The sequence below is a fragment of the Bufo bufo genome, chromosome 6 (genome assembly GCF_905171765.1).
Source record: "Bufo bufo chromosome 6, aBufBuf1.1, whole genome shotgun sequence".
In the NCBI taxonomy this organism is placed as follows: domain Eukaryota; kingdom Metazoa; phylum Chordata; class Amphibia; order Anura; family Bufonidae; genus Bufo; species Bufo bufo.
This window is the reverse complement of record NC_053394.1, coordinates 61,876,321-61,948,409: the sequence shown is the minus strand read 5'-3', so window position 1 is coordinate 61,948,409 and position 72,089 is coordinate 61,876,321. Positions and strand designations below refer to the sequence as shown.

At 44.9% G+C, this 72,089-nt stretch overlaps 1 protein-coding gene across 2 annotated transcripts; it reads right to left on the bottom strand.

Moving 5' to 3' along the window:
• Window positions 1–18,799: 18,799 nt before the first annotated feature.
• KIF11 (kinesin family member 11) lies at window positions 18,800–71,445 on the bottom strand. Of its 2 annotated transcripts, none has more exons than XM_040437467.1 (23): window positions 71,364–71,445; window positions 58,640–58,736; window positions 56,616–56,748; window positions 55,332–55,429; window positions 53,134–53,212; window positions 52,811–52,996; window positions 52,604–52,728; window positions 48,316–48,406; window positions 46,747–46,989; window positions 43,919–44,014; window positions 34,691–34,779; window positions 34,531–34,618; window positions 34,194–34,382; window positions 30,156–30,363; window positions 29,415–29,587; window positions 27,130–27,255; window positions 25,520–25,678; window positions 24,171–24,310; window positions 23,333–23,612; window positions 21,940–22,162; window positions 21,694–21,848; window positions 20,410–20,517; window positions 18,800–19,271 (listed from the first exon to the last, which is right to left on the bottom strand). In XM_040437467.1, exons 2-23 carry the CDS (start codon window positions 58,714–58,716, stop codon window positions 19,143–19,145), a joined length of 3,195 nt encoding a protein of 1,064 aa, XP_040293401.1. In that variant the 5' UTR covers window positions 58,717–58,736; window positions 71,364–71,445; the 3' UTR covers window positions 18,800–19,142. The 2 variants fall into 2 exon arrangements, with proteins under 2 accessions (XP_040293401.1, XP_040293402.1); XM_040437468.1 differs by having other exon boundaries at window positions 58,640–58,733; window positions 71,364–71,426.
• Between the last annotated feature and the right edge of the window lie 644 nt (window positions 71,446–72,089).

Below are 72,089 nucleotides of genomic sequence, written 5' to 3'. Positions count from 1 at the left end.
ACGCTAATATACTCTTCTTTGCTCTTGTGTATCGTCCTCTTGATTTCCCCCTTTGCCAGGCTGTACTGGTTGGTGGCTTGGGCAGGCTGGATTTGGGTGACTTGTTGCAGGGTGCTTTGTTTTTCTGGGGCTTCTTGGTGTAGCAAGGCTTTGTCCCATCTATCTCCTATCTATCTATCTATCTATCTATCTATCTATCTATCTATCTATCTATCTATCTATCTATCAATCAATCTATCTATTATCTCTATCTATCTCCTATCTATCTATTATATCTATCTATCTATCAATCTATCTATGTATTTTATATAAATGTGTTCTAAGATTATATATGTATACACAGCACTGTGATGCTTTAGGCACTGAAGGAGTATATATATACAGTACAGAGCAAAAGTTTGGACACACCTTCTCAATCAAAGAGTTTTCTTTATTTTCATGACTATGAAAATTGTAGATTCACACTGAAGGCATCAAAACTATGAATTAACACATGTGGAATTATATACATAACAAACAAGTGTGAAACAACTGAAAATATGTCATATTTTAGGTTCTTCAAAGTAGCCACCTTTTGCTTTGATTACTGCTTTGCACACTCTTGGCATTCTCTTGATGAGCTTCAAGAGGTAGTCCCCTGAAATGGTTTTCACTTCACAGGTGTGCCCTGTCAGGTTTAATAAGTGGGATTTCTTGCCTTATAAATGGGGTTGGGACCATCAGTGGCGTTGAGGAGAAGTCAGGTGGATACACAGCTGATAGTCCTACTGAATAGACTGTTAGAATTTGTATTATGGCAAGAAAAAAGCAGCTAAGTAAATAAAAACGAGTGGCCATCATTACTTTAAGAAATGAAGGTCAGTCAGCCGAAAAATTGGGAAAACTTTGAAAGTAAGGGCTATTTGACCATGAAGGAGAGTGATGGGGTGCTGCGCCAGATGACCTGGCCTCCACAGTCACCGGACCTGAACCCAATCGAGATGGTTTGGGGTGAGCTGGACCGCAGAGTGAAGGCAAAAGGGCCAACAAGTGCTAAGCATCTCTGGGAACTTCTTCAAGACTGTTGGAAGACCATTTCAGGGGACTACCTCTTGAAGCTCATCAAGAGAATGCCAAGAGTGTGCAAAGCAGTAATCAAAGCAAAAGGTGGCTACTTTGAAGAACCTAGAATATGACATATTTTCAGTTGTTTCACACTTGTTTGTTATGTATATAATTCCACATGTGTTAATTCATAGTTTTGATGCCTTCATAGTCATGAAAATAAAGAAAACTCTTCAAATGAGAAGGTGTGTCCAAACTTTTGGTCTGTACTGTATGTATATATATATATATATACACTATATGGCCTGCACAGCCCATGATATAGATAGATATACAGGTGAAACTCGAAAAATTAGAATTTTGTGAAAAGGTTCAATATTCTAGGCTCAAAGTGTCACCCTCTAGTCATCTAATTAATCCATACCCCCTGAGCAAAGGGCACCTCAAAATTGTGACTTTGGGGTTTCATAAGCTGTAAGCCAAAATAATCCAAATTATAACACATAAAGGCTTGAAATATCTCGCTTTGCATGTAATGAGTCGATCTCATATGTTAGTTTCACCTTTTAATTTGCATTACTGAAATAAATGAACTTTGCACGACATTAAAAATTTTCGGGTTTCACCTGTACAGTTACGAGCGCTGCACCGCAGTGACATCCATGTCCTGTGACAGAAGCCAAGAAGCCATACCTGCTGCAGAGACTCCATGATGAATTAGGAAATGGCTCTGAATACACACTAATGACTGTGGGGGAGGGGGGGGGGGGGGGGGGCTCTGCAGGTGAAGGGATTTCTTATTGACCCCCGCAGATAAAGGCCTCTTGCACACAAACGTATTTTCATTCCATGTCCGTTCCGGTTTTTTTGGACCGTATACGGAACCATTTATTTCAATAGGTCCGCAAAAAAAAAAAACAGAAGTGACTCCGTGTGCATTCCGTTTCTGTATCTTCTTTCCGAAAAAAAAAATAGAACATGTCCTATTATTGTCCGCATTACAGACAAGGATAGGACTGTTCTATCAGGGGCCGGCTGTTCCGTTCCGCAGAATACGAAATGCACACGGATAATCATCCGTATTTTTGGCGGATCCGTTTTTTGCGGACCACAAAATACATATGGTCGTGTGCAAGAGGCCAAACTGAGCATGTAACCCGCAGGGTGTAATGACAGGCGGTGTGCAAGGCGGGGGCAGTGCTGCGTCACCGAATCGATTATCAGTCTGTGGCGTCCGATCCCTGCGATCGATATGGAGATGTCAGGTTATCTGCCTGTCTGGGGGCTTATCTGGCCCGGAGGCCTAGAAACAATTCTATCTCCTCTCTAGAAGCCCCGAGCACACAGATCTTCTATCAGGGCTGGCTGCACCCCAGGGACCCTCAGAGAGGGGGGAACTTATAGGATTTCCATTGCATTTCCTGTTTTAAAAACAACAGGATATTGATTTCCACACCACAAATAAAACCATCCACTAAACTCACTTAATAGATCAGCCATTGGCAGCGCATGTGTTTGCCTGGGGTTTATAGAAGCCATCTCCATTTAATTATCCTTATCATAGTGAATAATGCCGGGCTTTATACCGCAATGAATATCTCCTGTAAACAGAAAAGCAATCAAATCCACCAATAAACCCGCCAAACAGTAAAGAATAATTGGATTGGCTGCAGCCAGTGAAGCGCTTTCATTTGTTTTCCTGTTTTTATCTTGCCAAAATATGTTGCAGCGGGTGCTATAAACTGCACGTATTTATACAAGGCTTTACGGGCGTCCCCCTACCTATAGGATGTGTACCAACACCTGGCGACTTCTGTTCCCATGAAATAACGCTGCTGAGCGCTGATATTAAAAGGGGCGTGCTCAGGCAGACGAGTCCAACATGGAATCCGTGGCAGAAATCCGAGGCCTTGTTCATACTTCCATGTCCGTGAAAAAATCAGTACGTGTTTCATCTGTGAAGCGTCCATGTTTGGGCCAGGTGTCCGTTTTTTCTTTCCCCTCTATGTGTCATCCATATTCCACGAACGCTGCTCAGCTTGAAAATTAATTTCCAAATCATCTCCTATGAGTGGTCAGTAAAACAAGGACCAAACACGGATGCCTTCAATGGGCGTGTTGGGTCCAATCGTTTACATTTCCGTTTGTCACTGACGAGTGCCGTCCACATTTTCCACGGACATCCCACGTACCCATTGGTTTTAATGTGTCTGTTCACACATCAGTATTTTTTTTACTGACCGTGGGTCACTGAGACATGCACTACTTCGGTGGACCAAGCAAGCCCATTAGGCCTCATCAAAAGCGTACGTGTATCATCCATGAAGATGTCCGTGAAGGATCCGTGGGTCCATTTTTACGCTCCTCGTGTCATCCGTAATTCACATTGCTCAGCTGAAAATTAATTTCAAGAGCATTTCCTATCAGTCTTCAGTAAAAAAACAGACGCACCACGGATGTCATCCGTGTTGTGTCTGTGATTTGCACGGACCCATAGACTTCAATGGGCGTGCTTGGTCAGCACCACGGATCAGAGTAGTGCATGTCTCCGTGATTTATTTTCACTGACCCACAGTCATGTGAACAGATACATTGAAATAGGTATGTGTGCTGTCCGTGGAAATTGCGGACAGCACACATCAGTTTAAAAAACGGAAATGTGGATGAGACCTGATGGTCACGTGGATGTGGCCCCATTCAGTGGAGTCATTGAATGAGCGGCCTTTCTGCAGTAAGACTTGTCAATTCTTTTTTCAAAAGTACAAGGGAAAAATCTGCGAGTGTGAAAATCCGTGAAAAAAAAAAAAAGGCATGTTATCACGTCCTTAGGGAGGTTTGACATAGTTTGGTATTGCCGTTTTTACCATTTTTTCGGTGTGTGTGGGGAAGGGGGGGTTAGTCTTTAGATGTGGCCAGATGTTCGTTATGAAATGCACTACAGAAAAAGCATTGCATTGCATTTGGACATATTTTACAAAACACTTCATGCTCTAGAAATGCTGATTTAGGCTACATGCACACGACCGTATGTGTTTTGCGGTCCGCAAAAAAATGCCATCCGTTTTCTTTTGTAACAATGCCTAAAACTGACAAGAATAGGACATGTTCTATTTTTTTTGCGGGGCTACGGAACGGACATACTGATGCGGACAGCACATGGTGTGCTGTCCGCATTTTTTCCGGACCCATTGAAATGAATGGGTCCGCATTCTATCCGCAATAAAAAATGCCAGGAAAAATGCCAGGAAAAAAAAACCACATGCCATTTTTTTTTTAAAAGCAAAAGAAAACAAGCGATAACTATAAAGATGTGTGTCTTGTTGATGGACGCATTATCCCTTCTTGCTTTCCACCAAGTACAGAAAAAAAATCTGCAGTGTAATGCCTCATGCAGACGTCTGTGTCAGTTGTGGATCAGTGGTAACACGGACCGCGTTCAATCCATGTTTTCTCCCGTGACAGATGCGTGTTGGGTCTGTGGGTCCGTTTTTTGCTGTCCGTGTTGCATCCGTGTTTGACTAACACTCAACAGCTGAAAATTATTTTCAAAGAATCTTTTGTTAATGATCCGTGAAACACGGATGCAACACGGATGGCATCCGTGTTTTTCACAGACCCATAGACTATAATGGGCGTGATGGATCCGTGAACACGGACAAAATAGAGCATGCATCCGTGGTAAAAAAAAAAAATGGACCCACGGACCGTGCTGAAACACTGATGTGTGAATACACACATTAAAATGAATAGGGACGTGTGCTGTCCGTGGAGAACACGTAAAGCACACGTCTGTGAAACACTGACGTCTGCATGAGGATTAAGGCCGTGGCCGTATTGTGGCCCCAAACATCCATTCACTTATTTACATGTTCAATTTTTTTGTGTTGCGGACAGATCACAGACCAATTCAAGTACAATGGGTCTCGATCCATCCGGGCCGCCGCACGGAACTTGCCCGTGCATTGCAAATTGCGGTCCCCAATGCACGGAACGGCCGCACAATGGCCGTGTGCATGAGGCCTTAAGGTTCTTTCCCATGGCGGCAACTTATCCCCTATCCAAAGGAGAGGGTGATAGGTGTCTGATCGGTGATGGTCTGACCACTGGAGCCTCCGCGGATCATACACATGCGTCTCTGCAGATTCATTCAAATGGGGAGAGTGGGGCCCCATTCTAGTAATCAGTGGTGACCCCAGCGGTCGGACTCTCGCCGATCAGACACTCATAAGTTGTTATGATGGGAAAACCCCAGCGACAAGAATGTGGTGCAACACTTTATGTAATGTTTATCAATGGCAATGAAAAGTGACCCACGACATGATGCGATGCGACAAAAAAATCCTGACATGTTTGACTTTGTGTTGCACATCAACATTTCCATTGACTTTAATGGAAGTCGCACTCAGCACACTCTGTGTTTTCACAGCCAAATAACAGTTCCAAATTAGTCCCGCAGACAAGTCGCACATTTTGTGTCGCCCAACTTTTCTGCAACTTGGAGTTGCACGACACGTGTCACCTTATGGCCGAACCCTCAGGGAGTAGAATATTTTGATTTTGGGCTTTCAGAACACTGTGAGAACCAAGACTTTCTTTTACCTCAATAATTATCGGATTTTTTTTTTGCAGGACGAATTATATTTTTAAGTTGTACCATTTTGGAGTACATGTAACTGATTGATTAAAGGGGTTGTCCGGACATAAGCTCCCCTTCACTCATTTAGTCTGTATCTGGGGAGCATTTCTCCGGTGCTCCCCCTGCCCTGTGCTGTTTGTTTACTGCCGGCGACGTACCCGGCTTTTTCTCAGTATGCTAGGCGGAGGCTTCCACCTAGCAGTGAGCCCGGTGATGTCACCGGCACTAATGGGCGGTTTTAGCGCTGCCCTAGCCTGTTAACCTGCCTAGGGCAGCCCCAAAGATCGCCCATCGGTGTAGGTGACGTCACCAGGATCACTGCTAGGCAGAAGCCTCCACCTAGCATGTCCATGAGAAGCCCGGTACATCACAGGTAGTGAAGAAGGGGGAGCATCGGAGGTAGAAGTACTCTGATGCTCCACTGATACAGTGTGAAGGGGAGCTCTGAACCCGGACATCCCCTTTAAAGAGGTTATCTCATTGGAGACATTGGTGCCGTATCGCTAGGATATGCTACCAATGTCAGATAGGTGCGGGTCCTACCTATCTCCAGAACGGGCCTCCGAAAGTGAAAGAGAACGCACGGTGCATGCACAGCATGTTCTCTATAAGTTTTTATGGGACTGGTCGGTTATTTTCACAGTCCCATAGAATGAATGGAGGATGGTTACATATGTGTGGCTGCTCTCCGCTCACTTTGGGGGTCCCGTTCTGGAGATAGGTGCTGATCCTGCCTCCGGGACCCGCACCTATCTGACACTGGTGGCATCACCTAGCGATGTCTGAGATATGACATCACCTTTACGTTTTACTCATATGTTAGGGAGGTTAAAAAACAGCAATTCTGGCTTTGGGGGGCGCTGGGGCTGGTAGATTGTTCACCGTGCAATATGATTAACATTTAAACATTTTCACATTACTATACTAGCTGTGATGAATGTGGTGACACTACAGTAGTGTACAGGGGCCTAGCTAAAGGCTCATGGGCCCTGGTGCTAGAGTTCAGCTTGGGCCCCCCTTCCCTCAGTGCTTTGTGACCAGGGGCAGGGGGGCACATAGCCTTCGTGCTGCCTGAGGCAAAAATTGAAACATCACCATTGCAAAATTCTTGACCTAAACCCCTTCCCTCCAGCCAGAGGTGTACCTTGACCAGCATGCACTGGTGTCTTATACGACACAAGGGTCTTTGGGCCCCCTCAGGCTCCTGGGCCCGGTAGCGATTGCTACCTCTGCACCCCCTATAGCTACGCCCCCGGTAGTGTATGTACAGTATATGATGGACTTCATTGACTATAATGAGGTGCGTCGGCTTCCGTTACGGCTCACCACAGTCCGCAGCACTGTTTTGTCTGACGGATCCAGAGCAGATGTGAACATTCCCTAACATACCACCACTCAACTTTTTGGAGGTATATTTATACACTTTAGGCTACTTTCACACTGGCGTTTTGAATTCCGTTTGTGAGATCCGTTTCAGGGATCTCACAAACGGTTCAAAACGGATCAGTTCAGCCCCAATGCATTCTGAATGGATAAGGATCCGCTCTGAATGCATCAGTTTGGCTCCGTTCCGCCTCCATTCCGCTCTGGAGGCAGACACGAAAACGCTGCTTGCAATGTAAGTCAATGGGGACGGATTCGTTTTCACTGACACAATATGGTGCAGTTGAAAACTCATCCGTCCCCCCATTGACTTTCAATGTAAGTCAGGACGGGTCCGTTTTGACTTAGACTTTTAAAAAAAAAAAGAATAATGCAAACGGATCGGTTCTGAACGGATACAAGCGCTTGCATTATAGGTGCGGATCAGTCTGTGCAGAATATAGAAATTTCTAAAATTCAAATAGCATCAAATATTATACAAGGTGGGGTCATATATATATATATATATATATACAGATAAGAACTAAACACTTTTTTCATCAATATTGTAAATGTAACAATGCAAATCTATACATCAGATCAAAAAGAGGGACATGTAAGGAAAAAAAGAGGGACTTGGGTCCAAAATATGGACTGTCCCTCCAAATGACGGACACTTGGGAGGTCTGCCCTAAGCCAACCTGGCTCTCATTGCATTATAGATCCGCAGCGGCGGACAACAAACTTCCTGACTGTTTTCGGTGACAGCCAGCAGAATAATTCTATATATAAACTGTAAAATGGAGGCAGGCGTGTCCTCAAAGGTGGGCGTGTCCTTTAAAGAGGAGCCGTCACCTCTCCTGACTTGTCTGTTTTAGTATCTACTTGTATTCCCCCTGTAATCACAATTCTGGAGCACCGTTTTTGGAACTTTATGTTGTGCCATACCTCTATAATTCCTACTAGAAGTTTATCCACAAACATACCACAAGGTATCACCAGCACTGAGCGGACAGGGACAGACTCAGCATGGGCGCGCTCCCAGTTGTAACTTTTTTATTTTTATTAATAGGAATAATAGAGGAATGACACATCACAGAGTCATAGGAAAAGATGCTTCAGAATCGTCCTGACATGAGGAATGCAAGTAGTTACTACAGCAGACGTGTCAGGGGGGGGGGGGGGGGGGGGGGTTGGGCTAACAGCTACTTTTCAAATGGGACAAAAAAAAATGTATAATGCGAATATTAGATTAGTAATCAATAAAAAAAAAATGGAGCCCAAAAAAACACAAGTGTGAAGCAGCATTGCCAAACATTGCGCCAGAAGATCAGAATGACCCGAGCGCCACATCTCCAGCGCACGCTCCAGCTGAGCGCCCTTTTATTTGCCCTGTTAAACCAGCGTGGTCTTTATTGCCATAAAATAGGTGGTTTGTTTCATACGACGCTGTTTATGATTTTAATCAAACCGATGTTTACATGAAGGTGCTTAGCTTTTTATGTAGCGTTATAAACAGGGCCGTCCACACATGGTTCTGATTGCGGCCGGCGTAAAAACACAGATTTGGCTGTAGAATAAATTGAGATTTATGTGGAAAGTGATCCTCGCAGCAGCCAACAAATTGTAGGTGCCTGGCGAACAAGCCGCGTGCAGCTACTCCGTTTTTACAGTGCTTGCAATGTAACGTATGGGAAGAACTCTCCGCGCTGTCAGGAGGACGCAATGTGGCGGGGGGGAAAATTATAAAAATATAGATAGAGGATGATTGCTCAAGAATCTTACAATCTTACATATCTCCATATGGCAGGGGCGGACTGGGAACTTAAAAGTGGCCCTATAAGAAAAAAAATAAAAATAAAATAAAATAAAAGTGGCCCCATTTTGTAGGCAGGACCAAATTGACAGAAGGCGGGGCAACACAAGTAGGCGGGGTCAACAATACCATAGTGCAAAATACCGTCCCAGCAGAACCGAATGCACACAGTGTAGCACAGTATACTGCCCCCAAGCTGTCCCTCTCTGGTGGCCATTAGAGACGAGCGAATCGACTTCGGATGGTACGGAGATGCCGCTCCGTATGGTATTGGAATGTATTGGCTCCGATGAGCTGAAGTTATTACTTTGCGAAGTTGCGCGAGATTTCGATAACTTCAGAAATTAATTATTACTGTACAAAACCTTGGTAGCGAACTCAGTTCCGATTTCTCAGACACGATGTCTTGGCTATGTTAAAGATAATACAACCGGATCCATTCATAACGGATGCAGACGGTTGTATTATCAAAAACGGAAGCGTTTTTGCTGATTCCTGCCGGATCAGGCAAATACACAAGTGTGAAAGTAGCCTAAGGCCTCATGCACACGAACATATTTTCATACCGTTTTTTTTTTTTTTTGCAACATACGGAATGCACACGGATGTCGTCCTTATTTTTTGAAGATCAGTTTTTCTGCGGACCGCAAAATACATACGGTCGTGTGCATGAGGCCCAAGCCAGTACTCCCTGCTCTGCACTGATGAGGGGCAGTTACCCTAAAACAGCTGCCTGCAGATGAGATACTGGCTTATTTAATATCTGAGTTGTGTCTCAAGGCCTGTTTAAAAGGTCAAACATTGACTTATACGATTGCTACCTTACATCTGAAAGCATAAGAGGCAGGACATTTGCATACCTTCTTCTTAAAGGGAACCTGTCACGTTGAACATGGTGTCTGATCTGCAGGCAGCAGGTTATAGAGCAGGAGGAGCTGAGCAGAATGATAGATAGCTTTGATATATAGTTTTGTAGGAAAAGAGTCATAACTTGTATTTTATCCATTTAAAAGGGGTGGTCTCACAAAAATTAAATATTCAGCATTTTTCAAACCAGCACCTGGATATGAATACTTTTGGAGCAGTGTGTAGATAAAAATCAAATAAAACCACCGAGTTATTCAATAAAATGTAACTGTATAGCGCCACCTGCTGTTCTGTTCAGTAACCTCACTGAGGTGGTCACGTTACGGATCTGTCCGGTGTCCGTTGTGCATGGAAAACAGCCCTAAATAACGGAAACCAGAAGGATGCATTATGCTTGGCCATAGACTTCTATTATGATGGATCAAAACAGAATGCCTCTTAAAGGTTTCCGTTTTGCATTTTGTCATCAAATTCCATTTTAACGGAATCCATAACAGAATTCCTTCACTACCAGAATCCGGTGAGGCTCGGGTTCGCTCATCCCTAGTCCTAATACATGACTGTGGGGACAAATAACGGTTCAGTTTGGTTCCGTTATACATGAAGTTAGTCCTGTCGACATGTATAAGGGCGCATCAAAACAGAATGCCTCTTAGGCCTCTTTCACACGGGCGTCGCGTGTGAGGGCCGGATAGGAAGCGGGTGGGTTGCAGGAAAATGCATGATTTTTCCCCACGAGTGCAAAGCGTTTTAATGCGTTTTGTTTGGTACCCAGACCCGAACCCGGACTTCTTCACAGAAGTTCAGGTTTTGGATTGGTGTTGTGTAAATTTTATTATTTTCCATTATAACATGGTTATAAGGGAAAATAATAGCATTCTTAACACAGAATGCTTAGTAAAATAGGGAAGGAAGGGTTAAAAAAAAAGTTAAAAATTATTTAACTCACCTTAATCCACTTGTTCGCGCAGCTCGGCTTCTCTTCTGTCTTCTTCTTTGATGAGCTGGGAGAAAAGGACCTTTAGTGATGTCACTGGGCACATCACATGATCCCATCACCATGGTGATGGACCATGTGATGAGCACAGTGATGTCACTACAGGTCCTTTTCCTCCTGGTCATCAAAGAAGAAGACAGAAGCGAAGCCGGGCTGCGCGTAAGTGGATAAGGTGAGTTAAATTATTATTATTTATTTTTTTAACCCCTCCAGCCCTATTGTACTATGCATTCAGTATTAAGAATGCTATTATTTTCCCTTATAACCATGTTATAAGGGAAAATAATACAGATCGGGTCCCCATCCCTATCATCTCCTAGCAACCATGCGTGAAAATAGCACCGCATCCACACTTGCTTGCTGATGCTTGCGATTTTGACGCAACCTCATTCACTTCTATGGGGCCTGCGTTGCGTGAAAAACGCACAATATAGAGCATGCCGCGATTTTCACGCAACACACAAGTGATGCGTGAAAATCACAGCTCATGTGCACAGCCCCATAGAAATGAATGGGTCAGGATTCAGTGCGGGTGCAATGCGTTCACCTCCGGCATTGCACCTGCGCGGAAATCTCGCCCGTGTGAAAGAGATCTTAAAGGTTTCCGTTTTGCATTCCGTCCTAAAATTCCGTTATATTCCATTATAACTCTGTTATAATGGAACCTATAACAGAATTGCATAACACAAATGCCAACCCTTACTTGTGGATTTTGATGCAATTTGTCCCAGTCTCACAAATCCGCACAAACAACTGACATGCTGCAGATTTCTAAATCAATACAGGAGGTCAGTTTTCGCATAGAAAAAAAAAAAGGCAAGGGTGCATGACATCTAATTCACTGTATTACACTACGATGCAGTCCCATCATTGCATATGGCCGAGTGCGTGAGGCCTCGGGCTGTAACCCCACGGTGTGGCTGGCTGCCCAAATCTACAGTAAATATGTGTGCCCATTGGTTGACACGGGTAGGCGTGGTCTGGTTCGCACCCTTAGGGATCATGCACACGAGTCATGCATTCCCGCATGTGCCATGCCTTGCCCAATACACGTGCACCGTCCGTGTGGCCAGTGCTGACGGATGCGGCGGCTCCGTAGTGCTTCTGTGGCCTTCCTCTCCATGCCTCCACACCGTATCTTCCAGATTGTGGACCTGCCCAGTGTCAGTGGCCGTATATTGCGGACCTGCTGTTTGCAGGCCGCAATACAGGCACAGACGGCACGCGTTCGTGTGCATGAGCCCTTAGGCTCAGTGCACCTGGCCGCATATTCAGTTGCAATCTTGGGACTGCCTCTTGCTTTAGCAAAGTTTTTGTTACTGATCATTTGCTTGTAAGGCCTCATGCCCCTGAGCTTACTATGTCTGAGTACAACCGATGGAGCTATAATATGCTGGCCTTCTATGGGTCTGCTCTGTATTTCTCCAATTTCATATTGTGCATACACTGTATAAGGGCGCTATTCTTGAATGGGAACGGACACACAGTCAGTTTTTCATGGCCATTTTTTATCAGCGCGTGCATCCATTTTCTGGCCGTCTATTTTTTTTTTTTTTAATTATATGTGCCATTCTCTGCAGTGCTCTCTGTATATATTATTGCCCCCTGTATGATAAATGGTGCCCCCTTAAGCATATATGCCCCCCTATATATAACAGCTCCCAACCCCAGTAGTGGTGGTCATTGAAATAACAATGCTTGCCTCAACCATTTGCACATGCGGGGACAATGGCTTTTCACTGGAGACAGCAGGACCTGACACTCATTATGTTGGGAGCGCAGGTCCTGCTACATCCGGTGAGGAGCGAGTGTCCCCGCGCAAATGGTAGAGCTATTTTCTTAATTTATACCCTGAAAAGCCATTTTTCTCTAGTGTACCCATTTTTAACAGCCGTCAGATGGGTGCACTCCTGTCTAAACGGCCATTAAAAACGGGTCCATTGATTCCAATTCGGGTCTGTCTGGACATGAAAACGGCCAAAAATAAGACGGCCTATTTTTTGGCGGCCACTGTTCACAGGCTGTGGATTAAGATGGCCATGTGAATAGCCCCATAGGCTTTCATTCTAAAAATGGCAATGTGAGCCGTTTGTACTGTGGTGTGAATGAGACCTAATCATAGTATCCCTTTCCATATTGAAAACCGCTATGTATGCTCGAGCTCGACCCTGCATGTCTACGGGGGATTGGCTAGATAGATGGATACCTATCGGCCAAGTGCTGGTTTGGCAAATCGCTATCGCTCCCGACATCCCATACACATGTATGCTCGGGCACAGGTGGGCATGCATTCTTATGTGTATGTTCACCATTAGTAGCAGTACAAAAAAAAAAAAAGGGGTTAAAACAATGTTTATGTAGTGCATAACGAGCTACATGACCATATACAATGCCACTAATTATGGACCTGCAGGGAGCCTCTAATTAGATCACACTCAAGTGGTACAATGTACTAACAAAGCGTTAATTGGCCAAATAAAGAAGAGATCATTGTGATAAGCTCCAGCTCTGGAAAGAAAGAATACTGCCACCTACAGACCATCAGTGAGAATACAAAGACCGTTACTGTCGTGTGAAATGGCATGACAATAGGGGGTACAGACATTGTGGCCGCACCAGACCCTGAAGCCTAAATGCCAAGTTCTACAGCTAAAAATGTGGGCTCTGCCGGGTACATCTGCATGGAGATAAAATAGGAGTCATTTATTAAAGAGGACCTTTCATGGGATTATGGGTTACAAACTGGCATGCTTACCAGATAGGGCGGCCCCTACAGATATAAGCAATATACGAGTGTTTTTTTTTTAAATACCCCTCCCTTCCGGCGCTGTGTCCCCCGCTGTTTTTAGCTCTTCATATGTTAATTTAGAGTATTGGTACAGGGAGGAGAAGACCAGGGTTTCTCAATTGGCATCTCTTTCTCCCTGGCTGTGCCACGGTCCAATTGCAGATGAGGCTACAGCCATGGAGAAGGAGACTCCCATTGAGAAACCCTGGTGTCTCCTCCTCCCTGTACCGATACTCTAAATTAACATATGAGGTGCCAAAAACAATGGGGGACAGAGCGCCGGAACGGAGGGGTATTTTAGAAGGGGGAAAATGGCATCTGTAGGGGCGGCCCTATCTGGTAAGCATGCCAGTTTATAACCCATAATCCCATGAAAGGTCCTCTTTAAGGCCCATTCACACAAATTTTGTCTGCCGTTTTGTAGGCACAAATTTTTTGGGGAATTGTGGCACAATATTGACTTATCTTAGGCTCAGCACCCTTTCAGCTAAGCCCTGGCCCCTCGTCAAGCGTGTCAGAAGAAAGAGTAGAAACCCTATATGTGCCAAATTATGTCACTTTTTAGGCCTCATGCACACACCCATGTGTCCGCCGTCTGGGGACACAGACCCATTCACTGCCATTGACCCGTATTATTTTATGGTGTGGAGACACGGACAGAAAACCCACAGAAGCACTCCGCAGCGCCTCCATTCCTCACTGTATTTTCTGGATTGTGGACCCATTCAAGTAAATGAATCCGCATCCATAATACTGGATTATGCTGGTCGCAATATGGGCACAGACCTGCTACGGTCGTGTGCATGAGGCCTCGAACAGCCATTTTGGCACAGACCCATTAGTAAAACTGGGCCACTGGGTTTTTAAACACAAAACTCCCTAAAAGCAAAATTAATAAAAACACAAGGAAGAAAAAAATAAATAAAAAATATATAAATACAAAAAAAAACAAAAACTAAACACCAGTGTGTTCTGCGTTTCATATTTCCCTTAGGCTCAGTTCAGACCTGAGCGTTCTGAAAGGAGCGCTCTGTATGCGCGATTGTACGGGCGTTTACAAGCGCGCATACAGAGACAAGTGTACACACAGTGTCGCGCGTTCCCGAAAGTCTATGTACGGGAACGCGCGACAAGCGCCCAAAAAAACGCTCCTGTACTTGTGTGAGCGTCGGGCGTTTTACAGCGCGATCGTACGCGCAGTAAAACGCCCAGGTGAGAACCATTCCCATAGGGAAGCATTGGTTTCTCCTTGTTGAGCGTTTTACAGCGCGTAGGAACGCGCTGTAAAACGCTCAGGTGTGAACTGAGCCTTAGACTTTCAATGAACATTTGGAGCTTGCATTTTCACTGAAGAAAATGCACCTAAAACACAGGCACAAATACTGGATCACTGGAGTAAGATCATTAACCGGAGGAATAAACAGAACACTAAGGCCTCTTTCACACGGGCGTTGCGGGAAAAGGTGCGGGTACGTGTGCGTTTTTTCCGCGCGAGTGCAAAACATTGTAATGCGTTTTGCACTCGCGTGAGAAAAATCGCGCATGTTTGGTACCCAAACCCGAACTTCTTCACAGAAGTTTGGGCTTGGGTTAGGTGTTCTGTAGATTGTATTATTTTCTCTTATAACATGGTTATAAGGGAAAATAATAGCATTCTGAATACAGAATGCAAAGTAAGGCCTATTGCACCTGACCGTATGGCTTTTTCAGTGTTTTGCGGTCCGTTTTTCCCGGATCCATTGTTCCGTTTTTTGTTTCCGTTGTGTTTCTGTTCCGTTTTTCCGTATGGCATATACAGTATACAGTAATTACATAGATAAAATTGGGCTTGGCATAACATTTTCAATAGAGGTTTTAGCAAAAAACGGAACGGAAGACATATGGATGCATTTCCGTATGTGTTCCGTTTTTTTTGCGGACCCATTGACTTGAATGGAGTCACGGACCGTGATTTGCGGGCAATAATAGGACATGTTCTATGTTAAAACTGAAATACGGAAACGGAATGCATACGGAGTACATTCCGTTTTTTTTGCGGAACCATTGAAATGAATGGTTCCGTATACGGAACGCAAAAAACGACCAGTAAACGGGGAAAAAAAAACGGCCATGTGCAGGAGGCCTAAAATAGCGCTGGAGGGGTTAAAAAAAAATAAAAATAAATTAAACTCACCATAATCCACTTGTCTCCTCCTTTTCCGATTGCAGGAAAAGGACCTCTGGTGACGTCACTCCGGTCATCACATGATCCATCACCATGGTAAAAGATCATGTGATGACCGGAGTGACGTCACCACAGGTCCATTTCCTGCAAGCAGCAAAGGAGGAGACAGAAGAGAAGCCAACTGCGCGAGCAAGTGGATTAAGGAGTTTAATTTTTTTTTTTTAACCCCTCCAGCGCTATTTTACTATGCATTCTGTATTCAGAATGCTATTTTCCCTTATAACCATGTTATAAGGGAAAATAATAATGATCTGGTACCCATCCCGATCATCTCCTAGCAACCGTGCGTGAAAATCGCACCGCATCCGCACTTGCTTGGGAATTTCACGCAACCCCATTCATTTCTATGGGGCCTGCGTTACGTGAAAAACGCACAAAGAAAAGCATGCTGCGATTTTCACACAACGCACAAGTGATGCGTGAAAATGACCGCTCGTGTGCACAGCCCCATAGAAATGAATGGGCCGGGATTCAGTGCGAGTGCAATGCGTTCACCTCAGGCATCGCATCCGCGCGGAATACTCGCCCGTGTGAAAGGGGCCTAAGGGTCCGGCTGTACAGCGACATAAATAGGTATAGCTACATGGAGACATTTCATATATTATATTTCAATGGTGTCGCATACCCAACATACTGCAACTGCCCCCGTTGCTCCTAGAGGCTCATTTGCATATATTAAACCATCATATTTCTCAGCAATGTGGACACAAAGGAACATGGGACCAACACAGATGTCTTCAGCTGCCAAGTGCACATGTAACAGGTCAGCCGGTGTCATAGGGACAGATGACCTTTAAGAGGGGCAAGTCTCTCAACAATTTAGCACATCTGGCAGTCTGTACACCAGAAATGCAAATCTATGAGCTGTCACAGCCATGTTATTGGGCTGTAATAAGGCGCCTAAAGAAATGCACGGGCCTTTAATGTTCTTCCTTAATTTTTGTGCCAGTCTGGTGTATGGGGCAGCGCTGGGGTCTTAGGTTCAAATCCGACCAAGAACAACATCTACATGGGGTTTGTAAGTTCTCCCCGTGTTTGTGTGGGTTTCCTCTCGCACTCCAAAGACATACTGATGGAGAACTTAGACCGTGAGCTCTATTGGGGACAGCTTGATGCTAATGTCTGTAAAGCGCTGCAGATTTAAGTAGCGCTATAGAAATGCAGAAAAGAAATAAATACATTGCTAGTACATGGCCTCCATGCATGCAGCCCTGAATTCACTCTCTCCTCCCACTTATGGCACCCAGCCAGGGGCGGACTGGGACCCTGAAGTGGCCTTGAATGGCCTCAAGTTATAGGCAGTTCCAATTTGACAAAAGGCGAGACAACACAGGCAGGTTGGGCCAACAAAATCCACAAGCAGGCAGTGACAACAGAAGTAGGTAAGGCCAGCAATACAGTATTTAAGCACAAAAAAAAACACAGCAGCAGAGCCAAATACCACAGTGCGGCACAAAATATCGCCCTATCACCATACTGAGGTTGGTGATGCAGTCGAATTCAGGAGCTGCTGCCCAGGTGCATAAGTACTTGATGCTCCTAGTATTACTTAATGCTGAGAGAGTCAGGGCTCAGGTGGCCCCATGGGCATCAGCCCAACGGAAAATTTCCCTGTAGGGTATATATGGCCAATCCGCCCCTGTGCCCTGCACATGGTGGAGGGTAACTGGATCGATCCTTTGTTCGCTGGATATAGGAGAAACATCAACCATCATGTCTCAAAAAACAATCAAGGGAAACCCACGCTGCCTTATTAAGTAGAACAGGGTGTAATGTTAAATGCACTGAATAACACTCAGGTGAGTGTCGCTGCTGGTCTATGACAGGGAATAAATTGCCTAAACCCTGAACAAAATGAATCAAAGAAACCAAAATAATAAATAGACCGCGCTGACTAGACCATGTCAAATGGTAGATGTCATGGAAGGTACCATATCAAATAATATCCCCAACTGTATATCCACCGCTATTAGTTAGAACCTCGTCCAGTGTCAATCCAAACTGATCAACCTGGTAAGTGATCATCTTACATAGATATATTGCAAGGGATGGTAACTTGCCGGTAGCGGACTGACCTGCGAGGTCCTCACTGTGCTTCCTGGTAGTACTGCTGGAGAATAGCTGCGATGTCTATATCTTCAGGTTTCCTCTGCAAGCGAGTGCGATCCCGGACGGTGACTCGTGCGCGCGAGGGAAGCCCTAGCTGGTGATCCACGAGAACGTTACTTCCGTGTGACGTCACACTAAGAATGGATGCCGCCAGGTCAGTCTGCTACTGGCAAGTTACCATCCCTTGCAACATATCTATGTAAGCTGATCACTTACCAGGTTGATCAGTTTGGATTGACACTGGACGAGGTTCTAACTAATAGCGGTGGATATACAGTTGGGGATATTATATGATGTGGTACCTTCCATGACATCTACTATTTGACACTGTCTAGTCAGCGCGGTCTATTTATTATTTTGATCAACCATCATGTATTCACAACACCTGTTCTGTATGGCTGATACTCTGAGCTTTTCTTAAACCGCTTTTATGCTTGTGACCAACATTCACTGAAATACAGTGGCGCTAATGCCACCAAAAACATGGGGTAACGGCGAATCCTACATCTAGTCAAACGCATAGCAATAGTTTGATTTGGCATTTAAATTGTGACCCCCCCCCAGTGGGGACAGGGAGCAAAGTATGCGATGACAATCTCTGTACAGCGCTACGAAATATGTTGGCGCTGAGTAAATGAAAAAAAGATGGTTGCTTTGTAAATCTTGTCCGGTATATAGCTATATAACTCCCTATAGCAGGGATCAGCAACCTTTGGCTCTTCTTGTCACTCCCATAGAAAAGAAAGGAGGATTCTGGTAGTTGTAGTTTCAGAACAGTTGGAGTGCCGAAGGTTGCTGATCCCTGCCCTATAGACTTAAGTAGAGGAATATAGAGTCCTACACACGTGCAGCCTCTCCATTCAGTATGTGGCTGACTTACCAGACCGTTAAGGGAAATCGGTGGAATAATCCAATAAAATATCTATAAATCTTAAATAAATGGACAAAACATGATATCAGGCTTATTTGATTTAATTCTGCTAAGCCAACATCTATAAATATACAAACATTTTAACCCATACAACAATCTGAAAAAAGGTAATTTATGTTTATTTAGCAACAACAAAAATTTTTTTTTGCAGAATTGTTCCAGCTGCCATGAAAGAATGGGTGAGGTTTAATAGTTAAACATATATAAAAAGTAACGTGGAGACAACAGAAACAAATAAAAATACGTAAAAGTCCAGAAGGTTTAAAAATAAAATTAAAAAAGAAAAAAAGGAAAAAAGACACAAAGAAAAAGGTTAAAAATATAAAAATATTCAGGAGTTGGACTATGTACAGGAGGAGCTGCGCCGCTCAGTTCTGGATTCTCAGAGGCAGTTTGGATTTGGGGAGGGAGGTCTCTCCGTCTTCTGAAAATTTCGATCGGTCCAAGATCGGTGCGTTTGCTTTGTTCTCCTTTTCTTTTTTGTGTCCTTTCTTTTGCTATTGACAAAAGAGAGAAAGTTAAAGGGTTAGAAATCCCATTTACCCCATTAGAGAAGGAGTTCGATATAGAGGGGACCCATGTTTTTGAGCTGGAGCTATTAGGATGGAGAAAGTTTCCCTCTGGAGGATCGGTAAACTCAATGACAAATGTGCAACGCTCTTACAGAGGGAAGGGTGGAGCAGCTGAATGCAGAGAGGACGTCAACGTGAGGGACTGCATTCAGGACAGTTACAGGAGCGGCACGTGCCAGAATTAAAGTTCTTTCATAGTGATTCTGTTAAGGCAATCTGTCACCAAAGACCTCCCAAATAAACCAAGGGCACAGTTAGATAGCTGTAGGACAGGGATCAGCAACCTCCAGCTGTTCTGAAACTACAAACTCCAAGGAACCCCCTTTCACTTTCTATGGGCGTTACAAGAGCAGCTGAGTAAGTGCGCATGCTGTGAGCCGTAGTGCCGATGTTTGCCAATGCCTGCTGTAGGTTAAAAGTTTTTTTCCCATGACTTCAAACTACAAGCAAGGCCCTAACTGCTGACTGACTCCCCGTAGATTTTGCCAAAACGGAAAGAGTTACATGCAGATTCTGTCACGAAGTTGCCAATTTCTGTGAACGGTGCAAGATGGCTTCCATTTTATATTCATTGCAATACGGCTCATTCACCTTTATGGGACGCCATACTTTTAATTACACCCGCTCACTGCTATATTTGCTGCGGTGAGCAGGTAAACGGAGCAGAGAAGGGAGTGCTCATACGAGTGCTGTCATCTCTTCAAACAGCTGCTCGGTGGGAGTCCCAGCCTTTGGCCCCCATGGATCTGAGATTGATGATCTATCCTGAGGATAGGTCATCAATAGTAAAAAGAGGACAAGCCCTTTAACTTTGTCGACATAGTGAACGTCATCTGCTGAAGTGAAACAACCCCTTTAATGGGCACCACAGAAAAGGATGGTCTACAATTTACCCCCACTGTTGAAGAATTTATGGACCACAACAAAGGAATTTTATCAAAACTACACACAGCATCAGTATTTTTGTACCGTAGGTTGCAGTTCTCAAAATAATTCAAGGAAATCTCCAGTAACTGTCACCATTATTATTAGAGAACATGAACAGTAAAGGAAAAGAATTTACCTGGAAAAAAGGAATGCCACCGTTTCCCTGACAGAGAACATTGATATCTATGATGGATTTCTCACTCATGATGCTGTCATTCACAACCGTTTCATCTTCAAGGGAATCCTAATAAATAATAAATCAGTTCGACAAGTCAGAAAGGTTTGAAAAAAACTTAGGGCACATGGACATCACAGGAGAGGTGGGACCCTGTAAGAGACTCAACAGAAAACTGCTCTGTAGGAGTAGCTCCTATTGTCATGGTAGAAGGTTTGTCTGCAAAGCTCAAAATCTTAAAATTAAGTCTAGGGGAAAAAGAATGAGAAGACATGGCTCATGGTGGTATTCGAGTCTTCTGACCTTAAATGGCAGAAGACCCCTTTTATTAAGCAAAAACCTGGGTGTTACCCGTAGAACCTAAAAATACAAATAAACCGATAGGATTCTGCCACACAGATCAGTAAGTCCTCACAATATACTATCTGGACACAATTAGGATACTCTAGTGCAGGAAAACCAAAAGCAAAGAAATTGCTTTGTCTACATACTGTCCCCTCTGTAGCCATCAATCTTTTATACCAAATGCCTAGGTATATCCAAGATTTAAAGGGGTTGTCCGGGTTCAGAGCTGAACCCAGGCAGACATCCCTCCATTTTCACCCAGGCAGCCCCCCTGACGAGCATCGGAGCAGTTCATGCTCCAATGCTCTCCTTTTCCTGGCGCTAAAATGCGTAGGGAAAAGGCATTTTCAGGAGTTCCGGTGACGAACCAGGCTCTCCATGGGGCTGCCAGAATACCTGGTGACGTCACCGGCACTGATGGGTGGGCTTTAGCACTGCCCAAGCCAGTAAAACTGCTAGGGCAGCGCTAAAGCCCGCCCATCAGAGCCGGTGACGTCACTGAACACACTGCCGGGCGGAAGTGGCAGTGTGTTATTTTAAACAAAAGAGCCCGTGCCCTGCAACCCCTGGAGATCTGAACCCGGACAACCCCTTGAATTAATCCTACTACATTACTGTTGTGGTGGACACGAGTGATCCTTGAATTACATGGCTAGCCATGTATCTAAATGGCCATCATGTAATACATATCCTCTGCTTCGGCTGGCCGGCCAATTTTCTTGGTTTATTGTGATCAATGATCACAGTATACGAAGAGATAAACTGCAAAGATCAGAGCACGAGTCAGGCCATGATTGCTGGGCTGGAATATGCTACAGGAGGGCATGAGATCACCCCCAGGCTTGATGGCCAGTGCCCTTTTTAGCAACGGTTCCCTTAATCCACCTCAGATCATCTTACCTGGTCCACAGGCTCCTCCAATATGGAGGCCACACTGCTTACTGCTACTTGATACTCTTCCTGCTGCTTTCTAAACTGTTCTAGGAGGAGTTCTCTTGGGTGAGTCTTTATGAGAGAAGAGGGGTAAGTGTATTCTCTTCTCTGAGGTGTGGTACCTGCAACAACAGAAATGGGTGAGAACCCTCAGTATAATCCAGTTTCACCATCAACCACGAAAACAAGATGGCAATTTCCTCCTTAGCTCACCTGTTGGGATATCATTTCGGAGTTCTTCCTTAAGGTAAGAATTGACTTTACCCATGCAGGCTCTTGTTTGCTCATGAAGCTGATGCTGCTGCTCTGCAATCATCTCCTTACTGTTCTTGACCTGGTCTACTAGGCTGGCAACGGATTTCTCCTCAGCAAGCTTTTGCAGGTGCACCATGTCTGAAATCTGAGCCTCTGAGGAGCAGCAGTTTTCTTCCATACCCTGGAGGATACAATAAAAACTGCTAAATTAGCAATTCATCTGTAACATGTCAACCCTTCAAACCTCAAGATGCAGAAGGCAACATGCAGGGCCAACTGATGGGGAGTATACAGAGCAATAGTAACAGAATAAATACTAGTTGTACTGGGGGGCAGAGACCACTGTGAGCCAAGTTCAGAGCAATATCTCTCCTTACATGTCTGTTTTAGTAACTACCGACATCCCCTGGTAATAACAATTGTGGAGCATCTAGTCTTATGACTGTTATGCCATTTCTGTATTATTCCTGCTAGAAGTTATGAATGAACTGCTAGCAGTCTGCAATGAACGTGCAGAAGAGTGATACCAGTTTTGGGGGGGATAGAGCGTCCCTGCACAGCCCGACAGCTCTGATTGGACAATGTCAGATTTTGCAGACACATCCCTAACTGGTAACACCCATCTGCACCGTCACTGCACTCCGCTAGCAATTCATTTATACCTTCTAAAAGGAATAATAAAGGAATGGCACAGAGTCATAATAAGTACTCCAGAATAGTTATTACAAGGGGAATGCAAGTAGTTACTAAAACAGACGTGTCAGGAGAGTTAACAGGTCCTCTTTATAGGGGTTGCCACATCAGGACATCCCCTCTTCATATGACCAGTTAGGGCATATATAATTCATAGAAGACATCCCACCACTGAGGACAGCACTCTATTAACCAGATGCAAACCGTGGTTCTCACTCCAGGCAGGCCAGCCCCATCGGTTAATTCTATGGGTGGTCATGAACCATGGCCCATCTATGACTACATTATATGTTGCAAGGTAACTGTATAACCAGAGTCCCCCCCCCCCCCCCCCCCCTTCCCCAGCGATAACAGCAGATTCCCAGGGGTTTCTAAAGCTAACCCCCCAGTGATTAAATAATTGCTGGGCCAGGTTTAAAGGGAATCTGTAATAACTTTCAGGCTGCCCTATTTCAGAACAGAAGAAACTGGTAACTGATCCCCAGAGCAAAACACTAGGTCACTTTCTTGAATTAACCTGGCCATTTTGCCAAACCCTGTCAATTCAAGAAAGTGACCTGGTAGGTTTCTCAGATAAGGCCAACGCAATATGCTGAAAGATTCCCTTAAATATAATTACAATATAAATTTCCAACCTACAAGGAGACTCGGTATTTACCTTGTGGAAGCTTTGGAGCTGACTTTTTGCAGCCTGTAAGTAGCAATCTTGCTGTTCCATAATAGAATCCAGTTTGGTCCTGGCAGTCTCGTACCAGCTCTCGGTCTCCTGAGACAGGGCGGTGATGCCGCTGTTGAGCTTTTCACATTTACCGTTGGATTCCTCTATGGCGCTTTGGTTTGTGGCTGCCAGATGCTGGATCTCACTGCTTACGTCTTCACTCTGGTCTACGAATACCTTGTGATGACTTGCAGTACGTTCAATGGCTTCTGCGGTAACACTACAAGAAGAAAGGTATTGGTCGATATTACCAGGTTACAACTGCAGGGGACAGGATTCTAGAGTTACCCCATGTGCTGTGACATCTACAAGTTACATTCACACATCAGTAGCCACCATAAGGAGCCATACAAACATCCCCTATACATGTAATGCAAAAACATGGCAAGACAAAGGGGGAACAGGCGCTCATAGAGCCAATCAGATCTTGAAACCAGATTATTACCGGGGGCTCACATTTGGGTGTCGAGCGAGCATAGACACCCAAAGTTCAGTTGCTCTTTAACACTGTACATGTAATTGACATGGTGCAGGCTCATAAAGCGTCTCCTTCACATTAGAGCACATTTAAAGTGGTTGCCCCATCTCGTCAACCCTAGGTGGCTGGGCTTCCGGAATTAGCCCAACCATGCAAACAGCTTCTACAACTCCAGCAGTCATGGAAGCAGTATAGCGGAACAAGCTAAGCTGGGAGTTCCAGAAATGACGAGATGGAACTACCCCCTTTAAAACACACACACCATTTATAGGTTCTGTAAGATGCAGATAAAGATCTTACTTATCCAGATCGTGCTGAAATTGACCGGCAGAACTCTTAAGCTTTCCTCCTTTGGAAAGAAGACCATCAAAGCTCCGATTTGTTTCCACGGCAAACAGATTCAGCTGGCTTTGTAGCAAACTTAGGAGATTATTCAGTCCCTAAATAAAAGAAATGAACGTAACTTGGTTTCTTATGTCAAGCATACAGCTGATCATGAATGTTCACAATTAAATACATGCTTAGGCCACCAGCAAACATTGCATTATACGTGCGGTTCTTCCACGCGGATTCCCATAGGGAAATACTGCAGCGTCATACAGTACCAGCAAATGTATGATATTACTCTAATCTCATGTACACTTTGCAGATATTTCCTATGTGGAAATTGATCCGCATTGCATTTAATAGCATGTAAATTTTGTTTGTGGTTTTAGCTCCGGATTTCACCCTTTTTAATGGAAGGGTGAGATCTGCGGCAAATCTGCCTCAAAATCTGCACAGAAATTTGCGCAGATCTTATGAACATTCACCCGTGTGCAGGTAGCCTTATACTTACTGTATTGCTCTCAAACTAAATTCTTTCAGTTCCATCACATTTCAGTTATTTTTGATGGAAGAAAAAGTTCTCTGTTGCACTTGTTTCTTTTTTTCACAAAGCTGCTGCTAATAAAAGTATCCTCATGGGGACCTGCACATGGGTGTGGGTCTCAAAACAGAAATTCCGTGCAGATTTCTTGGCGTTTCACCATCAAAATCCGCATATGTTACTTACAGAATTTGTTGCGGTTTTTCCCCAATCTCTGAAATCCACACAAAAACTGCTTGCATTCCCCATGTAATAATTCTGGAGCATCTTTTCAGATCACTACATTGTGCGATTCCACTATTATTCCTACTAGAACTTTATTGCAGCAGTCTGCAATAAAGGTCGAATGGGCATCTATTCTTACGACTGTCTTTCCTCTATTATTAGATTTTCGAATGAATTGCCAATACTCTGGAAGAAGGGTCCAACTCGTTATCAGTTGAGGGTGTGTACACACCGCCGATAGCAGTAATGATTGGATAGTGTCATACTGTGCAGGGAGACTCCCCCAACTGGTAACACCGAGTTGACCCCTTCATGCAGATTGCTGGAAATTCACTGATAAACCTCTAGTAGTAGTAATAGAGTAATGGCACAACAGTCATAAGAACAGATGCCTGTTTGACCTTTATTGTAGACCACTGGTAATTCATTCATAAACTTCTAGGAGGAATAATAAAAGGAATAGCACATTATAGAGAATAGATGTCCCAGGAATAATTATTAGATGAGAAATACAAGTAACTACTAAAATTTACATTAAACATATACACGTTGCTACCTGTGAATGCAGAGCCTGGGCGGCCTGGAGCGCCTCTTTCAAACTCTCAGACTCTGCCTGAATTGTGGAAATGGCAGAAGTAGAATCCAGGCGTAACTTGTGCAGCATCATCGAATGTCCTGTGAAGAAGCGGTTCATATCTTCTTTATGAGAATCCACCTATAAAACAGCCACATTACATCACACTCCTGCACGGCGGTGAGCGGTGCAAATAGAAAGTAGTACATGTCCATCTCCATATAAACTGCTGGACCAAGGCCATTAAAGGGGTTGGCCAATCTCATACATTGGGGGCTTATATCCCCCCCACCATGTGTCCACAGCAAATCATTACCTATTTTGAATGGCATTACATGGGTAAATACTTTATTGCATTCTATACTTTTTTTTATAGTGTCAAAACAGAATCCATACCAGGATTTTTACTATCGTCAAGATAGGCCATCAACATATGATTAGCGGGGATCTGACACCTCCCACCCCAAACCAGCTATTCTGCAGTAGCACCGATGCCTAAATTTGGCGCCAGAACTTTACAGCCAAGTCCACTAAGTGGTGGACAGAGACGATTACCACAGCACTGCTCCCAATCACTTCAATGGAAGCAGCGCTGCAGACACCAGCTCCATCCACTACAGTAGGGATGGCCAACCTGCGGCTCTGCAGCTGTTGCAAAACTACAATTCCCACCATGCCCTGCTGTATAAGGATAGGGAGTTGTAGTTTTGCAACAGCTGGAGAGCCTCAGGTTGGCCATCCCTGCACTACAGTGAGCTGGGTAGTTCCAGTGCTGGAGCTACTGCAGAACAGTGGATCAGCAGGGGTGATGGATGTCAGAACCAAGCCAGACACTGATGGTCTATCCTGCCGAAAGGAAATCGCTTAAAATTCTGGACAACACCTTCAAATTTGAGCTAGTATGTAGGATCTGTAAGTTGAGGCATATTTCATAGTATTATACTCTGTCGCCCAGGGATGACTATAAATTAAATTGCAGAAGCACTTAGGGTAGAGGTTAAGGTGATCCCATAGTTATATTCTTTCTGGTTTGCATCTGGCAAATCCATACGAGCACTTTTGAGGATATGTTCACAGATGGCAGACTTGTTGCAGAAATTTCCACATCATATGAATGGGGGACTGCAGCAATTTCCACAAACTCATTTCAGATTAATGGGAAAAATGCAGAAATTTCCGCAACAAATACCGTATTTTTAAACCCATGCAAGATGCAATTCCCCCCCATCCCCCCAAAAGATAAAAAATGCGGAAAAAAATGGCAGTGCGTCTTGTGGGGTGAATACTAATGGGGGCTCTTAACAGAGGTCTGATTGGGGGTCATTCACATTGGGGTCTGATCTGAAGGACTTAACATTGAGGATCTGATTGGGGCTGTGAGCAGAGGTCTGATTAACATTGGGGGTCTGATTGCTGGTCCAATCTGCGGTCTAATGAAAAATATTTTTTTCTTATTGTCCTCCTCTAAAACCTAGGTGCGTCTTATAGGGCGAAAAATATGGTTGCGCTTGCAGCCCCTGCAAATCCACGGCACAGGCACAAATGTCTCTGCACAGATTCTCTGCATTACAGCCTCAAAGCTATTCACGTACCTTGTCAGCAACAGCGGAGAAATTCTGCATGCATCGGCTCATCTGCGAATTCAGATCCAAAACCGAGGTTACAATTGGCAGCAAGTCAGATGCCAGGGCTTTCTGCAGAGCAAGCCGGTGCTCATTCTGTCGGGAGAGATTACACAAAAGGGCACAGTGGTGTAGAATTAGATATGATGGTACAGCTCAGGCATTGATGAATATAGCAAAAACAAGAACAGTCCAGCCGACCGCAGAGAGAGAAAAAGTTTACCCCTCTACCCCCTGCTGGACCAACCAACAAGTTTAAACATCAGACCGGTTTAAAAATCTGCACTTCATGTATCCCCTACTATGGCTTCACAATCCCATTGCCACTGGAGGGGACAGAGTTGGGCCCCCAGAGGAGATTTGTTACATGAATTGCTGAATATAATAGATGCTTTAAAGGACTAGTCCAGGAATAAATTAGTTTTTAAGCCAATGTTATCAGAAGATTCACACACACCATGGAGGAAAGAAGTGGCATGGAGCCAGTATGAATCTACCAATAACTAATGTGACTTTCACACTTGCGTTGTTAATTCCAGTATTGAGATCCGACAGAGGATCTCAATCGGAATTAAACGGATCAGTTTTGATTTTGTACATCAGGATGCATCCGTACAGTTAGGCTGCGTCTGTGTGAAACCAAAACTAACAAAAAAAAAAAACAAAAAAAAAAAAACACTGTCACTGTCAATGGGTGACTGATTTTTTTTTTTTTAGGCTGCTAAAAAAAAAAAATACAAAAAAAAAAAAACCTGATCTGTCACCATTAACTTAAATTGTTTTCAGTGCTGGATCAGTTTTTACACCTGGATACAAAACCGCAGCGGTTTTGTGTCCAGTCACAAAATGGAATGCTGACAGAACAGAAGACATCCTGAACGGATCTCTTTCCATTAATCAGAATGCATAATGACCAAAAGGAAAGTTTTTTTCCCCCGGAAAATAACAAAGCAAGTGTAAAAGTAGCCTAAGGCAGGCTGCGGGCATTAGCTAAAAACTAATTATTCCCAGACAATCTCTTTAGAACACACCTGTCATTTCAGAATAAGCAGTCCTGTGTGCATAACCAGTAATACCACCATTTCTGGGCATTATATGACCTGCACTTTTCCCGGAGCTATACTGCACACAGAAAAGGACATCCCACTCTTCTCTTACATATAGTCAGAATGCAGAAACAGCATGGAGGACATTATACAGCGGTACTGAGCAGTGTAGCTGTTAATCCAGCACTAAAGTTAGATAGTGTGGCGCTCTCTGTAACTGCTGCTTCTTCTCCCTCCACTCTGACCTGTTGAAATGACTGCCCATTTAAAAAAGATCCATCACATCAGAAATTGGCTGCATACTTTTGCAGCTGCATCTTCACCGATTCCAGCAGAATTTTTTCTTCTAAGGCTACTTTCACACTTGCGTTGTTCTTTTCCGGCATAGAGTTCCGTCACAGGGGCTCTATACCGGAAAAGAACTGATCAGGTATGTCCCCATGCATTCTGAATGGAGAGTAATCCGTTCAGTTTGCATCAGGATGTCTTCAGTTCAGTCGTTTTGACTGATCAGGCAAAAGAGAAAACCGTAGCATGCTACGGTTTTATCTCCGGCTAAAAAAACTGAAGACTTGCCTGAACGCCGGATCAGGCATTTTTTCCCATAGGAATGTATTAGTGCCGGATCCGGCATTCAGAATACCGGAATGCCGGATCCGTCGTTCCGGTATGCGCATGCGCAGACTGAAAAAAAGGTGAAAAAATAAATGCCGGATCCGTTTTTGCCGGATGACACCGGAAAGACGGATCCGGCATTTCAATGCATTTTTTCGACTGATCAGGCATTTTTTCGACTGATCAGGATCCTGATCAGTCTTACTAATGCCATCAGTTAGCATACATTTTGCCTGATCCGGCAGGCAGTTCCGGCGACGGAACTGCCTGCCGGATCTCTCTGCCGCAAGTGTGAAAGTAGCCTTATACAACCCCCATTGCAGTGCCTTAATTTTAAGACCAGATATAGTGAACTCTCAAGTGTGCAGTCTCCCGCAAGACTCACGATTTTTCCATTGAAACAGGGCAGTGGAGACCACTCGAGAATTCACTAATATCAGGCACCGAAACTAATTTTTAAAAATTTTAATACCTTCAGAAAAATCTAAAAAAAAATCCATACATCCCCTTTAAATGCCCCAAGTCAAAATGTTCTGTGCTCGAAAACTACAATTTTGAAATAAAATAGTTACCCACAAATCTATTGCAACATACCATCAATTTCTGCAGCTCATCCTTTGCTTGAGTACACAGGCCTTCCTGCTTTAGTATTGCATCAAGGCTTTGAGTCACCTGACTGGACACAGTATCCTGAACCATATGAAAAGACGAGGAAACTGCAGCAGCGGTGGCACTTAAAGCTGAAGAGCTGGCAGAGAGAAGGCCATCTGCAAGAAGAACATCAAGCCATTTAGCAAACTTCTATACCTATAATGAGGTCCAGCGTTGTAAAAACTGTCGGACAAATACCGCCGCACGCAGTGTTTTTGGTCCGGCCGATTCCCACCAGGCCTAACTCGGGGAAGATCTGTTATTTAAATGGTCACCATCATGTGAACAAACTATGCAATATATCTTATCAGAGAAAGAAAAATGTCCTCCTCTTTCCCCCTAAACTATTATTCCATGCCAAGTCTATCTTAAGAAACAAGATGGTTGTCCTCTCACTGAAGGATCAGATCACAGCTGCCCATAGAAGTCTATGGAGAAGGAGGAGCTGCAGTGAAAGAAGAGACAAAAAGAGCCTATATAAAAAGGGGACAAGAAGTCTATGGAAAGAGGAGGAAGAATGAGCTGCTAGGTGTTGATAAGATATATTACAAAGTTTCTTACATTCACCTGTACTACAGATTTATGCAAAGTTGAAATGACAGTGACCATTTAAACTATATTTATATATATATATTGTCTCTTTAGAGATCACCTTCCCCTGATCATGTACATGGCTGCACTTACTTATAGAGCTGGTATAGACGTCCAACTTTCCCTGCTGCTTCACACTGTACTCATCCACAGATCTCTGAATGGTGCTGAACATTTTATCCATGTCTTCTGCAAAGCTCCCATGGACCTGGGCATTGTGATGTTCCACTGACGCCTTGCGATCCAGTTTGGCATGGAGACCAGACACATCTTTGGTGGTTTCTTCAACGGTGCTCAGCAACTAAAATGAGTAATTCAATGGAAAGGATTTTCAGGAAGCTTATAAACAAAAGGAGGGAGGCAAAAAAGTATATTTGTGAGATCTGATGGGGGTGGACCCTGTTATAGTTTACTTTTCTTTTGCCCGTTCAGACAGTGGATAGTCTATAAATTCCCATGTCACATATTACAGGTACAAAACCACTATTAGGGCTCATGCACGAACATGTGACGGCCGTTGCGTGTATTGGGGACCACAATTTGCGGGCAACTTCCGTGCGCTTGCTGGAGAAGGATGCAGACAAAAAAAAAAAAAAACGCAAAAAAATAAAACATTTTTTTTGTGTTGGGGTCCAGGGAGACAGACAGAAAACTACGGAAATACCCCATAGTGCTTCCGAAGGTTCCGTGCCACTGTTCCACACCGCACCTTCAAGTGAATGGGTCCACATCTGTGATGCGGTGCACAAACAGCTGGGGCAGGCATATATTGCAGGCCCGCCGTTTGCGGGACATAATACTGGGCCGGCCAGCAGACGTTGCCTGAAGGACCACCCATTTATAGAGGACCCAATTAGAGCACATGGATATTACAGAAGATCTCCTCTATAAGGCCTCTTTCACAGTTTTTTTTTTTTTTTTCGTTTGCAGGCCATTTTTTGCGTTCCATATATACGGAACCATTCATTTCAATGGTTGCGCAAAAAAAAAAAAAAAAACTCAGAATGTACTCCGTATGCATTCCGTTTCTGTATTTCTGTTCCGTTGAAAGATAGAACATGTCCTATTATTGCCCGCAAATCACGTTCCGTGGCTCGATTCAAGTCAATGGGTCCGCAAAAATAAAAAAAACGATACACATACGGAATGTACTCTGTATGTCTACCATATCTGTTCCGTTTTTGTAGAACCATCCATTGAAAATTTTATGCCCAGCCCAATTTTTTTTCTATGCAATTACTGTATATGCCATATGGAAAAACGGACCAGAAACATAACACGGAACGGATCCGTGAAAAACGGACCGCAAAATACTGAAAAAAGCCATACGGTCGTGTGAAAGAGGCCTAAGCCAGAACAAGGACCCGCTAGGCAACTGTGGCTCTTTCCCATCAACGAATTACATAGGGTGCACCAATACTGCACTGATGACACTCGACTTTCCATCTAGGTTTGTATGGCATATCGATAAGATATGCCATATATGTCCAATAGATGTGGGTCCAACCTCTGGAACCCGCTCATGAAAAACAGGGCCCTGCTGTGAATGGAGAGCAAGCCACGTATGTACAGCCATCTCCTTTTTCCCTGCAATGAGACCAAAAATATCTGAGTGCTGGATTAAAGGGGTATTCCAGTTAAATAAAGTTAGTCCCTACCCAGAGGATCCCAACAGAAGAACCCCACCGATCATGAGAACAGGGGCCCTGTACCCTGTGGAGCGCCCTTGAAATAGACGGAACAGTGGAGCGCATTAAGACCAGCTGCCCCAACCATTTCAGGGGACTCCATGGGGTATGCGGCCCCCATTCTCATGATTAGTGGGGGTCCCAGTGGTAGGACCCCCACTAATCTAATGATCATCCCCCATCCTGCGGATATGTGATAGTTTTCTCTAACCGGAATACCCCTTTAACTGTTTTTGGAAGTCTTATACTAGTGAATGCAGGGGTGGCATCATAGGCCGTGCTTGCATGCCGTTCATAGTGGGACCTCAATTCTTAAGAGTGGAGCTGGTCTTAGAGATTAGACATTAGGTACATCCTATTAAAATGTCCCAGATGGGAATATCCCTTTAGGCTACATGCACATGTTGCAGATTACACTCAGTTTTTCAGCACAGATTCTCGTGTGGAAAAATAAGGGTACAAGCAAATTGTATGTGATTAGAAAAATAAAAATTTTAAAAAAATGTGTGTGAAAATTAGCCTGCCATGCGGATTTTGAAATTTCCAGCATGTCAATTCTTCACGCAGGTGTGATTTTAAGAAAATCTGCAGCATATACTGCAAGTAACATGTGGTATTTGGTGCGAAGAGGGACAGAAATCGTCACGAAAATTCTGTTTCAGAAGCCACACCTGTATGCAGAAAGCCTCAAAGTAAATGCGCACCTTCGGCTAATTTCATTCAGTTTTTATGCTCTTTTTACGGAGCCATAAAACGATTAATGATGAAATGCCGCCACCTAAGGGGGAGTTTAGGAAACTGCAAATAGGAACATAGTACAAGTGGTCCCTCAAGTTATGATGGCCTTAGGTTACAATTAGGGATGAGCGAATGAAACATCCGAAGTCAATTCACATAATACTCCTTACAGCATTAGTATGCATTGGCTCAGAGGAGGCGAAATTACTTTGGTTAATAATCTCAGAAATTAATTTCTACTGTAAAAACATTCCACTTGGAACTGAACCCGAAAATAGTTTTTTTTACAGTAGAAATTCATTTATGAAGCTATTATGCGAGGTCTCACGAGACTTTGCGAAGTAATAACTTCGGCTCATCTGAGCCAATACATTCTAATACTGTATGGAGCACTCGCTCCGTACAGTATTCAAACGAAGCATTACGCGAATAGACTTCAGATGTTTTATCCGAAGTCGATTCGCTCATCCCTAGTTACAATACATTCCCACACAGAATGTTCTTTCCTGGACCATTAACTTGAATTGAAACTACACTCAACCTACAATGCAGCTAATCTGTGACATGTATGATTTGCACTGACCGGCTGTCTAGTAGCGCCTCCGCAGTACACAGGGCATGTAGTACCGCACCGATCTTTACCAGTGCCAGGATGATCTGCTCCTATGGACACTAGGAGGGGGTGACTCCATTTTATGTCTCTGGCACACGTATGTACGGTATAGGACTTCGTAAAAGCTCTTGTCCTTAGCATACAACGCGATATAAATAATGCAGTGAGCCGCTACTTCGAGGGTTTATATATAAAGACTTGATTCATCTGTATTTGTCATCTTTCTATCATATTCTGGGGTTTCTGAACCTATTACTACTTGTTCGAGATAATTGTACCGTGCGCCTATAACTTTCCAACTTACAATGGTCGCCCCAAAACAAACGTACGCAGAGTGACCATCGGGTGCACTATGCTGTGTATACGGTATGTGACCGCTGCAGCCAATCACTGGCCTCAGTGGTGTATGGAAGAAAGCTGGCTGATGTATACCGCTACATCAACGCTGTAGCCATGTACACAAACATCAGCAAAGAGGATCAGAGCTGTGGCTCTTGAAACGTCAGGAAGTACCAAGTCAGTATACGCTTAGTTCTTATTTTATTTCCTGCATGTTAGCTTTATGGCTATGCATCTGCGATTACGAAGGAGTTAGTCTAAATTTTCTTGTTAGTATATATTGAGGGTAGCTGCCTCTTAGATTGAGCACTCCCCGCCCATCTGCCTGGAGCTTCTGAGCAGAGTCTATAGGTAGCTGGTTCCTACACCGCCCTGAACATTGTAGGCCTAGGTCAAGCCCAGGAGAGGCAGCTCTGTTAGTGTTAGGGACCCATCTGCAGAAGCCACCTTGACGCCAGGTAGATGGGCCGGACACACATTTGATCAAAAATGTGCGCAAAGAGCCTCTATTTTTTTTTTTTTTCATTAATAGTAGGTATAAATACCACTTTAAGTCAGAATGATCCTTATTTTTCAGTTTTATTGTTTGTATGTGAAATGTTGTGCTGCCATTCCTTTTTTGTTTGCTTTATGGATATGCATCTGCGATTATGAATGTGCTAATCTAAAATTTCTTGTAGTTTTTATTTTATGACATTTGGTTACTTTTTTGTAAATTTTTTATTAACTCGGCCAACCCCTTTAAAGAGTTACCTTATTGGCTGTATTGTGAAGTTTCTTTTCCGTGGTCTTTAACGCAGACGTTACAAACTCCTCCTGAGCCAGATTAAGCTTAGATTCCTGTAGATTTATCTGGGTTTCCTCCAGTTCTTTTGCTTTACACTGCAGCACAGTAGTGCACTCCTCCAGCTCCTTCTTATTCTCAGAGAACAGCTCTGTCACCTGTCAAAAAAAAGGGATTTGAATGAATAAAATGTATTACTAATCTGAATAAACGGACAGGGATAATATATACTGTATATGGTTGCTACGGGCTGCAGACCCATTCTTCATGCTCCACAAAAATTCACCCCAGTAACAATGGACTCACCCGTTTCAGCTCCTCCTCGAGAGCGGCAATTTTTTCGGTGTATTCCGTGATCTGCTCTTCTTGGCAGACTAGTTTACCCTGTAGCTGCCTGTGTATACAAGATAACCGTGAGCATGAACCCCGTTACTTTCTCTAGTTTCATCTCTTTAGTTAAACTTACTCGTAGTTTTCACTGGGGAGGTAGACCCCATTCTTCTCTCTGGCTGCAGAAAGGTCCCTCTTCAAGCGCTCAATCTCCTCGGTGTATTCCTAGAAAGAAACAGGTTACCTTTTTAAAAGTTAAGTACATTTCCTTAAACTGCTTTTACCGGATTTTCACATTTTAAACTACAGTTTTTTAGTTTTTTTTTCCACTTTAAGCTTTTATTGGTTTTTATAATATTTTAGGGCAAAAAAAAAAAAAAAATTATGTTAAAGGGGTTATCCAAGACTAGCAAATACCGCCGCCCACAATATGCCGGGCCCCTCACACTGATTCTACTTACCTGGCTCCCCATGCCACCGCTTCTCCCCGTGCACGGATGTAAAGATCCGATGTCGGAGAGGATGCAGTCAGTGACTGGGACGAGCCTCCCTAGTGTCACCCGCGATGCTAGGGAGGCTCGTCCTCGACTGCCATTGGCTGGCGCCCCAGGATGTTGTCATATGCGCACGGGGAGAAGCAGCGGTGCGGGGACCAGAAGCGGCGCCGGGAGTCAGGTAAGTTGATTCAGTGTGAGGGGCCTGGCGTATGGGGGAGCATTTGTTGGTATCGGATAACCCCTTTAAACTTCAAACTAAAGTTAAAGAGCACGTGAAAGTGAAGAAACGCATCGTTTTCTTCCACTGGCCAAAGCACAAGGAGTTTTATGAACTGTAATGGGTATATAGAACCTGACATCAAACAATATAAACCACGGAACAACATGAGGTAGAAATGCACATGTAGATTATGATAGTAGCCAAACAGACGAGACATTAGACAAGGGGGGCAGGGGGGAGAAGGGAAAGGGGTTGCAGTTTCTTTTGAAGAGGTTAGACCTGCGCATCTCGAAATGAGGCTGAGGAGCGAAAGGCTTCCCAGGGGCCACATATCGTAAGGTGTCAGCGGGTGTAATACTAATGAGGTCTTCTAGTCTCTGATACATTTCATCAAACCACTCCTCAGGCGAGGGGGGAGAGGTGGATTTCCAATGCCTGGGAATCACCGCCTTCGCTGCCTGTACCATGTATTTTAGGAGGGATTTCTTATATGCTGGGACATTCAGGACACCGTAGAACAGCAAGATGGCTTCTGGAGAATTTTAAATGGGGACACCTGTGACTTCCTTGATTGTTTTGTGAACAAAGTTCCAGAAAGGCTGTAAGCCGCTACAATTCCACCACACGTGGATCATCGTGCCCTCCCCCGTGAGACACCTCCGACAACGGTGCAATACCGTCGGGAACCATTTGTGGAGTAACGCTGGTACTCTGTACCATCTAGATACAATTTTGTAGCTCGTTTCTTGAGCTTTGTCCGAAATCGTTGATTTGTGCAATAGAAGGAAGCATCTGTTCCACTGGGCTGGGGTATAGTGGTTTCCCACATCCCGCTCCCAGGCTTGACAATATGGAGGAAGGCATGAGGATCGCTGGTGTATCAGCAGCTTGTACACAGAAGATATGGGGTGTAAGACCGCTGAGGGAGAAACACACATCTGCTCAAACTCAGTGAGTTTTCGGGCTAGAGTGTGGGTTTTGCTTAAAGAGGTATAAAAGTGCTGAAGCTGCAGATACTCTAAGTAATTACGAGTTAATGGAGTTTCTAGTATTTGGGACAGAGGTTTCAGTGTGGGACCAGAAAGGACATGGTAGAACCTGATCGGGCGGATTATTGTGCCCTGAAGAAAGGGTCTGGGTGAGCGACCTGGAAGGAATCTGGGGTGGTCAGTTAAATGATACATCTTTTAGCTATTAGGCTAGGGCAGGGATGGGCAAACTGCAGCTTTCGAGCTGTTGTAAAACTACAACTCCCAGTATGCCCAGTCTGCCTACAGCAGGGCATGATGGGATTTGCAGTTTTACAACAGCTGGAGAGCCGCAGTTTGCCCATCCCTGGGCTAGGGAAACACTGGTCACGGCCAAGATCGCTTAGCAGCGCTGATCCCATAGAAATGATAGGGATCGCCATGGCAGTCGCAAGGAATCCAAAACGGCTGGAATTCTTGCGACTGCAGTGGCCATTCCATTGAATTTCTATGTAGTACAATTTAGTTTATATATTCTGTCAGGGGTACATCCAATTTTTATCCCTAAATAAATGATGTGTGTGGAGACTGATTTTAGATTCATGCCTTTCTGAAGCACAAGGAGGTATCAGTGCGTGGTGCTGATGCAGAACTATGAAGTGAAGGATACAGGGCATGTGTGTCCTCCGCAGCCTGCTGGTGAAGGTGGATGCATTCAAAAACTTACAGGGGAGCTTCTGCTGACACCAATTTGAGATATATTGGAAAACGAACACTGGAGGATTTATCGAGGCTGATGCTTCTAAAGCCAGTTCTGATTTCGAGTATGGTGATGCGAGATGTGCCAAAAGCCAGTGCCACTCTGCAGTAAAACTGGTCCATGCACCAGAATCTGAATGCTGTGTTTCAGGTATTGCTTGTGCCTAGAAAATGGTGTAAGTTATGGCAAACGTGTCTGGCTGTTTAGGCATCCTTTTAGCAAAAGTGGCCAGCAGGGAGGAGAACAGACAAATAAAATAAAAAATAAATAAATAAAAAATCCCAATTTTGTGCAAGATGGCCAACTTTGGCAAACCCAATTCTTGTGCAGGGGATATGATCAATCTCCCCCCATTATCTTTCACGCCTTTATTTAAAAACTTTGTTCCACAAGTTCTTTGATTTCAAATATATTTTTTGCTAGATAAGTCCTTTAAAAGGGTTTGTGATCTGTATTGAGCCGATAACCATCTGATAAATTCCTTAAAAAAACGTCCAGCTCAAGATGAATGCATCCACTGTGAGAGATGGGCTTTGTTCCTCTGTGGAATACATTTTTGTTTAGTACACATTTTTGTCCACTAGATGGCCGCAAACCAGATGTAAGATCCATGTGTGCATTAAGGTCATTAGGGGAGGGGGAAGTTAGGTTGCAGTTTTCAAATCTACCTATGAACTCAGAGTTGAAGTTGCTGAAACTACTACTATAAAGGTTAAGGAGCCAATAGTCTCTTCTTAAGGAACACCCCTTTTGTGGTGTCATGTCTGCTATATATGTGAAAGTATTTTCAAATAAACAGGGTCTTGCTCAGGGGGATGAGGAAGTGCTTTCCCATGAAACCACCTAGTGTGTCTGGTCTCATTATGAAAGCTGTATGATGATACGCACATACTTAGGCTGCGTTCACACGGGCGAGATTTCCGCGCGGGTGCAATGCGGTAGGTGAACGCATTGCACCCGCACTGAATCTGGACCCATTCATTTCTATGGGGCTGTTCAGATGAGCGATGATTTTCACGCATCACTTATGCGTTGCGTGAAAATCGCAGCATGCTCTATATTCTGCGTTTTTCACGCAACGCAGGCCCCATAGAAGTGAATGGGGTTGCGTGAAAATCGCAAGCATCCGCAAGCAAGTGCGGATGCGGTGCGATTTTCACGCATGGTTGCTAGGTGACAGTCTATAAACTGTATTACTTTCCCTTATAACATGGTTATAAGGGAAAATAATAGCATTCTGAATACAGAATGCATAGTACAATAGGGCTGGAGGGGTTTAAAAAAATAAACTCATTAACTCACCTTCTCCTCTTGATCTCGAAGTTCCCGGTCTCTTCTTTACTTGAGTTGTGGGCTAAAGGACCTTTGGTGACGTCAGATCTTATGCTCCAATCACATGGTCCATCACCGTGGTGATGTACCATGTGATTGGAGCATGAGATCTGACGTCACCAAAGGTCCTTTAGCACACAACTCATCAGTAAACTCAACTCAAAGGTCCTTTAGCCCACAACTCAAGTAAAGAAGAGACCGGGAACTTCGAGATCAAGAGGAGAAGGTGAGTTAATGAGTTTATTTTTTTAAACCCCTCCGGCCCTATTGTACTATGCATTCTGTATTCAGAATGCTATTATTTTCCCTTATAACCATGTTATAAAGGGAAAGTAATACAATCTACACTACAACTAACCCAAACCTGAACTTCTGTGAAGAAGTTCGGGTCTGGGTACCACAGTCGGTTTTTTATCACGCGCGTACAAAAAACATTGCACCCGCGGGATAAAAACTGAACATCGGAACGCAATTGCAGTCAAAACTGACTGCAATTGCATTCCTACTCGCGCGGTTTTGCCGCAACACACCGGGACGCATCCGGACCTAATCCGGACACGCTCGTGTGAACCCAGCCTTATACTTCTAAATGATTTGGCACCACACAAACAAGATGAGAATCGCATGAATTGCGATTACACCACCTACACCAGCAGGCAGAGGAGGTCTGACCTCTGCTGGTGCTCAACGGAAGTAATGGAAATAGAGCGCTGCACTCTCTCAGGCAGTGCCACAGAGTGCCTGGATGTGCAACCTGCTGCTCCATTACTGGGTGGACCCAGGAACCCCTTTCTCATGATTAGTGGGGTTGCCATAAGACACCCATCCCCAATGATGTGGGCAAGAATGTATCATGGGAAAAACGCTTTAAGGTTGGTCAAACACCATTATGTATAGCTGTCGAACGCTACAAACAGCTATAATAAGGAAGGTCCAAACATTAAAACACAAGACTTAGGCCTCTGGCACACGAACGTTGTGTGCCTGTATTGGGGCCCGCATACGGCAGGTCCGCAATACACAGGCACCGGCCCGTATTCACTCCGCATCACGGATGTGGACCCAGTCATTTGAATGGGTCCGCAATCACAGGGATGCGGAACGGAAGCACGGATCGGAACCCTGCTGAAGCACTACAGAGTGCTTCCGTAGTGTCTGTTCTTGCCTCTGCACCGCAAAATCACGGACCAATTCAAGTTAAATGAGTCTCTATCCCGGTCGGTCCCCAATGCACGGATTGGATGCACAACATTCATGTGAAAGAGGCCCGAGTCAGGATCTGTTCAGGGGAAAACTAATGGCTTTGCAAACAAAATCAGTTTTTTTCTGCAATTGCAATCAGTGTTTCAGCTTTTGCCGTCTGGATTGGAACCCATTTTCATGCGCACTTCTCCCAGCAACCATCAGTGAAAAACACATTGCATCCGGATGCAAAAAACACAAAATATTAAAACATACTGCAATTTTTCCTGAATGCAGTGATGATCAGGGAGAAACCACGCTCATGTGCACAGGCCGATTGAAATGAATCAGTCAGGATTCAGTCCAGATGGTGTGTTCACTACATGCATCCAATCCGGACGGAAAACACGTTTCGATGAGTCTTTAGGGGGCAGCGTTGCTCATATGTTTTAATACAGATACAGCTACGACTCAGTGAAGAGAAAAGAAAAGAAGCAGCACTCAAAAAAATAATAAATGTGGGTGCAAAAAGTCCTCCTTATAAGACCTGTGACCAAGGTCCAGATTGTAGACATACAGCAAAAACGAAGGCAGCACTCCAAGTTTGTGAAAAAGGTGGAAGGTTTATTCACCCAACCAGCAGCAACGTTTCAGCTCTCTCTATGGAGCCTTGGTCCAGCTGAGTAACATGTGCATGATGGCATACATAAATAGTGGCAGTGATTAACATGATTACAAATCAATTCCAATGGTCATAAACATAAATAAGATGAATATAAAAATTTACAGTCATATAAAGAGTATAATTCATCCATACAGCTAGTGTACATATAGTGGCGAATAGGCGCATACATAAAAATTCATAGTGTAATTCATACTGTGTACAATATGCCCCAATCTTACATAATCAGTGATTATTGCAGAAGTGAACAAATATGTGAATAAATTAAAGAAAATACTTAAAAACCTTTGAATGGGTAAGAGGCTGAAGCACCATGGTGGAGACTGCTGGCGTCCGGAAACAGCAGCTGCGCATGCGCCGCGCCGCATATTATCGCGAGACTTGCATCAAAACTGAGTGACGTCGCTGGCCATAACAAAGATGGCCACAATGGAAAAAATGGAGTGAGGGCGCCTGCGCCACCAGGCGTTAACGCCCATCCAGCTTCACAGAGTACTAGTTGATAAGATATATACCGCATTTTCAGCAGAGAAGCCGATCCATAGATCGGGGGCCGGCGGTTCAATGCCGGTCACCGTCAGGACATCCGTCATGAAAGGGGGGCGTGGTTCTCATACCAACTCCACCCCATCGTCCAGATATATCGGCGCATCCGCTCCAAAGCGCTCGTGCCTGTCATGTAGTAGCCGATCCAAATCAAGGATCAGTCATAACAGACTGCAAGAGCGCAAGGATCCAATGCATCGGTAAACTTGCAATAACAAAGATATATGAAAAATTTATAAAAAAATGAGGATAACAGCAGGATTATCCAACCGTCCGTGTGGTGTGACCCCAGTCCCACTTACAGGGGCTAGAGCCACAGCAGACAGACAGGGACAATCACTTCACCATTCAGCATCGCAGATAAGTACAAGCGTATAAATGAGGATCGCCGACACAGTTCCTCCAGTCTTCACCCCAACTACCATTCATAGTATGAAGTCATAATAAGATCCTGTATAAAACAGAGGAGATAAGGAGAAAACCAATTAGATAAATAGCACATGTTATTTTCCATAAACGTAATCAGAAAAAGAAAGGACATGCATAGTCAGCAGTCAGACTATCCTGAACTCCACATTTAAGCCCTGGGGTTTCAGGGTGCCCAAAGTATAGATCCAGTATAGTTCACGTTTTTTTAAAAGTTTGACACGATCACCCCCACGTCTGGAAGGAGTTATTTGTTCCAGGATTCTAAATCTTAGGTCATTTTGTGTGTGTTTGGCATCAGCAAAATGTTTTGACACTGGGAGGTCCATTTTTTGTTTCCGAATGGAATAGCGATGTTGGTTGAGACGGGTTTTGACGTCCCAAGTAGTCTCCCCAATGTATAGAAGGTTACAAGGGCAAATCAGCAAGTAAACAACATAGGACGAGTCACATGTTAGGTACTGTCTGATTTTCACATTCTGTCCTGAAATTGGATGGGGAAATGTATCACCTTTCAGCATCAGCTTGCAGTTAATGCAATTATAGCATGGGTAGCAACCCTTCCTGGTGGACCCAAAGTAAGACTCGCATGTCTCCCTGGATGTGCCAATATCTGATTTAACCAGTCTGTCACCTAGATTGCGACTGCGTCGATAGGAGCAAAGAGGTAGGGCCTTAAATTCCTCAATATGTTCAAAGTTACTGGCCAGAATGCGCCAGTGTTTTCTGATAATTGCCGCAATAGTCGTACTATTAGTATTATACTCAGAGACAAACGGGATCCGGGGCTGTGATCGTTTAGGATCACCTAGTCCCGCCTTAATAGTCTCTTTAGTAAGGGGTTTCACCCTATTGGTGTGTTCTTGAATAAGCTTTTTAGGGTAACCGCGTGACTCGTCCTATGTTGTTTACTTGCTGATTTGCCCTTGTAACCTTCTATACATTGGGGAGACTACTTGGGACGTCAAAACCCGTCTCAACCAACATCGCTATTCCATTCGGAAACAAAAAATGGACCTCCCAGTGTCAAAACATTTTGCTGATGCCAAACACACACAAAATGACCTAAGATTTAGAATCCTGGAACAAATAACTCCTTCCAGACGTGGGGGTGATCGTGTCAAACTTTTAAAAAAACGTGAACTATACTGGATCTATACTTTGGGCACCCTGAAACCCCAGGGCTTAAATGTGGAGTTCAGGATAGTCTGACTGCTGACTATGCATGTCCTTTCTTTTTCTGATTACGTTTATGGAAAATAACATGTGCTATTTATCTAATTGGTTTTCTCCTTATCTCCTCTGTTTTATACAGGATCTTATTATGACTTCATACTATGAATGGTAGTTGGGGTGAAGACTGGAGGAACTGTGTCGGCGATCCTCATTTATACGCTTGTACTTATCTGCGATGCTGAATGGTGAAGTGATTGTCCCTGTCTGTCTGCTGTGGCTCTAGCCCCTGTAAGTGGGACTGGGGTCACACCACACGGACGGTTGGATAATCCTGCTGTTATCCTCATTTTTTTATAAATTTTTCATATATCTTTGTTATTGCAAGTTTACCGATGCATTGGATCCTTGCGCTCTTGCAGTCTGTTATGACTGATCCTTGATTTGGATCGGCTACTACATGACAGGCACGAGCGCTTTGGAGCGGATGCGCCGATATATCTGGACGATGGGGTGGAGTTGGTATGAGAACCACGCCCCCCTTTCATGACGGATGTCCTGACGGTGACCGGCATTGAACCGCCGGCCCCCGATCTATGGATCGGCTTCTCTGCTGAAAATGCGGTATATATCTTATCAACTAGTACTCTGTGAAGCTGGATGGGCGTTAACGCCTGGTGGCGCAGGCGCCCTCACTCCATTTTTTCCATTGTGGCCATCTTTGTTATGGCCAGCGACGTCACTCAGTTTTGATGCAAGTCTCGCGATAATATGCGGCGCGGCGCATGCGCAGCTGCTGTTTCCGGACGCCAGCAGTCTCCACCATGGTGCTTCAGCCTCTTACCCATTCAAAGGTTTTTAAGTATTTTCTTTAATTTATTCACATATTTGTTCACTTCTGCAATAATCACTGATTATGTAAGATTGGGGCATATTGTACACAGTATGAATTACACTATGAATTTTTATGTATGCGCCTATTCGCCACTATATGTACACTAGCTGTATGGATGAATTATACTCTTTATATGACTGTAAATTTTTATATTCATCTTATTTATGTTTATGACCATTGGAATTGATTTGTAATCATGTTAATCACTGCCACTATTTATGTATGCCATCATGCACATGTTACTCAGCTGGACAAAGGCTCCATAGAGAGAGCTGAAACGTTGCTGCTGGTTGGGTGAATAAACCTTCCACCTTTTTCACAAACTTGGAGTGCTGCCTTCGTTTTTGCTGTACGACTCAGTGAAGCTTTAATATTATGTGGACAAGCAAGTGAAAGATACATTGCCCCCATACGCGAACTGGCAGCATGCAGCCAGTAGGGGAACAAGGCATTAATCCTAGCTATGAAGGAATAGCAGTAATTTTGGTGAATACACTAAGCAGTGATAAGCTGAGGCGTTTGCTGGAAATTTTAAAATTACCTACCTTTTAGTAACGTAGTATATTAGTTAAGTCTTAGGTAGTACAAAGGTGTAGGATCAAGAGGTGCGATTATAGTCCAAAGGACAACAGTGGTATTCGTATATTAATTATACATTAACTTATTGCAAGAATGGGATTTACCTTGATAAGGGCCCGTTTGGTTAGTTTCTGATTCACTTCAGGTTTATTCATTATATTCTTTGCTCGGTTGGCATATTCCAAAGTGCTTACAGTTTCCTATTGGGAAAAATAAAATATCTTAGCATTTTAAAATAAACGTTTATGGGCCTCTGTCAGCAGATATGTACCTATAACACTGGCTGAACTGTTACATGTGCACTTGGCAGCTGAAGACATCTGTGTTGGTCCCATGTGTCCGCATTGCTGAGAAAAATGTAGTTTTAATATATGCAAATGAGCCTCTAGGAGCAACGCATGGTCGCCGTTACTCCAAGAGGCTCCGCTCTCTGCAACTGACGCGCCCTCGGCACTTTGACAGTGCCAGGTATGAAGACGCTTTCACTTCCTGGCTCTGTCAATTAAATGGACATGACGTGGCGGTTGCAGAGGCTCATTTGCACATATTAAAACATTTTTCTCAGCAATGCGGACACAAATGAACATGGGACCAACACAGACACCTTCTGCTGCCAAGCACACATGTAACAGGTCAGCCGGTGTCATAGGTACAAAACTGCCGACGGATGGTCGAACAACCCTTTCAATTTAACAATGGGGAGAGGTGAGGCTTTGAATGGTACTGAACTAGGGTTGTTGCGGGTATCGAAATTTTGATACTTTTGTCCCAGGTTTTCAATTTTTTCAATACTGGGCTGCGCAGTATAGCATCTCTGAACATAAGCGCTCTGCTGTCAGTGCGCTCATGTTCTCTCAGCAGCACAGGGGAGAAGGAAGCAGTCTCTCCCTCCCCCTGTGCTGCTGCCGCCAACAATGAACGGAGAGAGGGGCAGGCGCACTGCGCCATCAATGATAGGACTTTTCCTACACAGAGCGGCGCCCAGAGATGTCCCAGCACTCACCATTATTCCTGGGCGCCACTCCGTTCGCCCGCTGTGCCTGATTACTGTCTCCTCTCCTGCTCCATAATGCTAATTACTATCGGAACAATGGGGAGGAGACATCCGCTTCTCTAGTGGGCGTTCCTTCTCCCTGCACTGCGATTGGACAGCGCTACAGCCAGGGAGAAGGAACGCCCAGGAGAGAAGCTGATGTCTCCTCCCCATTGCTCCGATAGTAATTAGCATATGGAGCAGGAGACAGTAATGGGGCACAGCGGGCGAACAGAGCGGCACCCAGGACTAATAGTAAGTGCTGGGACATCTCTGGGCGCCGCTCTGTGTAGCCTAATACTTAAAGACTACTTTATGGGTCCAGACTTTAAACACATAATACAGGAGGCGGGTGCTGGCAGCAGAATCGCATTGCCGGCACCCTGCCTCTGACAGGGAGCTGCGATCAGCGACAGTTAACCCCTCAGGTGCGGCACCTGAGGGGTTAACTGCCGCTGATCTGCCAGTACCCGCCTCCTGTATTAAGGAGTAATTATCATTGGTGGCGCAGTGCGCCCCCATCAACCCCCCACCCAATTAAAATTGGTGGCACAGTGCCCCCTCCCCCAAGTATTAAAATCATTGGTGGCAGTTGCCACAGGGTCCTCTCCCCTCCCCCTCATTGGTGGTGCAGTGGCAGCTTCTGATCGGAGCCCCAGCAATGTAAGCCTGGGGCTCCGATCGGTTACCATGGCAGCCAGGACGCTACTGAAGCCCTGGCTGCCATGGTAACATCCCTGATGCTGTGTGCACAGAGCAGCAGGGACAGTGTGAAGTCCTATTAACCCTGATAGAGATCTATCATGGTGAATAGGACAAGGGATGAAAAAAAAATCCCAGGTTCTAGCCCCTAAGGAGGGAAATAGTTATTAAAGAGGACCTTTCACAGATTCTTACCCTATGAACTAAATATACAGATATGTAGAGCGGCGCCCGGGGATCTCACTGCACTTACTATTATCCCCGGGCGCCGCTCCGTTCTCCCGCTATGCCCTCCGGTATCTCCGCTCACTAAGTTATAGTAGGCGGAGATACCAGTCCCTAAGTTATGGTAGGCGGAGTCTGCCCTAGCGCTGGCCAATCGCAGCGCAGAGCTCACAGCCTGGGAGGTTATTTTCTCCCAGGCTGTGAGCTCTGCAATGTGATTGGCCAGCGCTAGGGCAGACTCCGCCTACCATAACTTAGGGAACGGAGATACCGGAGGGCATAGCAGGAGAACGGAGCGGCGCACGGGGATAATATTAAGTGCAGAGAGATCCCCGGGCGCCGCTCCACATGTCTGTATACTTAGTTCATAGGGTAAGAATCGGTGAAAGGTCCTCTTAAAATAAAATAAAAAAGTAAAAAAAAAACCCCACCAAAATATTAAGTATAAATCGCCCCCTTTCCCAATTTCACATCTAAAATATATAAACAATAAATAAACACATCACATATCGCCACCTCAGAAAAGTCCAAACTATTAAAATATTTTAAAAAATCTATGCGGTGAACGCTGGAACAGAAAAAATAATTTGGGAATGCGGAATGCACGTGGCTTTTTTGGTTTATTTTTTCGCGTGGTATCGAGTATCGCCATACTTTATGGTATCGAAACCGAATCAAAAATTTGGTATCGCAACAACTCTATACTGAACTACTTTCAATGTTAGACTATGCCCACAAATATGGAAAGAAAAAAAACTCCCTAGGGAAACTAAATATTTAAAACATTTCTAAAATACACGCCTATATGTTACAACTGTCTTAATATTCATGTTAAGTTATATATTTATATAAATACTGTATTCTTGTTTTATGACTTGTATTTGTTATTTAAAAAAAAAAATATATGTACTATAATTGAAAATTACAATAAAACAACAACAACATTGAAAGGCACACTGGAACATAAATTACCTCTAAATTAATTGAGGCTGGAGAGACTGTGGCAATAATGGAAGTTTTTGTCCTTCCTCCCAGAGAGTCCTGCAGGATCCTTGTCAGCTTAGACTCCCTGTATGGGATGTGTGGAGCTCTCTCCACCAGAGCGGTGATCACTCTGCCCAACGTCAGAAGAGACTGGTTGATGTTCCCAGCTTCGCGGGCTCTCTTGTCTACAGCGCCGGACCGGCCAATGTTCTCACTGCCAGCCAAATCCACCTGAGGGGAAGGAGTCAGCAGGCGTTACAGACAAGAAGTTCAGATCACAAACATCCAGCATAGAGGAGTATGAGATCTAACCAATATATTTAGGTTTATAATGAGGATTAGTAATGATATCTCTATAGTTAAATGTGTCCCACAAACATATTACTTCACTGTTGCAATGCGCAAAATGTAATCAGATTTTTATTTTAGTTTTTAAACCCCTATGATCCAAGATATCACTGCTACATACCTGTTATAGCACCCCCTGGTGTTCTCTGATTCACTCTGATAATGTCCACCTAATGTGTCTAGTGCTGGAGGTCACACACGCTCAGTCCTAAAGCCTAGATGGCCTTGTACCCCAGCAGCTGAGCGATTCCTGCTATTGAACAGGCCATCTAGTAAGAATCTATGCTCTAGAAGTGGCTTCCTCTCACCAGCACTGGACGGCATGAGAAGGAATCAAAAGAGCAGCAGCGTCAAAACAAGTAACAGCAAAATCTAGGCACAAGAAACTTTATTTATTTTAGAAAACCAATGGTTGATCTAAGAAGGTAAATTAATTCATTGTGGGACATCCCCCTATAAAGGAGCCACGTCAAGATCGAAACGTAGGAATAAACAGGTGATCGGTGGGGACTTCTGGGACCCCCCATGCTCATGACAAAAGATAACCTGCATGCAGTGGCAGGTCCAGTGTGCACAATGCCACTCCATTCATCCCCTATGTACTGCCTCAGACAGCCGAGCAGTCCCAGAGAGAATAGAGAAACATTGTCCATGCTCCACCTGGTGGGGACGAGACAAGGGTTATCGTGATTGGTGGGGATACCAGCTGTCGGTCCCCAACATCAGAATCTTATGCCCTATCCTGTTGATACGGAATAAGTTTCAACCTTGGCATAACCCTTTTAAAGAGGTATTCCCATTTTATGTTACACTATATCGCTAAAAGATATACCATTATAATTGGCGGGCTCTGACTTCTAGGACCTACATCAACCCTGTGGACAGATGTTCTTTAGCTTTTTTTTTTTTATGATAAAGTGACACTTCCATCTGCCTCCTGTGCAGGAAACTGCAATTCAGCTCCATTTAAATGAATGCTGCTGCTGTTTCCCGCATAACTGGTAACACTCATCTGGACCACCACTAAAAACTGCTAGCAAATCATTCATAACTTCTAGCAGGAATAATAAAGGAATGGACCAACATAGTCATAAGAATAGATGAATAATTAGATAGGGGTGCAAACTGTTACAGACCCTCTTTAATGAGTGGAAAACACACTTAAAGTATCAACTGCAAAAAATAATAAAAAATTTACTAAATTTTTACCAAGTTAAGCTTCCCAATTTTCACCAGCTCTTCTCCATCAATTGTAGTTTCTTTCATGTGAATGGTGACTGAAAACACTGAATGAGATCGACTATGGAGAGAGCATTAAGAAATTAAGACATGTTAAAATGTAGAAAATCTATATGAAAAAATAAAAAAATAAATACATTTCTTTAAAAAAAGAAAAAAGGAGAACTTATTGAAACACTTAAACTCTAGAAAACTCACAAAATGGTACAATGTAGAAAAATTAAAAAGCCCCTTAGGGAAACTAAATATTTAGAACATCTATAACGTGTGTGTACATAAGTAAAACACAAAATAACATTTATTACACCCGTGTCTTAAAGAGGACCTTTCACCAGAGGAAAGCCTCTAAACTAACTATACAGAGGTGTAGAGCGGCGCCCAGGGATCCCGCTGCACTTACTGTTATCCCCGGGCGCCTCTCCGGTTATAGCCTCCGGTATGTAAGTAGTTAGGCTCCACCCACTTGATCCTGCTGGCGTCTTCTTCTCCTATGCTGTAGCGCTGGCCAATCGCAGCGCTCAGCTCAGAACAAGTAGTCAAAGGAAAAAGAAAACCTCCCCATCAATTATCCAGTATAGGGTCATGGAAAGATAGTGACTTACTCATTTGTGGCTGCGGTCACGGTGGCTGTTGGCGCACTGAACAGCAGGACCCAGTGTGGTGGTGTCCGCAAGGTGGCTGCGGTCACGCTACATTGACGATATATTTCTGTTGTGGAGCGGACCAGAGAGCGATTTCAACAAACTGATCACCGAACTGAACGTGAATAACTTTGGCCTTAGATTCACCTCGGTCATCGTGAGGGACCGTCTTCCTTTCTTGGATGTGGTCATCATCAGGGATGACAAAGGTGGTTTGAATACGTCCATTTATAGAAAACCCACTTCCACTAACTCCCTTCTTAGGTGGGACAGTTGTCATCCTGTCCCTCTTAAGAGAGGGATACCCACCGGACAGTACCTGAGACTCAAACGTAATTGTTCCGAAGACAAGGATTTTAAATATCAAGCACGTGACCTTAGGTCTAGATTTCAGGAGAGGGGATACCCAGATAGTACGCTCAGACTGGCCTATGAGAGAACCAAGGCACGCAAACGAACGGAACTTCTTCATCCCACAAATATCAGGGAACGTGAGTCTCAGAGTGCTGTCCGGGTGGTAGGCACCTTTGACGCGGCTGCGTCACAGGTGAGGAAGATTTTGACGCGCCACTGGGACACTTTGCTTATGGACCCAGACCTGGCTGAGGTCTTGGATCCCTCGGTCTCCCTGACATTCAGGAGGGGCAACAATCTGAGGGACAGACTGGTGCACAGCCACTTTACTTCTGCAGCTAAGCCACGGACGTGGCTGGATGGTTTGGTGACGGGCTGTCACAGATGCGGACGATGTAGCTTCTGTGATAGCTTGACACAGGTTAAGACGTTTGTCGGTGGACCCAGGAATACTACCTACCATATTAAAGGATTCCTGAATTGCCGCAGCACAGGCGTGATCTATTTGATTACGTGCGTATGTGGCCTGCGCTACGTAGGCAAAACATTCAGGGAGCTACGGAAACGCATGGGGGAGCATCATGGGGATATTCGCAACAGCAGGGATACCCCCGTTGCACGTCATGTACAGACGGCCCACGAAGGACGTGTTACGTCCATCAGGTTTATGGGGATCGAGCATGTTCCTAAGCCCATCCGTGGGGGAGACTGGAATAAATCCATCCTACAGAGGGAATGTTGGTGGACATTCACACTGAATACGGTTGTCCCCAATGGGCTAAATGAACATTTGAACTTCAGCTGTTTCTTGTGACTACCTCCGTCTCTTGTTAGGGCCTTGTGACCACTTTCCCAACTATAAATCCCTTTCTATTTTTGGTCTTAAACGCGGGACGGTGGGCATACACTGTCACATCCCTGCGAGGAGGTGGAGGAGGTTAGGGGGGATAGGGGTCTGGAACGGACCGATGAGCAGGTGGTCTCTCCCTCTTATCGCACCCTCTTTCCACCGCCTACTTGTTATGGATGTGATTTTCCCATATGTGGTAAAATAGGGAAGCAATCCATTTATAAGTATATTATTACAGTATCCTGCCGAGCGTAGGAGAGGCTGAGGCAGGACACTTAATCTATCCCATTTAATAACCAGGGAACAGAGGGGTGTTATGATATACCCTCCAGTCTGGACATTAGGGATACCATTGCGCCTGTGCGGCCGATGCCGGTGCCTGGGTCATGTGACCGCGTCTGTGATGCATTTGCATCCCATAAGGCGCGGCCGGATGACGCTGGGGTAGGGCGCCGGCCGTGCGTTCCACCCTGAGTCCCATGGAACGCATGGGATAGGGGTATGAGGCGCAGGCGCGGTCACGTGACTTCCGGATACTCCGTGCACGTGACCGCGGCCTCTGACACACTGCAGGAGCGTCATCAGTAGGCGCACTGCAGGAGCGTCATCAATAGGCGCACGGCCGGAAGTCCACTGACTCCGGTAAATGCGCCCTATTTGGCCCCATAACCTTTATAAGGTGGCGGTTTCCGCCTCATAACTGCCGGTCATCAACCTTGCGGACACCACCACACTGGGTCCTGCTGTTCAGTGCGCCAACAGCCACCGTGACCGCAGCCACAAATGAGTAAGTCACTATCTTTCCATGACCCTATACTGGATAATTGATGGGGAGGTTTTCTTTTTCCTTTGACTACTTATGTGATGTACTATTATATATGTATTTCGTTATTCATAGGCTTAGTCAAAGACTGACTACAGCAAACACCTAGCCCCGTGTCCCCTGAAGATTCCTGGGGCTTTAACCGAAGAAACCCGTCGGGACACCTGAGTATGCCCCCACACTGATCCACTCTCTGTGTCTGGTTGGTGGTATACCCATTTTCTTGTGTTTATCATTTTTTCATTGTGTTCCAAAGTGTGTACTCCTTTCCTACATCAATCATTTGATTAGGGCCTTAACAGGGCTTTTTACTAGGATCAGAGTTCCTGTCTGGGCCACCCCTTGCGGGGCATTTTGGACCCCGTCCTTTGGATATCATATAGGGTGTTACAGGACAAGTAGGGAGGTATTAGGGCCAGTGGATGGTACACATTACAGCCCTAGCCCCTATATTTACCTACCCTCTCCTTGACCTTCTCCCTTATAATATATATTTTTTGTATGTTGTGTCGTTTTTGCCCAACCTACCAAAAGGGCACGTCTTATTTGTTGTTTGTGTAGTAGGGGCCTTTTTATCTCCTATTTAAATTAAAGCGAAGTTTTATATTAGTCTACTGCCCCTTTAGTTTCTTTTTGGCCTCTTTAGATACTTTATTCTGGTGAAAGGTCTTCTTTAAACTGACTATATAGACGTGTAGAGCGGCGCCCAGGGATCCCCCTGCACTTACTGTTATCCCCGGGCGCCGCTCCGTTCTCCGGTTATAGCCTCCGGTATGTTCATAGTTAGGCTCCACCCAGGGGAACCTGCCGCAGTCTCCTTCTCCTATGCTGTAGCGCTGGCCAATCGCAGCGCTCAGCTCATAGCCTGGCTATGAGCTGAGCGCTGCGATTGGCCAGCGCTACAGCATAGAAAGACGCCGGCAGGTTCCCCTGGGTGGAGCCTAACTATGAAGATACCGGAGGCTATAACCGGAGAGGCGCCCGGGGATAACAGTAAGTGCAGGGGGATCCCTGGGCGCCGCTCTACACGTCTATATAGTCAGTTTAGATACTTTATTCTGGTGAAAGGTCCTCTTTAAGTCTGGTTTCAACTTGTGATGAGTCAGAAAAGCCCATTGTAAGTTGAAAATATTGTATCCTGAGGCCACTGTATATCATGAGGGATCACTGTAATTATTTTTTGATGTTTTTAAAAAAAAAATTTTTTTCACTTTTTAATTTAATAACCATTTCCCATTTCTTTTAATCCCTTGTCCTATTCACCCTGATAGAGATCTATTAGGATGAATAGAACATCACACTCTCCCTGCTGCCTGATCAGAACTGCCACCAATGATCCAATACTGGCGGGGGGGCACACTGCACCACCAATGTTTTTATACCATTAATACAGATACAGGAGGCGGGAGTCCTCGACTCTTAAACCCCCACCGATAAAAACCTTTGATATGTCACTATGACATACCAAGTTTTTATTTATTTTTTCAAAGCGCAGGTACACTTTAACAGAAAAATATACACAAAATAAAACTACATAATAAAAACCCTTGAGATTTTGCAGAACTATAGAGACATATGTAAGTTCGATACCTGGAGTAAGCATTCATCAGGGTGGAGGCAGTGGTCCTCTTTGCTGCTCCCCTTTCTAAGATATGGTAAACTTCATCCTTGTTGTGCACGGTCACTTCTTCCAGGCCCTTGATGATCACTCCTCTCTACAAGACAGTCACATTACACCTCTGCCTCTGCATTTGAAGAGAATTGAAAGAACACATTTTCATGAAACCAGAGACTCACTTTGTTGCGGGGATCATCAAACATCTGGAGCCTCTCACTGACATCGGGAACAGGGCTTAGAAGGTCAAAGAGTTCCTCGTTGTAGATTTCCAGCAAAGAGACTTTCACAGAGAACTCTGTACCATTCTCAGAAAGCTTCTCAAATATCTGGTGAAGAGTTCGCGGAATTATACCGGCCAGAGGATCCTGTACAGAGTAAAGAAAAAAAAAGAAAAAAAATAATAAACACTTTTAAAATAATGTACTGACATTTTAAAATAATCCTAGACCTTGTTGAAATCTGACTTTTTGGTATGGCACAATAATAAAAAACACAACAATACCTGTTCCCAAGTGAACTCCTCATCAGCAGTTCTTTCACCTTCCATAGTGAAGGTTTTCCCTGTGCCAGTCTGACCATAGCTGAAAGACAGGAGACAACATAAGGTAATCATGTGGTAGTCAGGAGAAGTTACCAGTAACATACTGGCTGCAGAGAGGACATTATGGGCCAGATTTATCATTACACTTACATATGTCCAAAGTCACTATTGGCCAAGTCAGATTTATTAATGGTCCTCTAATACTGTGATAAATGTGGTTTGATGATAGCAGTTTATCCTTCAGTAAGCGGCTCTACAACAGTCACACGTCTTTACGAAAAAGTCGCATGTTCTATTAAAAAGCCGCACAAGATAAGCATGGTCCTCACTGGAGTGAAATTGCAAAATTTCTTTCTGACTTTTTTTAAATAGTCGCAATAGTAAATCTGTCTAGATTTATTTACATAAGAAAACGCCCACTTTCAGAAAACTGGCGAGCATAGTGGTTTTAGCAATTGGCGAGAAGTTTTAGCAATTGCGCAAAAATTTGTGACTTTCACTCCATTATTTTGACTTGAGCTAATGATAAATCTGGCCCTATGTATCTAAACAAAAAGATTTATTTTCTTTGGTTTTCCTGCCTGGCGTATCCCAATTGTGTCCAACGGTGTCTTATTGCCGAGTTGGTTCAATTCCTTCAGATACTGGAGGCCAAAATTAGCCGGATCACCAGAGAAAATGTGGGAGATTTATCAAAACTGATGTTAAGTAGAACTGGATTAGTCGTCCATAGCAATCAGATTCCACCTTTCATTTATCAGAGCTCTATTGGAAAATGAGAGGTTGAATCCGATTGGTTGGGATGGGCAACTAAGCCAGTTTTTAAAAAAAATAATCTTTTTATTGTAATTTTCATTACAAGTCATAATATAAAATATATATATATATATACACACACACACACACATATATACACACATACATACACGTATATAAATAACTTAATATTAAGACAGGTGTAACACATGCGCACATTTTATAAAGGTTTTAAATATTTAGTTTCACTAGGGTGTTTTTTTAATTTTTCTACATTATACCATTCTGTGTGGTGGAATGGAGTCAGATTTTCTATTTCGTGAGTTTGCAATTGTGTTTCAATAAAAGTTTTCCATTTTTTAAAGAAATGATGTTTTCTTTTTTCTTTATTACTTAATGTATATATTCTTTCCATACACATCATGTATTTCATTTGGGATATCACTTCTGTAGTTGTGGGGGTTGTTCTATTTTAAGCTAGTTTGATAAATCTCTCCGAATCCCTTTCGGATTGCGTCCCACGCCCTCTGGCATACATATGATTTTGCCAGGAGAGAGCCAGCCTCTGCAGGGGATATGTATCGTTACATGGCACCATTTAGATACATGGCTATCCATATAATTCAAGGACAGCTCGAGTCCACCACAACGGTGATATAGTGGGATTAAACATAATTAAATCTTGGATATTACTAGGCATTTGGAATAAAAGCTGGATGGTTACAGAGGGGACGTCATGTATGTAGACATGAATTCCTTTGTTTTGGTTTTCCCGCACTATGGTATATTGTGAGGACATATAGATCTATGTGGCAGAATCCTATTGGTTTATTTGTATTTTTAGGTGGTAAGGGCAACACCCAGGTCTTGCCGCTTAGTAAAAGGGGTCTGCTGCCGTTTGAGGTCAGAAGAGGAATAAATACCATCATGAGCCATGTCTCCTCATTCTTTTGCCCTTAGACTGAATTTTAAGGGCATTGCAGAAGACATGGTTAGATCCCTTTGTTTGTGGGTCATGGAGAGTCATAATAAGGATATGGTTTTTATCAGCACGATCAACCTCATCAGGCTGTATGCCTAGTTTAATAGGGTTGATCATGCTGACAGATTATCTTTATTGAGTATGTGTCGTATCAGAAGGGCCAGGAATTGCTGGTATCAAAGACTGCACTTATTTGTGTCTATATGGATCACGTTGATGAGCATACTGCAATTTAGACCATTTTATAATGATAATTTATAATAATCATATAAAACAAAGCCGACAGAAACCCCATAGGTAACAACCATCTCATAGTAATTATTATTTGGCAAAGGAACCAATTTCTTAAACCCAAATGGAATATTTCTGTTGTCACAAAAAGCATAAAAAAAACACCACAAAAAATGGAAAAGATACTCACGCAAAAATGGTGCAATTATAGCCCATAATAACCTCATCCAAGATGGGACAGACTACGCTTCTGTACACTTCAATTTGTTTAGCTGAAGGGCCAAATACCTAAAAAAGACAAACAAACCTAGTACCAAGTTTTGCCATCATGAGTGAAAGAGTGAAAATACAGTCTGCAGTCTTGATAGCAAAAGAAGAGACAAAATCCAGCATCCGATATAAATGAAAATTCAGATGTTGATTTCCAATTGAAGGTGTTCTCCAAGACCAGGATCCATTCTTTTAGTATGGTTAGACAGTAGGGATAAAAAAAAAAAAAAAAAACCTCAACCGTCAGTGGTGCTCTGGTTCCAGTGTAGAGCTCTTCTCTCCTCTGCTTCTGGACCCCATGTATCACATTTCCGGTCCAGCAGGGACCAGAAATAGAGAAGGGAGTTTGGCAATGGAACCAGACTGCTGGTGATGGGTAATCTTTCTTCTTAATCCTTACAACCTTTGTGGCAATATCAAGAGGTTCCTCGTCTCAGAGAGTCCCTATAAGAGGGATAAGCAACCTTCGGCACTCCAGCTGTTGTGAAACTACAACTCCCAGCATGCTCCATTCATTTCTATGAGAGTTCTTAGAAGAGCAGAGCAAGTGTGCATACTGGGAGTTGAAGTTTCACAACAGCTGGATGATCCCTACACTATAAGATCCACACAAGAGCATGACCACTGCTTATGCGTTTCAGGCTCAAAATGACCCTTCTATAATCATGTTATGACTTTCCTGTCCTCAAAGAACTTCTGTCTTGCCACATATATAATCTACAGACACCTTCACAGGAGCGGATACACAAAAAATGACATGCAATAAAGGAGTAAAATTAGGAAGTTGGGGGGTTTAGACAAAGTTATTCTGAGTTTTGCCTGTGGCGTGATGCCACCCTGAACCCACAGAGCTGTTACAATGATGGGCTCCCACTTAGTAGATGGCACAGGAAGATTTCTAGCTACCCCAATGTATAGGAGCTATTACTCCAGCAAAATTTATAGTCTAATGCAACACAATTCAGCCCATAACCAGCATTGCATAAAAGGCACTTCTACAGATCAGACTAAACCACCTTAGGAATAGCAAAACAGGCACTGTACAATGAATGGTGGAGGTCACGGCACTCAAGGAAGTGAGGCAGCCTCATCAAAAAGCTCACCTGCAGGGGTGCCGGTACTCAGCCCCCCAGTGATCAGATACTGAGGACAGGTGTACACCTGGAAAACCCCGTCAAGTGCTGACGCATACACAGTCACCTACCATATCAAACATATAGTTTTTCTTGCCCAGTTTGTCATTTATTCCACCAGTCCGGACGGAAACTTCTTTGCGCTGGGTTTCACATTCTAGCACTGAATGAGAGTTAGCCTTCCGCTCCAACTGATTGAAGGGTCTGAAAAGAAAGATAGAAGTGATGGCAGACCGGCATCAAGACAATTGCAACGAATTTGATAATCGTTTTAATATCATATCTGTCAAGCTTCAGCACTTCTGTAAATGCCCCTTCTGATATATCAACTAGTGTTGAGCGAAGCGATCTTCGGATGTTACATCTGAAGTGGCTTCGTTTAAAACTTCAAATTTAGGGTCCATTCACACGTCCGTAAGTGTTTTGCAGATCCACAAAACACGGACACCGGCAATGTGCGTTCCGCATTTTGCGGACCGCACATCGCCGGCACTTAATAGAAAATGCCTAATCTTGTCCGCAATTGCGGACAAGAATAGGACATGTTCTACATTTTTTCGGAAACGGAATTACGAACCCGGAAGTGCGGGTCCACAATTCCGTAACCAGGCAGCACTTCGTGCGGCCCCATAAAAATGAATGGGTCCGTAATTCCGTTCCGCAAAATGCGGAACGAAATTGTGGACGTGTGAATGGGGAGATCTGTGTCCGTACAGTATTAAAATGTATGGGCTCCGATGAACCGAAGTTAGTTTTTTGCAAAGTCGAGCGTGACTTTGTTGAATAACTTTGGTAGTCGATTTTTCAAATTAGGAGTGATATTAATGAAAAGTCATCTCTGTCCGTTTTTAGCTGTACCCCAAGGCATCTTTCACACAGGCGTCCCGGATTTGCTCCAGATGCGTCACATGTGCATTGCGGGAAAACAGCGCAAGTGCACACGCAATTTCAGTCAGTTTTGACTGGGATTGCGTTGTTCAGTTTTTATCGTGCGGGTGCAATGCGTTTTGCACGCGCATGATAAACTGAATGTGGTACCCAGACCCGAACCAGGACTTCTTCACTGAAGTTTGGGTTTGGTGTCCTGTAGATTTTATTATTTTCCCTTATAACATGGTTATAAGGGAAAATAATATTACTCTTTAATACAGAACGCTTACAAAAATGTGGATTGAGGGGGTTAAAAAACTAAAACTAAAAATTAACTCTCCTCATCCACTTGTTCGCACAGCCGGCATTGTCTTCTTTCAGGACCTTTGATGACATAATCGCGCTCACCACGTGGTGAGTGCGATTACGTCATCAAAAGGTCCTGAAAGAAGACGATGCCGGCTGCCTGATCAAGTGGATGAGGAGAGTTAATTTTTATTTTATTTTTTAACCCCTCAATCCACATTTTAGTAAGCGTTCTGCATTAAGAAAGCTATTATTTTCCCTTATAACCATTTTATACATAATACAGTTAATTTACTTTAATGAAGTCCGGGGTTGCTCATCCCCATCATCTCCTAGCACCCATGCGTGAAATTCGCACCGCATCCGCACTTGCTTGCGGATGCTTGCAATTTTCACACAGACTCATTCTTTTTTATAGGGCCTGGGTTGGGTGAAAAACACGCAAAGTACAAGTGGTGCGTGAAAATCACCGCTCATCTGAACAGCCCCATTGAAGTAAATGGGTCCGGATTCAGTGCGGGTGCAATGTATTCATCTCATGCATTGCACCCGTTTGGAATTCTCGCCTCTGTGAAAGGGGCCTAAGGCTATGCTCACAAGTCTCGTATAGAATCCACTCCGAAATCAGCATAAAATCCGACACTCCACGACCCTGTTCCCATGTAATGAGAGGTTTTCAGGATTTTCAGCTCCATAAAGATAAAATCTCTGCCATGGAAGTAAGTAGCATGCTAATTATTTGGGGCAGAAACACTGAGGAGGAGTCCCATTAAATAACAGAGGGGTAGTCTACAGCAAACCCGCAACACATCCCGAGTGTATATGAGTACAAGCCTCAAATTTTTGCCCTGGATTTTCAGTACGTCAATCTGACATGTGTGAACACAGCCTAAGAATTACACAGAAGCATGGCACGTACCTGCATCTTACCACCACTTGGATATTCTTCCCCTTGTCGTCTTTCTTGCTGGACATGGTAGAAGGTTGGGATAACATGGCCTCAAGGAGGTGACCTACTGGGGAACAAATCAAGAATTTACATTCTAGTGTTTCACCAATACATATGACCACTGCAGGCCTAAGTGTTGAAAACCTCCCTGGCTGTGACGCTCTCAGATGCGATTGGACAGCGCTACAGCCAGGGGAGAAGGGGACGCCCACAGAGAAAGACTATCTACTCCCCATTGCTCCTGAGCGGGGAAAATACCGGGGGGCACAGCATGGGGTAGGAGCGATATTTCAACAAAACAGGCAGGGTGGCAGCATCAGCGGGGAGGTACCCCGCAAGTACAGGTACTTAACTCAATTAATAAAATCCGGTGAAAGGTCATCTTTAAAGAGGACCCGTCCCCTCTCCAGACATGCCTCTTTCAGTAACTACTTGCATTCCCCAAGTATTAACAATTCTGGAGTATCCATTCTCATCACTATGTTGTGCCGTTCTTTTATTATTCCTTCTAGAAGTTCACGAATAAATTGCGAGTAGTCTGCAGTAAGGGTACTGCTGAGTGTTATCAGTAGTGGGTGTGTCTAATTCTGCCCAGTGTTCCCAGTGTTGGACACACCCCCAACTGGTAACCATCTGGACCTTTACTGCAAGCTGCTGGCAATTTATTTGTACACTTTTAGGAAGATCAATAAAGGAGTGGCACAACAGAGAAATGAGAATAGATGCTCCAGAATTGTTATTACATGGGAAATTAGGGGTCGGCGATATAGACTATATGCGATATAATTTTGGCCAACGATAAAGATTTAGTTTATATCTCCATATTGTGGTAGAACATGGCATGCGCCGCTCTCTGCACGCACCATGTTCTCCTGAGTCAGCACAGTGGAGAAGGAGGGAATCTCTCCCTCCCCACTGTGTGCGGCTGCCGCTGACCACCAATGAGAACGGAGAGTAGGAGGAGGGACTGTGGCCTCTCCGCCACCAATTAATATAGTTAATATGCCTGAATACAAACAGCCTGCATGTGCCGGCCATATCCCATACCCGGCCTCCATGACTGCACGCTGTGATCCACCGCAATTAACCCCTCAGGTCCTAAAGGGGTTAATTGTGGCAGATCAAGGCGCGCAGTAATAGAGGCCAAGTATGGGATATGGCCGGCACATGCAGGCTGTTTGTATTCAGGTATATTAACTATATTCATTGGTGGCGGAGAGGCCCCAGTCCCTCCCTTCTAAGTATTAAATCACACGATTAAATCATTGGTGGCAGTGGCCCTAAGATGGCAGCTTCTGATCGGAGCCCCAGCAGTGTAATCGCGGGGCTCCGATCGGTTACCATGGCAGCCAGGACACTACTGAAGCCCTGGCTGCCATAGTCTGCTCCCTGCTGCTATGGGGAGTGCAGGTAGCTACTTAGACATGTCTTTAAAAGGTGGCCACACTGATTAGATAGCCTCCGGACGAACATTCAGATGACAGCCATATCTCCCAGTTCTCCCATACACATGCAGACTCAGCTGAGGGTAGTAAATGAGGAGAGGAGAGAAAGCTGCCGCCAGGCTCCTCTGGCAGCCCCTTATCTCCCCCGCTAACAAAAGGATCGGACAGTTGAATCCAACTTCCCAGATATCAGCCGTCAGGGGAGAGAGAGGAGGTGGCTGTACTTATTAGATGTAAGGTCCACACAGAGTGGAAAAGTCTACCTGCTAAAGGATTTAGACACAGATCTTATTGTGGATGCCTTCTCGCTACATTGAAAGGAGTGAAATCTGTGGGAAAATCAGCAGCAGCTCCTGACATCACAGGTCAATGTCCGCACAGACAACTTCTGCATGACGTCTCTTCAAATCCCATCCACATGCCCGAGACCGCGGATTTCCTGTCTGCAAGTCCGCAGCATTGCCAGTTCGTGTGGATGTACCCCAAAATACTAAAAGCCAAATGCCACTTAAAGGAGATGCCAGGATCGCCTTCTGTATTAAAGGGAACCGGTCATCAATGTTATTAGGGATGTCCCGATACCATTTTTTTAAGACTGAGTACGAGTACCGATACTTTTATTTAAGTACTCACCGATACCAATTTTAACAATAAAATACACACACACACACATGTATTTTGTGACCACTGACCAACCAAAAGGCCCAAAAACATAACTATAACATTGTTTAAGTACAAGAGGCAGTGTATCACATGTCTGTGGGCAAAGTCATGGGCGACATGAATAAAAAAAAAAAAAAAAAAAACACTTGAGGTTCCAAGGAGAGTAAGGAGACGTTACACTGTACGGGGGCAGCCACAAGGAGACGTTACACTGTACGGGGGCAGCCACAAGGAGACGTTACACTGTACGGGGGCAGCCACAAGGAGACGTTACACTGTACGGGGGCAGCCACAAGGAGACGTTACACTGTACGGGGGCAGCCACAAGGAGACGTTACACTGTACGGGGGCAGCCACAAGGAGACGTTACACTGTACGGGGGCAGCCACAAGGAGACGTTACACTGTACGGGGGCAGCCACAAGGAGACGTTATACTGTACGGGGGCAGCCACAAGGAGACGTTACACTGTACGGGGGCAGCCACAAGGAGACGTTACACTGTACGGGGGCAGCCACAAGGAGACGTTACACTGTACGGGGGCAGCCACAAGGAGACGTTACACTGTACGGGGGCAGCCACAAGGAGACGTTACACTGTACGGGGGCAGCCACAAGGAGACGTTACACTGTACGGGGGCAGCCACAAGGAGACGTTACACTGTACGGGGGCAGCCACAAGGAGACGTTACACTGTACGGGGGCAGCCACAAGGAGACGTTACACTGTACGGGGGCAGCCACAAGGAGACGTTACACTGTACGGGGGCAGCCACAAGGAGACGTTACACTGTACGGGGGCAGCCACAAGGAGACGTTACACTGTACGGGGGCAGCCACAAGGAGACGTTACACTGTACGGGGGCAGCCACAAGGAGACGTTACACTGTACGGGGGCAGCCACAAGGAGACGTTACACTGTACGGGGGCAGCCACAAGGAGACGTTACACTGTACGGGGGAAGCCACAAGGAGACGTTACACTGTACGGGGGAAGCCACAAGGAGACGTTACACTGTACGGGGGCAGCCACAAGGAGACGTTACACTGTACGGGGGCAGCCACAAGGAGACGTTACACTGTACGGGGGCAGCCACAAGGAGACGTTACACTGTACGGGGGCAGCCACAAGGAGACGTTACACTGTACGGGGGCAGCCACAAGGAGACGTTACACTGTACGGGGGCAGCCACAAGGAGACGTTACACTGTACGGGGGCAGCCACAAGGAGACGTTACACTGTACGGGGGCAGCCACAAGGAGACGTTACACTGTACGGGGGCAGCCACAAGGAGACGTTACACTGTACGGGGGCAGCCACAAGGAGACGTTACACTGTACGGGGGCAGCCACAAGGAGACGTACTGTAAGGAGTCAGGATCAGTAATGTATATCCATCATACAGTAATGTATATTTCTTCTTGCCCTAATGCCTGCTTTTAGAGATCAATGTGCAGCTTGCAGGAAGGGAAGGACCAGGGCCATAGAAGACAGACACTATCACCTTTATTTCTTTCTGTCTGTGACCACTTAGGCTGGTTATAATATTCTAACTAAGCTTTATACACTTACTAGGGTCGGTTCCTATAACTTTTAAAACTACTGGCAGGCGAACTCTGTTTGAGGAGGCCGGAGGTCAGATGTCTGTGGGTGGGAACATGGGGGGAGATGCCGGGGACGGTGGCGGCCGCTGCGGAAAGTGTGAATCAGAGCAGCCGCGGGAAAAGTCTCTTTCCAGACACCACATGCAGAACTGGTCACGTCGGATGGCTGTGGGCGGAGTCTTAAACATGTGAGGAGTCGGGGACAGCGGAGGCCGCTGGTAATCAGGGCGAGGGGCGGAGACTGGGAGCAAGAAGAAGCTGTTTTTGCTGTGCGAGATGCAGGGGCAGGCCGCGAACGGACACAGTCACATTTAGAAGCGGCACACAGGTATCGGCAGTGGTATCAGGGACATTTGCACGAGTACAAGTACTCGTGCAAATGTCCGGTATCGGTCCAGATACCAATACTGGTATCAGGACATCCCTAAATGTTATACTGACCTCACTTAGGACCACATAAAATAGTGACAGAAATGCTGATCTCAGCGGTGTGCCACTCATCAGCTAAAAGTAAGTGGTTGCTGAGAACCAGCATCATAATCATTGCAGCCCAGGCCTAGAAAAGAGTCAAATCTACCTGAGAAGAGTCCTGGTTATTCATAATCTCCTGCTCACTCACCCATCTGCTGATTGTGAGGAATATGGATTCATATTTTATGTCCGCCATGTACCCACACCAGCCATCAGCGGTCAGATAGCAGAGGTAGTGAACTCCATAGGAGGGCCCTGCTTTAAAGCCAGCAGATGGCAGAAAACCTCAGTCCACCAGTGTTTACAACTTTTCACACTTACATTCAGCCAGGAACCCAACTAAGGCTACTTTCACACTGGCGTTTTGGTTTCCGCTTGCGAGATCCCTTCAGGGCTCTCACAAGCGGTCCAAAACGGATCAGTTTTGCCCTAATGCATTCTGAATGGATAAGCATTCTGAACGGATTAGTTTGCCTCCATTCCGCTCTGTAGGCGGACACCAAAACGCTGCTTGCGGCGTTTTGGTGTCCGCTTGGCGATGCAGAGGCAAATGGATCCGTCCTTACACACAACGGTGACTGATCAGTTTTCACTGACACAATGCAAAACGGATCTGCCTCCCATTGACTTTCAATGGTGTTCAAGACGGATCCGTTTTGGCAATGTTAAAGATAATACAAACTGATCCGTTCTGAACGGATGCAGATGTTTGTACTATCGGTGCGGATCCATGACAGATCCGCACCAAACTCAAGTGTGAAAGTATCCTAATGGGACAGGAAAGACCTCTCTACCTAAGGTCTAGTCCTTTCCCCAGTTCAATGGAAATTATCAGACTTTCTGGGACCAGCAGTTCATAAGGAATTATGAATCGCCCGGCCATCACAGGCACAAACCGAATACACATTTGTGTCCCTGTGGCAACGATGAACAGGCCTGTGGTCATGGTTTGGTGGTGGGATTCCAGGGAAGGGAGATATACATATATCCCCACAGAAACTAAATAACGGTACCATGCTTGGACTCTACTTGTAGCCAGAACCCAGGTGGGTCTGTTGGTCCCAGAACTATCTCCCTGTGACCTTCTGGTCTGGAGCTATGAACCCTAAAGGGTTTTGTGGGTCATTGAGCTGCCAGGATCAGCAGGGAGGGGGGACCCTTCCCAGAGGCGGGAAGAGGAGAGGCCGGCTACAGTTTAAAAGGCTCGTGCCAGCAAGCGGGTGGGTCTTTTCTCTGAAGGAGGGTCACATCAAGCCATGTGTTTAGAGGGACCTGCAACCTGTTGACATCACAGCCCTCCATGTGAATACAGCTAAGAACTCATCACAACCCAAAATGATTCATCCATCTGGTAAACTGACTTTTGTTCTGCTTAACCCCGTTTGTACCATATTACCTGCATTTGTAACCTCAGACCACTGTATATATTCCTTGTGTATAGTGTTATTTCTAGTGAGCCCTTAAGATGAATAAATATTTTGGGAATGCTCAGTTATTAAGGAGTTCTGGACGGCGTATCTGCACAGGTATCTTAACGCTAGGTTGGGACTCCCAGCGGTGGTTGCACTAAAAGTTAGCTTGTTAGGTTTGGTTAATGACATTCTTCAAACCAAATACGATAGAATTTTGTATAGGCTATTGATGTTCTATGCAAGGAAGTCGATGCTACTCAACTGGAAGCCCCCCCAAAAAGCCGAGTGTGTCACACTGGATCCAAATTATTAACGAGGCCCTTCCCATGTATAAACTAACGTATGAAGCTAGAGGGGTTCCGGAGAAATTCCAGAAAATTTGGGGCACTTGGTTAAGTGCAAATTCGGTTTCGGAATGTTAAACTAGATCAGCTATGAATGGTCCAAGACACTGCCCGGGTGAATGGTGTTTGAATGTGGATGCCAGTTGGGGGAATACCACCAACGGACTTACCAATCTAAAGGGTGAGCAATGATTTTGATATGTATCCTACTTGTAATGACTGATACTGTTTTTCCTACTATGGTGGAAATTCCCTGTGTCTGATTGGTATACTCTTGATTTTCAAAATAATAATAAAGCCTATTAAAAAAAAAAAGGTTTTACCCATTTAAATGGCCCCCACACTCTGTAAGGCTACTTTCACACTAGCGTTTTGGCTTTCAGTTTGTGAGATCCGTTCAGGGCTCTCTCACAAGCGGTCCAAAACGGATCAGTTTTGCACTAATGCATTCTGAATGGAAAAGGATCCGCTCAGAAAGCATCAGTTTGCTTCTGTTTCGTCTCCATTCTGCTCTGGAGGCTGCCTGCAGAGTTTTGGTGTCCGTCTGACGAAACTGAGCCAAACTGACAATGTAAGTCAATGTGGACGGATCCGTTTTCTCTGACACAATAGAAAACGGATCCGTTCTCCATTGACTTACAATGGTGTTCATGACGGATCCGTCTTGGCTATGTTACAGATAATACAAACGGATCCGTTCTGAATGGATGCAGACTTTTGTATTATCTGAACGGATCCGTCTGTGCAGATCCATGATGGATCCTTACCAAACGTGAGTGTGAAAGTAGCCTAACACACGCAGGGCTCCAGATGGCGACCAAAATGGTCGCCAATGCGACTTAGAATTTACAAATGGCGACAAGACTTTTTAGTCTTGTTGCCATTTGCGACTAGACCCGCCGCCGCAGCTCTGCTCAATAAAGCGGCGGCACAGGAGATGATAGTTCTCAGCAGCGCAGGAGGAGTCTCTCCCTCCCCCCTGTGCTGCTGCTGCCGCCTCCACCAATAAGAAGAGACGGGAGGAGGAGGGGAGGGGCTGTGGCCACTGCGCCACCAATGAAGATAACTGACCTGTAATACAAATACAGGAGGCGGGTGCCGGAATCAAATAGCCGGCACCCGACCTTTGTGACAGGGAGCTGCGATCCGCTGCAGTTGAGTTAACCCTTCAGGTGCGGTACCTGAGGGGTTAATTGTAGCTGATCGCAGCCCCCTGTCACAAAGGTCGGGTGCCGGCTATTTGATTCCGGCACCCGCCTCCTGTATTTGTATAAGAAACGTTGGTGGCACAGTGCGCCCCCCCCCCCCCCCCCCCAACACCCCAGTATAAGAAACGTTGGTGGCACAGTGCGCCCCCCCCCCCCCAGTATAATAAACGTTGGTGGCACAGTGGGAAGTGCCAATGAGGGTTAAAAATAATAAAAGAAAATTAACTCACCTCCTTCAGTTGATCGCATAGCTGCCGGTCTCCTGTACTTACTTCTTTCTTCAGGACCTGTGGTGATGTCACTGAGCTCATCACCATGGTAATGGATCATGTGATGAGCACAGTGACGTCACCACAGGTCCTGAAGAAAGTAGTAAGTACAGGAGACCGGCAGCTACGGATCAACTGGAGGAGGTGAGTAAATTTTCTTTTATTATTTTTAACCCTCATTGGCACTTCCCACTGAGCCACCAATGTTTATTATATTGGGGGGGCGCACTGCGCCACCAATGTTTATTATTTTGAGGGGGGGCGCACTGCGCCACCAATGTTTATTATTTTGAGGGGGGGCGCACTGAGCCACCAATGTTTATTATACTTGGAGGGGGGGGGGGGCGCACTGTGCCACCAACGTTTCTTATACAAATACAGGAGGCGGGTTAGGGTTGAGTAAATTATTTTTTTATTTTTTAACCCTCATTGGCACTGCCCACTGCGCCACCAATGTTTATTATATTGGGGGGGGGGGGGCACACTGCGCCACCAATGTTTATTATTTTGAGGGGGGGCGCACTGCGCCACCAATGTTTATTATACTGGGGTGATGGGGGGCGCACTGCGCCACCAATGTTTATTATACTGGGGTGATGGGGGGTGCACTGCGCCACCAATGTTTATTATACTGGGGTGATGGGGGGGCGCACTGCGCCACCAATGTTTATTATACTGGGGTGATGGGGGGGCGCACTGCGCCACCAATGTTTATTATACTGGGGTGATGGGGGGCGCACTGCGCCACCAATGTTTATTATACTGGGGTGTTGGAGGGGCGCACTGCGCCACCAATGTTTATTATACTGGGGTGATGGGGGGCGCACTGCGTCACCAATGTTTATTATACTGGGGTGATGGGGGGCGCACTGCGCCACCAATGTTTATTATACTGGGGTGATGGGGGGCGCACTGCGCCACCAATGTTTATTATACTGGGGTGATGGGGGGCGCACTGCACCACCAATGTTTATTATACTGGGGTGTTGGAGGGGCGCACTGCGCCACCAATGTTTATTATACTGGGGTGATGGGGGCGCACTGCACCACCAATGTTTATTATACTGGGGTGATGGGGGCGCACTGCACCACCAATGTTTATTATACTGGGGTGATGGGGGGCGCACTGCACCACCAATGTTTATTATACTGGGGTGTTGGGGGGGCGCACTGCGCCACCAATGTTTATTATACTGGGGTGTTGGGGGGGCGCACTGCGCCACCAATGTTTATTATACTGGAGTGTTGGGGGGGGCGCACTGCGCCACCAATGTTTATTATATTGACCTTCTACTATGCATTCTGTATTCAGAATGCTATTATTTTCCCTTATAACCATGTTATAAGGGAAAATAATACAGTGAATAGACTTTCATCCTAGGAACCATGCGTGAAAATCGCGCCGCATCCGCACTTGCTTGCGATTTTCACACAGCCCCATTAACTTCTATGGGGCCTGCGTTGCGTGAAAAACGCACAACAGAGCATGCAGCAATTTTCACGCAAAGCACAAGTGATGTGTGAAAATCACCGCTCATGTGCACAGCCCCATAGAAGTGAATGGGTCCGGATTTAGTGCGGGTGCATTCTGGTATTCTGAATGCCGGATCTGGCACTAATACATTCCTATGGGGAAAAATGCTGGATCCGGCATTCAGGCAAATCTTCATTTTTTTTTCGCCGGAGATAAAACCGTAGCATGCTGCGGTTTTATCTTTTGCCTGATCAGTCAAAATGACTGAACTGAAGACATCCTGAACGGATTACTCTCCATTCAGAATGCATGGGGATAACACTGATCAGTTCTTTTCCGGTATAGAGCCCCTAGGACGGAACTCTATGCCGGAAAAGAATAACGCTAGTGTGAAAGTACCCTAAAATATTAAGTTTAAATCCCCCCTTTCCCAATTTTACATATAAAATATATAAACAATAAATAAATAAACATATTACATAGCGCTGTCCAAACTATTAAATTATTCAAAAATATCTCCTATGCGGTGAGCATTCGCCATTTTTAGTCAACTTGTCACCCCAAAAAATAGGATAGGACGGTTCTATTATGGGCCGAATGTTTCATAAAATGCGAAATGCACGCAGCTTTTTTTGTTTTTTTTGCGCGGTATTGAGTATCGCAATACTTTTTTATGGTGACGAAAGCGAATCAAAATTTTGGTTTCAAAACAACCCTACGCCGATCTGATCGGCATAGCGTTGTCACGATACCAAAATTTTGATTCAGTTTCGATTTGGCGACTAAAAATTTGATTTGGCTCCTAAATTTTTCAGTTCAGGAGCCAATGGCTACTAGGTATTTTTTTTAGGCTGGAGCACTGTATAATATAATACCGTTAGCGGACCAGGCTTATATCAAACAGGAAACTGGTGTCAGTCTCCCCAGGCTGAGAACGCGCTGTTTCACTGGGGCAGTGAAAAGGCTCTCAGCTTGTTGCCTATCTGTGCCCGTGTGGAGAGGAAGAATCTGTGAAAACTGTACCAAGACTGACCTTACCCTCTCCTCCAGGAGGGTGTAACGTCACGCCTTGGTAACCAGTGACCATACCGTGTCTCGTGAGCTCAACGTAGTTGACGTCCGGCGTCAGTCGGGGTACGGTATTCGTCACACTGATGATTGGCAGTTCTCTCCTAGACAGAAAGGGAGAAAACTAGGTAGAAGCCTGTCAGTCATCAGCAGGGAGACCAGGACTTCATGAATAACCAGGACTCTTCTCGTGTAGATTTGACTCTTTTCCAGGCCCAGTCTACAAGGTTTGTGATGTTGGTTCTCGACAACCACTTACTTTTAACTTAGAAATGACAGACCGCTGAAATCAACTCACCTGTCTCTACTTTATACTGCAGTTAGTATGGGCAGCATAAAGTTGATGACAGGTTCCCTTTAAAGGGATTCTCCATTATTTTCATATTGATGGCCTATCCTCAGGATAGGTTAAGATTATGAGATGAGTGGGGGTCCAACTCCCGCCACCCCACTTAGAGGCGCATCGTCCCCCCAGCTTACCAAGCACAGACCCATTTACTTGAATGGCACTGAGGTGCACCTAGGCCATGTGATGTCACAGGCCGAAGTAATGTGACCTCCTCATATAGCTAATCGGCAGGAGTGCCGGGTGTCAGACCCTATGGATCTGATACTGATAACCTATCCTGAAGATAAGCCGTCAATATAAAAATCCTGGAGAACCCCTTTAAATTACCTCTCGCTGGACTTGTGAAGTGAGCCATACCTACCTGCTCCCTGGAGCCAACACTACCTTTACAGTGCTTTGGTCCTTGCATGTAAACGTTCTGACTGGATGGGCTCATGTGCCCCGCTGCCACAGTGACGTGCCCCCCAAGCAGCCCATCACTGCTTTCATGTCACCACTCCGGTCAGTCATTGGCTGCAGTGGCACACATGACCAGTCCATGCTGGACGACCAAAGACATCTGTGGACCCAGGGAGCCTGAATGGGGGGCCGGGGACCAGTATGCTTCTCTTCACAGGCGCGGTGGTGTGGGAATTTAAAAAGCAATCCTGACACCCAGCGCAGCTCCCGCTATAATGAATCACTGATCTCAAGGGCAGAAAACCCACTAGCCCTGTGCTAGCCACCGAGCCGTGACCCCAAACTGTACAATCTCATAGACCCGATGTGCCGGCCAGAACATGAGTGCTAGAGATGTCCGGTTCTTGAACGAATCGTTCTTTTGAATCGATTCCTTTCACTGAACTGGAGGAGTCGATTAAAGGGGTTCTGCACTTTGTTTAAACTGATGATCTATCCTCTGGATAGATCAACAGCATCTGATCGGCGGGGGTCCGACACCCGGGACCCCCGCCGATCAGCTGTTCGAGAAGGCAGCAGAGCTCCAGCAGCGCCACGGCCTGCTCACTGTTTACCGCTGGCCCAGTGACGTCACGACTAGTATCACTGGCCTGGGCGCGGCTAAGCTTTGTTCACTTGAATGGAGCTTAGCCCCGCCAAGGCCAGTTGATAAAAGTCGTGACATCACTCGGCCAGCGGTAAACAGTGGGAAGGCCGCAGCGCCGCTGCCTTCTCAAACAGCTGATCGGCGGGGGCCTCATGTGACTGAGCTGATCCGTTTGAAGCAGCTCAGTGTGAGGTAGCAGAGACTCTAGCAGGTCTTGTGTAACATGATCCTAGAGTGAAGGCTGGGCCCCCCCCTGCAACCATTTTATTTATAATAATTACCCCTCCAGACCTACGTTTTTCCCACTCCCTGGATGTTTTTTTCTTCTTCCCCAGATCCTGAGTTTCAGTTCAGTTGCTTGTCAGCCGACTCAGCAAGTGACTCGAAGATTCAATTTAGGAATCGGTTCTTTTGAATGAACAGATTCATTTAAAAGATTCAAACTTCCCATCACTAACGAGTGCTCAATCAGCAAGAGAGTCTCCTCCGCACATTCTGGATGTTTGCAAGTGACACCGATGATCCCATCAGATGAATGACTCCCTACACAGGACATTCCAGTTGTAGCAAGGGACATCATAAGGCCTCCTGCACGTGACCGTATCCATGCTGCGGTCCAAACCCACGGATCGGCAAAATACTGTCCGTGTGCAACCCCCAGTTTTTCCTCACTCCCAACAGTATAAATGGCTATACTCGTCCATAAAACATGATCTATAATTTGCAGAAAGGACAGGCGGACGCAGATGGCTCAGGGAGGACATCCGTGTACAGTCAGTTTTTTTTTGCAGAATAGAAACAAATGAATCCGTGTGAGATCCACAGATACAAAATACAGTCATGTGCATGAGGCCCAACGCTAAGATATACCGCCACTCACTAACGGATGGGGGTACAACCGATTCCCAAAATCTCTACCTGGGCAGAAGCAGAGCTCCGCAGGCGCTGCGCAGCTAGCACCCCATGCACCAGCCAGGGACGGCGCGCAGTAGAGATATGCAGTCAGACACGGTGCAGCCACAGAGGAGACATTGGAAGGAATGAAACACCTTACATACAATAAACAGAAAATAAGTACAATTATTTTTTTCCTGTGCATTACTTAACACTTACTTAAAAAAAAAAAAAGTATTTAGAGGGGAAATTTTTTTTTTTTTAAATAAAATAAAAGAGTCTGTCTATTTAAAGGTTAAATCAACTCAGACGGAACTTGGCCTTCACCCCCAGGGCTGAACGTATGGTTCCATATGGGAGAACGGTGAAAGCACCAAAAAGGGAGACCGCACTCGGCAGTACGGTATGAACGATGGCATACAATATCTCCACAGCACACAGTCACATCCTACCTGTCCGCGGCTCCGGTACTCGGCGGGGGACGTTACACAGCGCACACAGCCGCCGTCTCTCCTCTACACTGAGGACGTTTGAAAATTGCGCTTCCGAGAGCGACAGCCAATCAGCGCTCAGCAACGCCTAGGGAATGTGGATTGGTCCGCTGATGACACGTCGTTACGGATTGGATGGTTTATGCATCACGTGACCTCGTTTAAAACTCCAGAAGCTTTTCTTTAGGCTACCGCTGCTGACGTCACGTGTGTTGGTGAGAAGCCCCGCCCACTAGGCTGTGGCGACGGCTTCCTGTTTACTAGGGGCAGAGCCCAGAGCAGTGTGCCTGTGTGGGGTCTGTTATATGGGGAGGTGGGAGCGCTGTCCGCACTGCTCTGTGCATAGCACTGGGTGTTCTTATATAGGGAGCCCGTCACAGACGTAGAACACCCCCCTTTCTGACACATTTTCAGTACAGGCATATATATTTTTCCCTTAGGTTATTTACATTTTTTGCGTTTTTTTGGTTTTCAGTGATACATGGGACATGGTTTTTATACTAGTTTTTTTATTTAGTATTTTTTGTTTGTTTCATTTTTATACCAAGGAAAAAGTCTTTCTTATTTTTTTCTTAATAGCAGAAAGTGCAAGTGACATAACTTTAGCGATATAGTCCCTTCTGTGATAGTTTTGATATATACTTATATTATATTAGAAAGTGCAGTGTAATTATCATTATTTTGGTC

Coding starts and splice junctions, on each gene's coding strand:
- KIF11 (XM_040437467.1), bottom strand. CDS start 58,716: ATGTTATCCCAACCTTCTACCATGTCCAGCAAGAAAGACGACAAGGGG. Junction 46,990..48,315: donor AAATTGGGAAGCTTAACTTG/GTAAAAATTTAG, acceptor CCTTCCCCTCAG/GTGGATTTGGCTGGCAGTGA. Junction 30,364..34,193: donor TTCACAATACAGCCAATAAG/GTAACTCTTTAA, acceptor TACTCATTTTAG/TTGCTGAGCACCGTTGAAGA.